The sequence below is a fragment of the Mesoplodon densirostris genome, chromosome 1 (genome assembly GCF_025265405.1).
Source record: "Mesoplodon densirostris isolate mMesDen1 chromosome 1, mMesDen1 primary haplotype, whole genome shotgun sequence".
In the NCBI taxonomy this organism is placed as follows: domain Eukaryota; kingdom Metazoa; phylum Chordata; class Mammalia; order Artiodactyla; family Ziphiidae; genus Mesoplodon; species Mesoplodon densirostris.
In genome coordinates this window covers 46,871,789-46,943,877 of record NC_082661.1, presented here as the reverse complement: position 1 = coordinate 46,943,877, position 72,089 = coordinate 46,871,789, and positions in this window count along the sequence as shown.

Here is a 72,089-nt window from a genome sequence, read left to right as displayed (position 1 = left end):
TTCCTTCCGGCTACTTCAGCTCTATGAGTGTGTGTTTCTGTTGTAGACTTGGCGTTTGTGGCTCTTACGACCATACTTTTGTCCCGGTATTCCAACTCAGCCATTCATATTTCCATTGAGTTACTTACACAGGATTGGAGCTCAACTCAGGGATACTTAGGCCCTAGAATCCTGAGCTCCCTACTCTCAGCCCAGTCTCCTAATGGAAAGACACAAAAATGTGTTTCAATCAGAGTCTTGAGGATGAAGTGAAGGCACTAAATGCCATTTGAGATTAAACTTTTACCTATATTCCTGAGCATCATCAGAGAGACCTAACTGAAAAAGAACACTCTTCTCCAAAAACCACCACACTGCTTAGGTAGAGGCATGTGATAATCTACACAACACAGGGGCCATGGCATTAGCTGAGAGGGGCTTTGGCACATCCCAGTGGGTACTGCTTCATGGAAGGAGAGAAGTTTAGACCAGGGTTTGCATACACAAGTTCTGGAGCCAGCCCGCCCAAGTTTGAATCCTACCTCTGCCACTTACTAGCTCTGTGGCCATACCAGCAAGTTACTTGCCCTTGTGTTCCTTAGTCCCCTCGTCTAGCAGATGGTGATAATAACAACTCATACTATTGTTGTAAGAGTTACAAAGGCCATATGTTAACATACATAGCACCCTCAGATTAGTGTCTGGCACAAAGTAAGTGCTACATATGCCTTTGCAATTATAATTGCTTGTTTTCTATATTCCCACCTGTCTATGCTTCAGTAACAAGTGCGTGCTGGGTTCTGTGAATCTTTGCTGCTCTGTCAGAGCTCATCTACTGTTTTCTCAGATGTGATTGTAATTGTATCCACTGCAAGATTTGGGCAACTAGGTCTTTTGGAGAGAAGCTTTGCCCTGCCTTTGCTGCTCACTGTGCTGCCCCTTCTGAATGCTCAGTGAAAACTGGGTTCTACCCTCTTGCACTGTTAGTGTAAATCGATACAGCCACTTGGAGAACAGTATGGAGGTTCCTTAAAAAACTAAAAATAGAACTACCATACGACCCAGCAATCCCACTACTGGGCATATACCCTGAGAAAACCATAATTCAAAAAGAGTCATGTACCACAGTGTTCACTGCAGCACTATTTACAATAACCAGGACATGGAAGCAACCTAGGTGTCCATCAACAGATGAATGGATAAAGAAGATTTGGCACATATATACAATGGAATATTACTCAGCCATAAAAGGAAACAAAATTGAGATATCTGTAGTGAGGTGGATGGACCTAGAGTCTGTCATACAGAGTGATGTAAGTCAGAAAGAGAAAGACAAATACCATATGCTAACACATATATATGGAATCTAAAAAGAAAAAAACAGGTTCAGAAGAACCTAGGGGCAGGACAGGAATAAAGACGCAGATGTAGAGAATGGACTTGTGGACACGGGGAGGGGGAAGGGTAAGTTGGGACGAAGTGAGAGAGTGGCATGGACATATATACACTACCAAATGTAAAATAGATAACTAGTGGGAAGCAGCCACATAGCACAGGGAGATCAGCTTGGTGCTTTGTGACCACCTAGAGGGGTGGGATAGGGAGGGTGGGAGGGAGACGCAAGAGGGAGGAGATATGGGGATATATGTATATGTATAGCTGATTCACTTTGTTATAAAGCAGAAACTAACACACCATTGTAAAGCAATTATACTCCAATAAAGATGTTAAAATAACAAAACAAAACAAAACAAACAAACAAACAAAAAACTGGGTTCTATCCAGTCATCTAATAGCTTCTCCACTGGGCTGTCTGTGGGAGTAGCAAATGTTGGGTTCTCCCAGAGTGATGCCTGAGGTGCTTCAGAACACGCCCAACACTGACTTTGGATCAGACGTTGGAGAAATCAGATTCCAAATGTGATCTGTGATTTCACATTTGGAATCTGATACCAACCAGACCTCCCTGCTACTATCACTACATATTTCAGATAATCAGAAAACAGTCAACAATTTCAAGCATCCCTAAAGGTCTGATAAGCCTCAGCAATAGGCTAAGGAGAAATAAGACTGAGATCCATCCAGAGACAACTGGCTTAAACTCAAATAGCTCAGAGTGTTTTTTAAAACATCTTGTTCTTGACAAAGACCAGGATTTTGACAACACATTCTTACATTTTAAAACCCCTAGGTCCACTCTATATGGTTCTGGTTCCTTTTTTCTGGGCTCCATCAGAGGTTATCTAAGGACCATGGGATTATTTTATGTCCATGAAACTTTGACTCCATCTTGCCCTCATGCCATCACGATTCTCCCAAGTGGGTTACACAGTATGGCCCAGCCCCTCTCACCCACCCCATATGGATGTGCTCAAGGTCAGTCAAACTCCTAACCAGTGTGGTTTCACAATCCATGGTGTCATGACCTTCCATGAGTACCCCGCCCCATGCTCTCTCCCTAAGAGTCTCCTGATACACTCTGGGTGCTTGGCAAATACAAAACCGCAAACAGAACTGATGTTCATGGACACAGCCAGCTCAAAGGGGATTTCCTCAATGTGCATTCTTTTCTGAGAACCTCATTGATTGTTCTCCTGAGGCCAATTGTGGAAAAAAAAAAAAAAACCCTCTGAACTCATCCCATTTGGGTAGACCAAAGACCTCAGTAAGGGGAAATTAGCAATAATAAAGCTGAGATGAGGCAGGTCGGATGTCCTGCAATTGAAAGTCTTCTGGGATGGCTCTGAAGTTGCTAGGAAAGAACATATTTTAGAGAGAAAAATAGCCGAGTCACCTGGCTTCCAGAGGTAGAGTCCACAGGGAGATACAACTGGGAGCTTTGTGCTGGGTGACTGAGACCTGCAGCCAGGGTGCTTATGTTTAATTACAATTATAATTAAAGTAATGCATATACATGATCAAGAATCAAATCCCCCCCACAAATGGTTTAAAATGAAAATGTATATATATTTCTTGCCCCTGTCCCACTCTCCCAGGACAAATTTGGGCTTATATAAAATGAGTGTGGAAGTGTTCCCCTCTCTTCTATTTTCTGGATGAGATTTTGTAGAATTGGTGTTATTTCTTCTTTAAATATATTCCAGAATTTGCCAGTGAACTCATCTGGACCTGGACATTTCGTTTTCAGAAGGGTTTGAACTACAGGTCAGTTTGTTTTATAAAGGTTATCTATTCAATTTTGAGTGAGTTTTGGGAATTTTTGGTTTTCAAGGAACTGGTCCATTTTGAAATTATTTTCTATTGAGGTATAGATGATTCATAATATTATATAAGTTTCAGGTGTACCACATAGTGATTCACAATTTTTAAAGGTTATACTCCATTTAAGTTATAAAATATTGGCTATATTCCCTGTGCTATACAATATATCCTTGTAGTTAATTCTTTTTTACCTTTAAAAAAAATTTTTTTTTGCTTTATAACAAATTTAATCAGTTATACATATACATATGTTCCCTTATCCCCTCCCTTTTGCGTCTCCCTCCCACCCTCCCTATCCCACCCCTCCAGGCGGTCACAAAGCACCGAGCTGATCTCCCTGTGCTATGCGGCTGCTTCCCACTAGCTATCTACCTTACGTTTGGTAGTGTATATATGTCCATGCCACTCTTTCACTTTGTCACAGCTTACCCTTCCCCCTCCCCATATCCTCAAGTCCATCCTCTAGTAGGTCTGTGTCTTTATTCCTGTCTTACCCCTATGTTCTTCATGACATTTTTTTCCCTTAAATTCCATATATATGTGTCAGCATACAGTATTTGTCTTTCTCTTTCTGACATACTTCACTCTGTATGACAGGCTCTAGGTACATCCACCTCATTACAAATAGCTCAATTTCATTTCTTTTTATGGCTGAGTAATATTCCATTGTAGATACGTGACACATCTTCTTTACCCATTCATCCGATGATGGACACTTAGGTTGTTTCCATCTCTGGGCTATTGTAAATAGGGCTGCTATGAACATTTTGGTACATGTCTCTTTTTGAATTATGGTTTTCTCAGGGTATATGCCCAGTAGTGGGATTGCTGGGTCATATGGTAGTTCTATTTGTAGTTTTTTAAGGAACCTCCATATCGTTCTCCATAGTGGCTGTACCAATTCACATTCCTACCAGCAGTGCAAGAGTGTTCCCTTTTATCCACACCCTATACAGCATTTATTGTTTCTAGATTTTTTGATGATGGCCATTCTGACTGGTGTGAGATGATATCTCATTGTAGTTTTGATTTGCATTTCTCTAATGAGTAAAGATGTTGAGCATCCTTTCATGTGTTTGTTGGCAGTCTGTATATCTTCTGTGGAGAAATGTCTATTTAGGTCTTCTGCCCAATTTTGGATTGGGTTGTTTGTTTTTTTGTTATTGAGCTGCATGAGCTGCTTATAAATTTGGAGATTAATCCTTTGTCAGTTGCCTCATTTGCAAATATTTTCTCCCATTCTGAGGGTTGTCTTTTGGTCTTGTTTATGGTTTCCTTTGCTGTGCAAAAGCTTTTAAGTTTCATTAGGTCCCATGTGTTTATTTTTGTCTTTATTTCCATTTCTCTAGGAGGTGGGTCAAAAAGGATCTTGCTGTGATTTATGTCATAGAGTGTTCTTCCTGTGTTTTCCTCTAAGAGTTTGATAGTGTCTGGCCTTACATTTAGGTCTTTAATCCATTTTGAGCTTATTTTTGTGTATGGTGTTAGAGAGTGATCTAGTCTCATACTTTTACATGTCCCTATCCAGTTTTCCCAGCACCACTTATTGAAGAGACTGTCCTTACTCCACTGTACATTCCTGCCTCCTTTATCAAAGATAAGGTGACCATATGTGCGTGGGTTTATCTCTGGGCTTTCTATCCTGTTCCATTGATCTATCTTTCTGTTTTTGTGCCAGTACCATACTGTCTTGATTACTGTAGCTTTGTAGTATAGTCTGAAGTCAGGGAGCCTGATTCCTCCAGCTCCATTTTTCGTTCTCAAGATTGCTTTGGCTATTCGGGGTCTTTTGTGTTTCCATACAAATTGTGAAATTTTTTGTTCTAGTTCTGTGAAAAATGCCAGTGGTAGTTTGATAGGGATTTCATTAAATCTGTAGATTGCTTTGGGTAGTAGAGTCATTTTCACAATGTTGATTCTTCCAATCCAAGAACATGGTACATCACTCCATCTATTTGTATCATCTTTAATTTCTTTCATCAGTGTCTTATAATTTTCTGCATACAGGTCTTTTGTCTCCTTAGGTAGGTTTATTCCTAGATATTTTATTCTTTTTGTTGCAATGGTAAATGGGAGTGTTTCCTTAATTTCTCTTTCAGATTCTTCATCATTAGTGTATAGGAATGCCAGAGATTTCTGTGCATTAATTTTGTACCTTGCTACTTTACCAAATTCATTGATTAGCTCCAGTAGTTTTCTGGTAGCATCTTTAGGATTCTCTATGTATAGTATCATGTCATCTGCAAACAGTGACAGCTTTACTTCTTCTTTTCCAATTTGGATTCCTTTTATTTCCTTTTCTTCTCTGATTGCTGTGGCTAAAACTTCCAAAACTATGTTGAATAAGAGTGGTGAGAGTGGGCAACCTTGTCTTGTTCCTGATCTTAGTGGAAATGGTTTCAGTTTTTCACCATTGAGGACGATGCTGGCTGTGGGTTTGTCATATATGGCCTTTATTATGTTGAGGAAAGTTCCCTCTATGTCTACTTTCTGCAGGGTTTTTATCATAAATGGGTGTTGAATTTTCTCAAAAGCTTTCTCTGCATCTATTGAGATGATCATATGGGTTTTCTCCTTCAATTTGTTAATATGGTGTATCTCGTTGATTGATTTGCGTATATTGAAGAATCCTTGCATTCCTGGAATAAACCCCACTTGATCATGGTGTATGATCCTTTTAATGTGCTGTTGCATTCTGTGTGCTAGTATTTTGTTGAGGATTTTTGCATCTATGTTCATCAGTGATATTGGCCTGTAGTTTTCTTTCTTTGTGACATCCTTGTCTGGTTTTGGTATCAAGGTGATGGTGGCCTCGTAGAATGAGTTTGGGAGTGTTCCTCCCTCTGCTATATTTTGGAAGAGTTTGAGAAGGCTGGGTGTTAGCTCTTCTCTAAATGTTTGATAGAATTCGCCTGTGAAGCCATCTGGTCCTGGGCTTTTGTTTGTTGGAAGGTTTTTTATCACAGTTTCAATTTCAGTGCTTGTGATTGGTCTGTTCATATTTTCTATTTCTTCCTGATTCAGTCTTGGCAGGTTGTGCATTTCTAAGAATTTGTCCATTTCTTCCAGGTTGTCCATTTTATTGGCATAGAGTTACTTGTAGTAATCTCTCATAATCTTTTGTACTTCTGCAGTGTCAGTTGTTACTTCTCCTTTTTCCTTTCTAATTCTATTGATTTGAGTCTTCTCCCTTTTTTTCTTGATGAGTCTGGCTAATGGTTTATCAATTTTGTTTATCTTCTTAAAGAACCACCTTTTAGTTTTATTGATCTTTGCTATCGTTTCCTTCATTTCTTTTTCATTTATTTCTGATCTGATTTTTATGATTTCTTTCCTTCTGCTAACTTAGGGATGTTTTTGTTCTTCTTTCTCTAATTGCTTTAGGTGCAAGGTTAGGTTGTTTATTCGAGATGTTTCCTGTTTCTTAAGGTGGGATTGTATTGCTATAAACTTCCCTCTTAGAACTGATTTTGCTGCATCCCATAGGTTTTGGGTCGTCATGTCTCCATTGTCATTTGTTTCTAGGTATTTTTTAATTTCCTCTTTGATTTCTTCAGTGATCACTTCGTTGTTAAGTAGTGTATTGTTTAGCCTCCATGTGTTTGTATTTTTTACAGCTCTTTTCCTGTAATTGATATCTAGTCTCATAGCATTGTGGTCGGAAAAGATACTTGATACAATTTCAATTTTCTTAAATTTACCAAGACTTGATTTCTGACCCAAGATATGATCTATCCTGGAGAATGTTCCATGAGCACTTGATAAAAACGTGTATTCTGTTGTTTTTGGATGGAATGTCCTATAAATATCAATTAAGTCCATCTTGTTTAATGTATCATTTAAAGCTTGTGTTTCCTTATTTCTTTTCATTTTGGATGATCTGTCCATTGGTGAAAGTGGGGTGTTAAAGTCCCCTACTATGAGTGTGTTACTGTCGATTTCTCCTTTTATGGCTGTTAGTATTTGCCTTATGTATTGAGGTGCTCCTATGTTGGGTGCATAAATATTTACAATTGTTATATCTTCTTCTTGGATCGATCCCTTGATTGTTATGTAGTGTCCTTCTTTGTCTCTTCTAGTAGTCTTTATTTTAAAGTCTATTTTGTCTGATATGAGAATTGCTACTCCAGCTTTCTTTTGGTTTCCATTTGCATGGAATATCTTTTTCCATCCCCTTACTTTCAGTCTGTATGTATCTCTAGGTCTGAAGTGGGTCTCTTGTAGACAGCATATATATGGGTCTTGTTTTTGTATCCATTCAGCCAATCTGTATCTTTTGGTGGGAGCATTTAGTCCATTTACATTTAAGGTAATTATCAATATGTATGTTCCTATTCCCATTTTCTTAATTGTTTTGGGTTCGTTATTGTAGGTCTTTTCCTTCTCTTGTGTTTCTTGCCTAGAGAAGTTCCTTTAGCATTTGTTGTAAAGCTGGTTTGGTGGTGCTGAACTCTCTCAGCTTTTGCTTGTCTGTAAACGTTTTAATTTCTCCATCAAATCTGAATGAGATCCTTGCTGGGTAGAGTAATCTTGGTTGCAGGTTTTTCTCCTTCATCACTTGAATTATGTCCTGCCACTCCCTTCTGGCTTGTAGAGTTTCTGCTGAGAGATCAGCTGTTATCCTGATGGGGATTCCCTTGTGTGTTATTTGTTGTTTTTGCCTTGCTGCTTTTTTTTTTTTTTTTTTTTTTTTTTTCTTTTTGCGGTATGTGGGCCTCTCACTGTTGTGGCCTCTCCCGTTGCGGAGCACAGGCTCCGGATGCGCAGGCCCAGCGGCCATGGCTCACAGGCCCAGCCGCTCCGCGGCATATGGGATCCTCCCAGACCGGGGCACGAACCCGTATCCCCTGCATCGGCAGGCGGACTCTTAACCACTGCGCCACCAGGGAGGCCCCCCTTGCTGCTTTTAATATGATTTCTTTGTGTTTAATTTTTGACAGTTTGATTAATATGTGTCTTGGCGTATTTCTCCTTGGATTTATTCTGTATGGGACTCTCTGTGCGTCCTGGACTTGATTAACTATTTCCTTTCCCATATTAGGGAAGTTTTCAACTATAATCTCTTCAAATATTTTCTCAGTCCCTTTCTTTTTCTCTTCTTCTTCTGGAACCCGTATAATTCGAGTTTATTCATTTTTATACACAGTACTTTGTATCTCTTAATCCCTACCCCTATTCTCTCCCTTCTCTCTTCCCTCTCCCTGCTGTTAACAGTCCATTTCTTTTACATTGTCAAAATTATGAGCCAAAGTTTTCATAATAGTCTCTTATTAATTTTTAATGTCTGCAGGATCTATATTGAGACCTCCTTCTTTTATTCCTGATTTCAATAACTTGTGTCTTCTCTCATCTTTATCAGTCTTTCTAGAAGTTTATTTTTTAAAGAACCACCTTTTGGTTTTATTGATTTTTCTCCATTGTTTTTCCATTTTAAAGTTCATTGATTTCTGGTCTTTTTATTATTTTCTTCCTTATGCCTGTTTTGAAATGATTTTGCTCTTTTTTTTTTCCTAGAGCATTAGGATAGAAATTTAGATTATTTATTTGAAACTTTCTTCTTTTCCAACATAAACATTTAATTCTATAAATTTCACTCCTACCACTCCTTTACATGCCACAAATTTTATGTTATGTTTTTATTTTTGCTCAGTTCAAAATATTTTCTACTTTCCTCTGAAGTGTGTATTTTGCTGCTTGCATGGACAAGTCAATAAATATCAACTGAATCCATTTAGCTGATGGTGTTGTCCATTCTTCTGTATTGTTGCTGACTTTATTTCTGTTAGGTCTATCAATTACTGACAGAGTGTTGAAGTCTCCAGCTAAGATTGTGGGTTTGTTTATTAATCCTTTCAGATCTGCCAGCTTTTTCTTTATGTATTTTGAAGCTTTTATTTTAGGTTCTACACATTTATGATTGTTATATCTTTGGGGGGGGAACTGTCTCTTTTATCATTACATAATGTTCCTCCTTGTCCCTTGTACTTTTCCTTGCTCTGAACTTTATTTTGAGATTAATACAACCATTCCAGTATTAGTTTAGTGTTTGCATGGTATGTATTCTTCCATCATTTACTTTTTAACCTACCTGTATCATTACCATTATAGATAGCATATAGTTAGGTTATATGTTTGTTTATCCATTCTAACAATCTCTGTCTTTTAACTGGTGTGTTTAGACAATTTAGGTTTAATGTAATTACTGATATGTTTACATTTAGTTTAACAATTTATATTCAATTTCTGTTTATTACCACTATTTTCCATTTTGTTGTTTCCTCTTTCCTGCTTCCTTTTGGTATATTTGAACATTTTTTTTAGTATTCTATTTTTATTTATTTCTTGTGCTTTGAATATATCTCTCTGTATATTTTTGTTTTGTCTGTTTGTCTTAGTGATTGCTCTGGGGATTATAATAAACATATTAAACTTTAAAAATCTAGAGTCAGTGCTTTACAGCTTCAAGAGGAATGTACAGACCTCACCAATATACAGGTCCCTTTCACTTCCCCCTTTTATGTGGTAGTTATGTGAAGTATTACATCTATGCACATTGAAACCTCATTGATAACATTATCATATTTGCTTTCAATCATCCAATGTTTTAAAGAACTGAAAGGGAGAAAAGTAGTCCATTATATTTATCCAGATACGTACTATTTCTGTTGCTCTTCCTTCATCCCTGATGTTCCAAGTTTCCCTCTGATATAATTTCACGTCTATCAAAAGAACTTACTGTAGCAATTCTTTTAGAGCAGTTCTGCTGGCAAAAATTCTCTTAATTTTCCTTCATCTGTGAACATCTTTATTTTACCTTTATTCCTCAAAGATGTTTTTGCTGAACATAGAATTCTGGATTGACAGTTTTTTGCTTTCAGCCCTTCAAAAATGTTGCACCACTTCTTTATGGTTTCCATGATTTATGATTAGAAATCTACCCGCATTCAAATATTATTTCCTATGTTTTTTGTATTGCTGCTCTCAAGATTTTTTTAAAATTTATTATTTTTTTATACAGCAGGTTCTTATTAGTTACCTATTTTATACATATTAGTGTATATATGTCAATCCCAATCTCCCAATTCATCCCACCACCACCACCCCACGCCCACCCTGCTTTCCAGCTCTCAAGATTTTTTTGTCTTTAGTGTTCAGTAATTTTATTATGTTGTGTTTATCATGGATTTCTTTGGGTTTACCCAGATTGTGGTTCACTGAGCTTTTATGGGTTTATACCTTTTGTTAAGTTTGAGAAATATTCAGCATTTATTTCTAAAAATTTTCCCCCTATTCTTTCACATTTCAGACCACAGCAGCTCAAAGGCATCTAAAAATACCATGGTCATGAAACTTTTCAGTTGGAGAAGTTGTGATCACAAAACACCCATGTTGCTTTTTTTTTCCCTTCCTCTGTTGTCCTGCAACTTGACCCTGGATAGGGGAGCAGTTGAAAGAATTATGCATCAGATCAGGGTAAATAAAGCCCTGTTTTCTGACTACAAGACTGATTAGGAGAGTCCTAGGAAGTTAGAAGTACCAGAAGGATTGTCATCATATCTTATTTTTTTTTAATTTAAAAAATTTTTTAAATTTTTTAAATTAAATTTTTATATTTTTATATTTTCTACTAACTCTGTTTCATGTTAGGAAACTGTGCCTTGGCACTCCTCAGGCTCATTGAAGTGAGGACTTCCCCTGCAGCAAATTTCTTTCTTTCCACTTCCTTCTCAAAATTGAGCAATATTATTCCTTCTTTGTGACAGTCCACACCCACAATCTTCCTTAACTCTGTCCCAACCTCACTTGTGTTCAAGGTTCTGGTCTTACTTGACCTTGTATCTTATGTGTAAATTATCATATATAAAGGTATAGACAAAACTCATTATTTTAAAATACTGTTATAAAACTATTTTAAAATCATGCTTTGTTGATATATTAAAAAGAATTAGCAGCAGGTATAATAACTCCTGTGATTTCAAAGTAGATGGGTATTTTGATATTTTTGGAAATTTTAATGTATTTGAAAATGTATAAAAATTCTATTAGTGAGAAGAAATAGATAATTCTGCAGTAATGTAATACATGATAAAGTATAATAATATTCTATACACTTTAATGCCCAACTTTCAATAATATATGAAACAACTAAGCAGAATATTAACAAGAAAATAGAAAAGTTGAACTACATTACAAACTAACTAGACTTAGATACATTCCACCCAAGAACAGAAGAATACAGATTCTTCTCAAGGGCACATGGAACATTCTCCAGAATAGATCATGTGATAAGACATAAAACAAACCTCAATTAATTTAAAAGGATTGAAATCATACAAACTCTGATATCTGACCACTGTGGAAAAAACTTAGAAATTTACAACAGAAAAATATTTGGGGAATTCACAAATATGTTGAAATTAAACAACAAACTCCTAAATAACCAATGGGTTGAAGAAGAAATTACAAGGGAAATTAGAAAATATTTTGTGATGAATAAAAATGAAAGCATCAAATGCTAAAACTTATGAAATACAATTAAAGTAGTGCTCAGTGGGAAATACATAGCTGTAAACACCTACATTATAAAATAAGATCTTAAATCAATAACATAACTTTCTACTTTAAGACAGTAGAAAAGAACAAATTAAACTTGAAACAAGCAGAAGGAAAGAAATAATAATGATTAGAGTGGAAATTAGTAAAGTAGAGAATTTAAAAAAAATAGAGAAAATGAACAAAACCAAAATTTGGTACTTATAAAAGACAAATAAAATCGAAAAAATTTAGCTGAACTGTCAAAGAAAAAAAGGAGTGAAGACACAAATAATCAGAAACACAAATGATAGAGGGGACATTATTACCAAACTTACAGAAATAAAAAGACTATAAAATACTCTGAACAACTGTATAATAATAAATTAGATAAATTAGATGAAATGGACAAATTTCTACAAAGACTCAAAATATTAAAACTGACTCAAGAAGCAATGGAAGTCTGAATAGTCTTGTAACAAATAAAGAGACTGAATTTGCAAACAAAAAACTTCCTACAAAGAAAGCCCAGTTCCAAATGGCTTTACTGGTAAATTCTGCTAAACAGTTAAAGAATAATTAATAACAATTCTTCACAAAGTCATCCAAATTTTAGAAGAGTAAGGAACACTTCACAATTCATTGTATGAGGCCGATGTAATATCAGCCTTGATACCAAAAATAGACAAAGATACCAAAAGTAAAGAAACCTCAGACCAATATCTCTTATGAATATAAAAGCAAAACCCATCAACAAAATACTATAAAATTAAATCCAGCATCATATAAAAAGGATTACAAACCATTACTGAGATCTACCCCAAGAATGTAAGGTTGGTTTAACATTATAAAATCAATCAATGAATACACCATATCTATAGAACAAAAGATGAAAATCACATGATCATCTCAATAGGCACAGCAGAAACATCTAATAAAATCCAATGCCCTTTATTAATGAAAATAGTCAACAAAGTAAAATAAAAGAGAAATTGTCCCACCTGATAAATGATATCTATGAAACCCCACAGTTAATATATACACAAATAACAATGAAAGACTGGATGCTTTCCCACTAAGATCAGAAGTGTGCTACCCTGCTTCTATTTAACATTGTACTGGAGATTCTAGCCAGGGCAATTAGGCAAGTAAAAGAAATAAATGGTATCCATATTGGCATGGAAAAAACTATCTTTCAAAAATAATATATGTAATAATAAGAGATAGTAAAACTATCTCTATTTGCAGATGACACAATCTTGTATACAAAAAGTCCTAAGGAATCCACCAAAAAACAACTAGAACTAATAAACCATTGCAGCAAGTTTGCAGTAAACAGTATCAACATACAGAAGTCAATTGTATACTATACACTTGCAACAAACAATCAGAAAGTTAAATTAAAATTTTTTAATTATTTACATTATTGTATTTTATTATATTGTTATGTTATTATATTATTGTTGTGAATAAAAAGAATAAAATACCTAAGAATAAATTTTTTAAAGGTTCAAACTTACACTCTGAAAACTTCAAACATTACTGAAACAAATTAAAGAAGACCTAAATGAATGGGAAGGCATCCTAAGTTCATGGATTGCAAGATTTAATATTGTTAGGATGGTAATACTACCAAAAATGATCTGTAGATTCAATGCAACCCTTATCAAGATTCCAGCTGCCCACTTTGCAGAAATTGACAAACTTTTTCTAAAATATCAAAATGCAAGGGATCCAGAATAGCCAAAACAATCTTGAAAAAAGAGAACAGAGTTGAAGGACTCACACTTCCCAATTTTAAAACTTACTACAAAGTTACAGTAATCAAGACAGTATGGTACTAGCATAAAGGCAGACATAGAGGTCAAAGGGACAGAACTGAGAGCCAAGAAATAAACTTTCACTTTGATGGTCAATTGGTTTTCAGTGAGGGTGCTAATACAACTCAATGGAGAAAGAGTAGTATTTTCAAGAAATGGTGCTTGACAACAGGATACCCACATGCAAAATAACCCTACCTCACACCATATGCAAAAATTAACTTATAATGGAATGAAGACCTAAATGTAAGACACAATCCTATAAAATCTTAGAAAAGAATATTGTCATAAATATTTGTGACCTTTTATCAGGCAATGGTTCATTAGATAAAATAACCAAAAGCACACGTAAGAAAAGAAAAATAGGTAAATTAGACTCTAACAAAACTGAAACGCTTTTGTTTCAGAGTATCATTAAAAAGTGAAAATGCAATCCACAGAATGGAAAAAAAAATTTTCAAATCATATATCTGATAGGTGACTTTTATCTAGAATATATAAAGAACTCTTACAAATCAATAAGACAACCCAATTTTAAAATGGGGAAAGGATCTAAATAAACATTTCTCCAAGGGAGATATAGAAATGGCCAAAAAGCTTATGAAAGGATGTGCAACATCATTAACCATCAGGGAAATGTAAATCAAAACCACAGTGAGCACCACTTTACATTCATTAGGACAGCTTTGTCAAAAAGTCAGAAATAACTAAAGTCAGTCAAGGATGTGAAGAATTTGGAACCTTCATACATTGCTAGTGGGAATGAATGAAAAATGATGCAGCCACTTTGCAGAATACTCAGGCAGTTCCTCAAATGGTTAAACATAGTTACTATATGACCCAGCAATTTCATTCTTAGGAGTATACCCAAGAGAAATGAAAACATATGTCCACACAAAAATTGTACATGAATGTTCACAGTAGCATTACTCAAAACAGCCGAAAGTAGAATTAACCCAAATGTCCATCAATTGATAAATGGATACACAAAATGTGTTATATCCATAAAATGGAACATTACTTGACAATGAAAAGTAATGAAGTACTGATATATGCTGCAATATGGATGATTCTTAAACACATTACATAAGTGGGCAAGCCAGTCACAAAATACCACATTTTCTTATTGTGGGAAAAATAAAAGTTCTAAACCTGATATGGTGCTGAGTGCATAATTCTGTGAATATACTAAAAACTACTGAACACTTTAAGTGGGTGAATTTTCTGATGTGCAAATTATATCTGAATAGAGCTGATATCGATTAGTTACTATTGATGAAAAAACAGGTGCTCTTAATACTACTGTGCTTTTGGGACTATATTCACAATTGAAGGAAATGCTAACTCTCACTTAAATGTTAGTGAAAATAATGGCACATATTATGTTAGTGAAAATATTTAACATTCATCTGCTATGGAAAGCTCTTCAAAGGAGACAATTCCATTCTGAAATATTGTCTTTGTTTGGCTTTCATGTCTCAAGCCCCCCCAACCCCCCAACTTTTTTTTTCTGTGAGCTTATTTTATTTAGAGGATCCTGAATATAGGCCGGCAGGATGGACAAATTAGCCAGTCAGCCTTTCCATGAAGTCAGAGAAAATTAACAACCTCCTCTAGACATTAAGAAGTATACTGGTATGATGAAGTTTCCACACTTTAGTTCACAGTTAAATGTGAACTTTCATATTCAGCCAAGACTTAAAGGATTTTTAGGCTCCACTCATCCTGCCTTGATCAAGAGAAATACACACACACACACACACACACACACACACACACAACTTGTCATTCCTAGTGACTTCAGCTAAAGAGCTTCTCTCATCAATCACACAGGTGCAGCCTGCTGTCTGGATCTCCCTCTTCTCTTCATAATCCCCCACCCCAATTCATGCATCCTAAAGCAGGAGCAATCCATAGAGGAGATGGCAGAGAGGGTTTGCATCATCCAACCCCAAAATAATAAAACAAAACAAAACAAACACAACCAGACATTTCCCTTTGCCCTTTTTGCATCTGCTCTTAACTCCAGAGCCCAAAACCATCTCCCCCCATGAGAGTCAATATTTCTTCCTTTGTCTTGCTCCTTCACCTTCCCTACTGGATTTGTCTCTGTAGGAACACCAAATTCCTCTCTCTCCCATTTATTAGGCAGAGTTTTTTTCTTCCTCGTGGAAACTAGGCACCAGCCCAAAACCCAGGTCCTGGAAGCTTGTTTTTATTCCCTCAGTAGGCTTATAGAACAAATTTCCAAAAAAAGCCAAGTCCCTTCTGAGTGAAGAATTCTTGTAATAAGCTCTAAGAAGAGAAAACATTTCTTCACTTTATGACATGCGAGTTTCAGAAGAGATATTTGTTTTCAGGTTCTAGGGACATTTACTCTAGCCCTCAATGTTTTGTCAGAAGTGAAAGCCCAGTAGAGCAAATTCCACCGCGAGTGTGGAGTTTGTTACAAGCATTGTTTCCTCTAATAGATGTGTGAGGTTCTCTGTGGTCAGTCTTCCCTCTACTCACCAACAAGAACACACTGCACTATGTGGACTGTGCAGGGTCCCAGGCCAGCTTCTCCTTTCCCAGCTTCTCCAGTAGAACACCCTAGGGGGCAGCCAGTCCTACCCCTTTAACTGAAATGAACAACTGCAGGCTTACACAACTTCAGCCAACTCCCACACTCAACAGTTTGAAGGGTTACACCCTAAGTCACTCAATGCCAATCGGTTGAGGGTAGCAAAGCACCCATATCTCAGGTGAATTCAGCAAGTAGCCCCAGGAAAACCACGGTGGACACAGGAAGGAACTACAGCAGTGGAAATTCCCTGTGGCTTGTTGCCCTGCTCACAAGCCTTGACCCTAGAGTACTCCATTCTGTTTAAATGGCTTCCCTACTGTATTCTCAAGAGTGAATCTGACCTCCTACTCCCACCCCCAATCCCTGTGGCCCCAGCTGTCTTCAGTTTTTTCTGATTTCTTCTTCTGTTATCTTCCTGGTTCCCCAGACCATGTGAGGACTAATGTCCTGTTCCACTTTTACTGGATTAAATGGCTGAGGTGAAGTATCGACTGGGAGATTTGCCTACCCCCAGATGTTATCAAATGGTGTAAGGATTACAGTGGAGACGGGTCTCTGTGGAGGACAGGGGTGTTCAAGGCCAAGTTCATGGCAGTCTTGATTCTTGACACTACCACTGTCATTCACTTATGTCACCTATTTGTATGCTACAGTTAGCAAATAATTATTACTCTTACTACTTTACACAATTGTATTTTAGATAAATTAAAAATAAGAAAAATCAAAGACTCTATTTTACCTTTATTTATTCCTTCTCCAACACTCTTCTTTTTCTTAGTGTAGATCAGTTTCTTACCTGTATCATATTTCCTTTTACCTGAAGAATGTTTAAAACATTTCTTTCAGGACAGGCCTGCCAGTGATGAATTTCCTCAGTTTTTGTTTTTCTGAGAAAGTTTGTATTTCTCCTTTCCTTTTGGAGCATTATTTTGCAGGGTACAGATGGTAGGAGGCAGGTTTTTCACCACTGGAGTGGCAGTTAACAGATAATCTAGGGAAAGAGGTCAAACTGTTCCATGCTGTAATGGATTAGAGTTGGGGAAATAGTAGTTCATGTTTAGATTAATATAGATACAGATTGTTATGTGTGTGTGTGTATATATATATGAAGTATATACATACATATGCGTATATACATACATAATGCCTATATACATGCATACATACATATGGGTCAGTATATACACTTATATTTCCTTCCTCTGTCCCCTAAGAGGACCTAGAAGCAAGGACACTTGAAATATGTCTTTTAGGTCATTCTATGGAGTATAAATAAATGTTTCATTATTTCTAATAACTGTATAATGTATATAACACATATTTGCCTAAAGTTTACTTTGTTTCTGCTATTTTCAATTAAATATTGTTTGAAACACTTTTCTTGATTTGACATAGTTTTATAATTTTAGAGGTACACAAAATTTTATTGCACTGAAGTACCATAATTTATTAAACTCTAATGTTGGGTATTTAGGTTATTTCCAATTTCCCTTGGATTTAAGTGCAAATTTATGAAACACTGGGTTTGTGGATTAGATTAGGGCATTGAGCACCATCTAAAATTGGCAACAAAATAAAGTTCAAAATTTCAGATTCTAAACAAAAGGACATACTAACATCACCCAATGGTAAAGTTTCCATATACGGCTCTTTGTTAGACCCAAAACCTCAAGCCTCATGGGCAAAGAGCTGGTGTGTAATGATTTTTTTCATTTACTTCTTTATCATCTATTTATTCAATTTATCTAAATTTTTATTCCAAGTTTACTGTGTTCTATGCACTCTGCTGAGCTCCAATGATATGGGTAGAATACCTCCCCTGACCTTGTGGGACTTATAATATAGTAAGGAATACAGACAGTACAGAAGTAAAACAAACATACTTGAGAGAGAACACATATAGAGGGAGACTCTAGCTATATTTAAGTCACTTCGTATGTATCTACCCTGGGAAAGTTATTTAACCTCTCTGTACTTCAATTTCCTCATCTGTAAAATAGAGAAAATAATAGTTAACATGTGTAAAATGCTTAGAAGCATCCTTGGTACATATTAAGCACTCAACACATTTTAGCTATTATTGTTGTTTGTAGTAATTATTCATTGCTACATAACAAATTACCCCAAAGTTTAGCAGATAAAAAGCATTTATCATCTCACATAGCTTATGATGATCAGGGATCCAGAAGCAGTTTAGCTGGGTGGTTCTGATTCAGGGTCACTCACGAGCCTGCAGCCATTTGAAGGCTTGGCTGGAGGTGGAGAATATCTTCCAAGATGGCTCCTGCACATGGCTGTTGGCAGGAGGCCTCGGTTCCTCATCCTGTGGATTTCTCTATAGGGCTGCTTAAGAGTTCTTACAGTGGGACATTCAGCTTTCCCTTGAGCAAGTGATTCCAGAGAGAGGAAAAGGATGCAATGCTTTTTATGACCTAGTCTTAGAAGTCCTACACACCACCACCTCTACCCAAATCTATTTGTTAAAGGTGAGTCACCAAGTGCTGCTTTCACTTAAGGAGAATAGAAATAGAGTCCACTTTTTGAACAGGATCAAAGAGTGTGCAGACATATTCTAAAACACCACTCAGATGCAGAGGGACCACTTGGTGCCTGACCGGCAGAAGGGGTCCTTCCTCTCCACCCTTCTGTGACTCTCTCAGTACAGTGGTGTACTCAACTCAGCCAGTCCCTAATGTTCACTTACTTAGATGTGTTTTGTAAACCTTTTACTATTTCTACAAATCCAGATCATCTTCATCACCATTTACACATCATAACTCTTTTGGTTCTGATTTTATGTTAAATCAAAGCAAGTCATAGATCAGTGGCTCTTTGAAACCCAAGCAAGCTTCAATTCCTTTCAATACATCTCTCTCAAATTTATTTATTTTGGTCAGGAAGCATCTGTAATGTCCTGAGAGATAGAGAGCCAGTAAAAATCTACAGCAGCACAGGAGAGGCAACTTCCAAATATACTGGGCCAGATCAGGCTACACTCAGAAAACTTCCTCTTAGTTCTCTCTATAGCTGCCTGGCAGGTTTCCCCCAGCCTTTGGTCTTCTAATAGACCTATTCTTTTCAATCATATTAGTCTTCCCTTGAAAGGATTTTGACCAGTCTTCCCAGATTTTTAAAAATTCATATATTTATAAGGTACCAAATCCTTAATATAAATTATCTTCAATCTTTACTTAAACTTTGAAAAACAAATATTATTAGTCCTCATTGTAAATGAGAAGCCTAAGTCTCAGAAAATCAAGGTACTTGCACAAGATCACACAATGATGGCATTAAAGTTCAAAGCTAAACTGGCTGGACCTCATATCCAGTTCTTCCTATGGATGCCGCCATTCCTTGGGGTTTTATTTCAGAGCCACAAGAATACAAAACCCTGTGGTCATTGATGTTAACCCCAGATATACCAGTCCACTGGACATTTTCCAGAAGCTTTTTCCACCCCCATCTATGACAATAAGACGTCACCCACACATCAGGTTGCCAGATAAAATATAGAATGTCCAGTTTAAATGGTATTTTAGAGAAACGGTAAATAATTTTTTAGTATAAATCCATCTCATGGAATATTTCTATATCCTGGGACATACTTAAGCTGAAAAGAAATTTGCTGTTTCTCTGAAAGGCAAATTTAACTGGGCAGGCAGTGACAACAGACTAAAATGCTTACAATTCTCTATCTTGCCATGCCAGATCTGTAGGTGGGAAGGGATTCTAAGGTTTCTGATTTCTCCACAAAATCAGAGTGGAATTGGAGCCTAGGTTACAGAAGCTTTCAGTTCTTCCGCAGTGAAGAACGGAGCAGAATCCTGGGGAAGCTGGAGCTTCTGATAACACCAAGATGAAATGCCCTTGAATGCTCCGCCTCAAATAAATGCAAGACAATTAGATGTTTCCCCTCCGTTCAGTTAGATGTGAGTTTGAGTGTGGAGACCAGATTCTGTGAGGGTTACTTGTAACAAAGTTGTCATCACAAATTCATGTTCTTTCATCACCCATGTGCCCTTAATGGGCCTCATGCCATTTAGTTAAATAGCGACCTTGGGTGCGAGCCACAGCTGGGAAGACTCTCCAGCAACCCCAAATAAGGCAGGCTCTATGGAATTAAAATACATTCTCAAACAAAGTTGGCCAGAACAGTTGGACACCACTATCGTCCTACCCTGTGCTTGCCCAAATCCTGGCTGACCTCTCCATCATCCTTGCATGCTGGAGAAGAGAATGTGCTGCCTCTCAGATGGTTCTGCACTCCCATATGCATGTTTTTAAGAGCAAAGTCCACCAAAAATCCCTTAGGATAATGTGCCAAAATCCTGGAGTGTGCCCCAGGCCCTGCGTGACTCTCCCTGCCCATGGTTTCCTCATTATCCCCTGCTTCCATTCACATGGGTCTATCAGATCCCCAAATGATTTCCTTTCCTGGAGTGTTCTTTTCCTTCCTTCTTCTGGAGAGTACCTAATGACAATTTAGGTAGCAGCTGAAACAGGATTTCTTAAGGGAGTCTTTGTCTCAGCCCTACCCATCTCCACAGATGATGTTTGCCAGTCAGGTTAGCCAGTCATATGCTTTCACAGCCACCAATACTATTGGGCTTAATTAATTCTCAGTATGATAATATACTCATCTCCTGTCTTCCCTGGTAGTTTTTTTAGTTAATTAAAGACAGGTGTTACATCTCTTGTTCACCCATGTATCACCAACATGAAGAACTATATAAATGTTAACATGCTCAATAAGTATTAATGGAATTAAATGAATGTAAACTTCTGATACAGCAGCCTGGCCACTCAGAAGACCTTCCCAGTCCTCCCTGTCTTCCTTTCACCCTCTCAAGCCCCCATGTCTGTGGTTCTGGACACTGATGACTGTATCTCTTCTCTGTCTTTGTCTTATCCGATTGGAGAACAGCCTAGGGCCACCTATTTCCTGGTTAACTTTCAATACTTGGAATGCTGGCACTTCCTACTGCTCCCTATCCCTGGCCACCTTAATCGTTAGGAAAGGACATTGGACATGAGGAAAGGAGAGGGTGTCTCACTTCAAAATATCCAGCTATTCTTTTTTCTATTAGCAGTACCAAGCTCTCTTTTGTCCCCTGAATTTTCTCATGATATCTATACTCTGCACTATCTCTTCCAAACCCACCGACGCACTACATGTTATTCACTCTCCTCTAGCACTTAAAAGCTCCAGCTAAAGCCAGTTGATCCTGGAGTGAAGCAGCTTCTAGTATTAACAACATGATTATTAACAACATGATATACCAATAACACTTGATTTGCCAATATGTCTGAGTTTTGTTTTGAGGGGTTTTGTTTGTTTGCTTATTTGTCCATGAATGAGATTAGGGAGTTATGTATCAATAAATACACACTGAATATGTTTTAAAATTTCCTCTTCTTTTTTAAAATAAGGTCCAAATTATTTTAATATTCAGAAAGTATTTTAGACCTGCCTGTTCAGTATGATGGACACAAGCTACACATGGCTATTTGAATTTAAATGCAAAGTAATTAAAGTGAAATACAATTAACAATTCAATCTTCCTTACTCTCTTTAGCCACATTTCACATGCTCAGTAGCTACATGTAGCTACTGGCTACTGTATTAGTGCAGATATAGGACATTTCCATCAGCACAGAAGAATCTTTTTCTTTAAAAAATGATGGTAAATGAGGGCGTGCTTTGCTTTTACTTTCCAGTGCCCTGTAGGGTTGTCTCTGGTGGGGCTCTCTATTCACATGCTGTGAGTCCATCTTGAAGCTGTGTGCCCTGGACTTCCACCTCATTTCCCCATCCTCTAGAATGTAGGTCTGATGCTTTCATTCATTGCTCTATAGATAGCCCGGGTACTGCCCTTGCGGATCCCATCTGTTCTCTTATTATAATTTCCACCAGGCAGGCCAAGCTCTTGTTTTCAATGAGTTTACTCTTTCAAATTCAAAGTATGGTAAGAGAAACAGATCCAGACAAAGATGCCTCATCAACAGTTTCCTGAAATCAAAGTTTACTTATCCCCAGATAATAACCTCCTTCTAGAAAACAAAAAAGCCAGAAGCTGAACACAGTGATATCCATTCTTCTTACTGAATGTGCAGTGAGGCCAAAACAGAACTTCCTGAAGCTATGGGCACCTCCCATTCCCACTGTGCCTCTCACCTGGCCAAGCAGACAGAGGATTTCCTCTTGGAAGGTACCTCCTAGAGAGACTTTTCTTCCACTGTCCTCTGCTCTTTCCATAAATCAACTTCTGTTTTTCTCAAAAAGAAAATTGAAAAGCTATTTATTCTATTTATGAGGAGATAACTGCTCTGAAATCAACACATAAATTAATGAACAAATGAAATGGGCAAATCTCCAGATTCCCTTCCTTGGCAGAAATCTGCCTGCAGAGTCAAGGTCCTCTCTTCCTTTAGCATATCTCAGGACAGAGGGAGTGAGAAAGCAGCAAATGTCCTGCCAATCTCCCAACCTATGAAGACAATACAAGATGAGGTGTTGTTCGGATTGCATGCATCTCTGGTCATGGATTTCTGGGGCTCAGGCTCCTACTTTGACTTTAAGACCATATGTGAAACACATCTTCCATTTTCTCTATTCCCTAATATCGTCCAAAAGAATTTGGTTAGAAGGGAGCAGGCTTGGGAACAAGTCTCAGAGCTCCGTATCTGTAGCAAGTGGACCGTCTCCACTTGTTGTGCAGCCACTTGAGCTGGCTTTAGCCCTTGCAACTTGCCATCCCTACTGGCCTTGCTTAGTCTACAACTGGAGAGCAACAGGGCCTCAGAGCAGCTCCTGACCCCATGAAAATTGCACAGGTTTGGATGTGGGCAAAGGGACACTAATAAGAGATTGGGCAGAAGCTATTATTCCCATGTAAGTCATGATTTTAAAGAATAAGGAGACGAGAGGGGATGTTATCATAGGATGGGAAGGGTGGTTACCATGGTTTCAAGGGCAGCAACCATGGGTTCATTGGAAGAAGAGGGAAACCTTCCAATACAGCTGGAGGGAAGAAAGAAAAGACAAGCCAGACAGTTTTTGAGTGTTTGCCAGAGATTGAAAGGCATAAATAAGTGAGTAGGGGCACCAGTGTCTGTAGATGGGTGCTCAGAAGCCTGTGTGCAGATGTTGAGAGGAAAAGATTTGTTAGATGGGTTGAGATGTAGCAGGCTCACACATTTTAACTCACACTGCAACTCCTTGTTTTTATCTATGGCTTAACTGGCCTCCTTCATGAGCCCCAACTGCTGGTGATTGAGGAAAGCAATCGTCTATGTGTTCAAACTAATTTATTCTGATCTTTTACTTCAAACAGTCTTTATGGGATGGAGGGAAAGGCTGAGTCTCTTAGATATCCTTCCACCTCTTCATTCCCTGAAATGATATCTGGGGTAGGAGGTGTAGTGTATGCAGAGAGGATCCTTAATGAAGATGGCTTTGATCCAGGTGGCCAACACCCATATTCTCATATTTCAGGTTTCTTTGCATTTTGTTCAAAAGAACTCTCATGATTTGGTTTTTAGTTTGTTGGCTAGTGGGTAAATACTAGACAGCTTTTCATTCTGTGATAGAAGGTAGAGGAGGAATTAAAACTGTGTGTGCTGGAGAGAGGGGGCAACTAACTGCCATGGGTCCCTATAGGCAGTCAGGGTGCTGAGAGCTTAGGGGTCTCTGGGGACTTGTGAGGACGAGGGGTTTCCACCTTGGCTGCAGCCCCTTCTGTGACCATATTCTGGTTTTTGGTTTCCTCTTTTTTTCATATGCTTAGATTCTCCCATTTCCTTCCCATTGTTTCACATTTCTCTGAAATCCCACATCAGCTAACCCAACCTAACCAAACCCATTCCATCCTCTTCACTTTAAAGGATTTGTTGTTCTCTTTTGGGTTTCATTAATTATGTGGAGAGGAAAACACAAAAAATGTGCCCTGCCTTTCATTTTGTATTATGATTTACTAAAAGCTTTGAAAGTTGTGAAATATCCCTGGCAGTGATGTGCTGGCTCCAGCCCACAGATCTAGCTGTGTAATGCTTTAATTGTTGATCCTTCTTCAATTTCAATTTTGATTTTTGCTTTAAACCAAGAATTTGATATGAAGTTGTTTTAGTTTCTAAATGGTAAGGATCACTTTGGTTTTTATTAGTTTTTCCTGGGGATTTTTTGGAGATAAGGGGGGAGATAGGAGTGGGTATTTTTAATTTTTTTCTAAAGATACATAATTGTATTGAAGTCAATGGATATGGATCATTGTCTTCTGCTTTGACGATTTGTCACCCCTACCTGTCAACTGATGGAGGTACCCTCAGTGTCCTAATCATAGTTTGTTTTGTGACTGTTCCTGGGGTATCTGGAAAAATATGTGTGCTGATCTGTATATTTTATGTGTAAAATCTTTCAAAGCTCTCCCTCTGAAGGTTCTGCTTTTGGGGTCATGTTTAGAAATTCTACCTCCTAGTCAAGATTATATAAAGACTCATCTGTATTGTTTGGGGACATAATGTTTTCAGGTTTTATATTTAAAATTGTAGTCAACTTGAATTAAATCTGGCAGGAGATAGGGGTCTACTATTTCTGAACAGAAATACTACCTATTTCTGTTCTTTACAAGAGGTTATCCAGTCAATCTTGGTTTCTAAATAACCAACCCATCCTTTTTTTTTTTTTTTTTTTTTTTTTTGCGGTACGTGGGCCTCTCACTGTTGTGGCCTCTACCGCTGCGGAGCACAGGCTCCGGATGCGCAGGCTCAACGGCCATGGCTCACGGGCCCAGCCACTCCGCAGCATGTGGGATCTTCCCAGACCAGGGCACGAACCCGTGTCCCCTGCATCGGCAGGTGGACTCTCAACCACTGCGCCACCAGGGAAGCCCCCAACCCATCTTTTACCTCTCACTCAACATCATACTAAACTCCATCGATATGCTTGTGTTGATCTCTGAACCATATAATGCTTTCACATCTGTTAGTAAAATTCTCCCCCATGACTCTTCTTATATAACAATTTATCTAGTAGAATTCATGTTTTTCTTTCTTCGCTAGCTTTTTAAAAAGTAGTCATGTGGTGTATTCGATTGGGACTGTTCTAAATGTATGAAAAAATTAGGGAAAATCAACATCCTTTAATAAGGTCTTTCCATTGAGGCATTTAATATCAAATCCTTAATCATTAATGATTACACATAAAACTGCCCTTCAATATCTCTGAAACAAATGTGTTCTATAAGAATATTATCAAATGAGGTAATATTGGATGATATGGTAAAAGAGGAATGTGTTCTGTATTGCCTTCTCTTTAAAATTTACCTCAGCCCTTTTTAGATAAACTGTAACTATTCTTTCAGAAGTTATCATAAATTTAAAGACCCACATCAGTCCACTAAACCTTGTATCTAATTTCAGTCCAAAAGAGTGAATTAAGATCTGTTTCTCTAACCTCCAAATCAACCACCTGCCAACATTTAATTGAATCATATCTGACACTTGTGCTCTGTGGGTCAACTCTGTAGTTACCTGAATGTATACTTTTGCAACTAATTTATCTTGGAAGTTTCATTAGAAATGGCACTGCTTGAAATTAATCATTTTCTGGGTAAATTATTGGAAAGTTTTATGGTCATGGCGGGTGATTGTAAACACTTAGACCATTTTCAGAATCACTGTGGCTGCCTTTTATGGCTCAGAACTTGGAGGCCTTGGTCCTGTTTGTCCTGTGTTTCAAGCATATCAGGACTGCTTTCTTAGTGTTGTGCAAATGTGTTTCTGCTCTACCTCTGTGTGAAGACTGAATAGCCTTCTTTTCAGAAACAAGTCTTTTCAGACATTATAATTTTTCTCAAGATAAGTCAGACCCCCATTTGTGTTTTTGAACATTTGGATCTGATCTTCTTTGGGACACACATTAATTTTGCTCTATATCTTTTCTTACTATAACCTCCACCTGTTCCTCAACATTTGTCCAAAACACTGTTGTTAGACATGTTCCCTGAGCCTCAGCTATCTTCTATGACACCTTTGTGCAAATTAGACAAAGAAGACTCTCCGGATGGACATAGCACCACAGAGATATGGCTTGGAGAGAAAACTGTACATTTTTTAAAAATTGTAGTAAAATGCATAGCATAACATTTGTTATCGTAAACCTTTTTTTAAAAGATTTATTTACTATTTATTTATTTTTGACTGTGTTGAGTCTTAGTTGCAGCACGTGGGATCTTTTGTTGTGGAGCACGGGCTTCTCTCTAGCTGTGGTGTGCTGGTTTTATCTTCTCTAGTTGTGGTGTGCAGGCTCTAGGGCGTGTGGGCTCTGTAGTTCTGGGCTCTGTGTTTTGCAGCACGTGGGCTCTAGTTGAGGTGTGCGAGCTCAGTAGTTGTGTCACACTGACTTAGTTGTCCCACGGCATGTTGGATCTTAGTTCCCTGACCAGGGATCAAACCTGCATCCCCTGCATTGCAAGGCGGATTCTTTACCACTGGACCACCAGGGAAGTCCCATCTTAAACCGTTTTTAAGTGTACAGTTCACTGATGTTAAGTATGTTTACACTGTTGTGTAACCAATTTCCAAAATTTTCTTTCTGGCAAAACTAAAACTCTGTACTACTAAACAAGTCCCCACTTCTCCATCCCCCAGCCCCTGGCAACCACCATTCTACTTTCTGTTTCTATAATTTTGATTGCTCTGGACATCTCATATAAGTGGAATTATGCAGTATTTGTCTTTCTGTGACTGGCTTATTTCACTAAGCATAATATTCTTAAGTTTCAGTCATGTTGTAGCATGTGTCAGAATTTCCTTCCTTTTTAGGAGTAAATAATAGTCCATCATATGTATATATTGCATTATGTTTTTCCACTCAATTGTAGTAAAATGCATAGCGTAAAGTTTGATCAATTCTTCCCTTTTAAGAAGCCAGATTGGCAGAGCTGTTGACTGTCACTCAGCGATTAGATACTGAAATGTACAGAGTTGCTTTGACATTGTACAGATGGGCTTACATTTCCCTTTGCTTTTCTGCAATGCCCAGTTTATGGTGAGGGGTACTATAAAGAGCCACAAACAGCATTTGTTAATTGCTCTTGTTCTCGGGGATTGATGAGGATGTGATCTCCTCACCAAGACCCATAGGAGAAACAAATATTATCCCAAGCACAGTTTATATTACATGAACACTGCAACTGGTCTTCTTTGGCTGTTTCAAGTAACACTCTTTTTCTGTTTTGATTGGCTGCTGGGAGACTTCAAAGTAAACGTACAGCCCAGCTTTAACAGCTGTGCGAGACTTTCTGGCATATATTTTTGAGTACCAACTTTAGCTCACCCTATTATATTTCTAAATGGCATTATATGCTTTGGAATGAGAAGGAGTTTATACATATACTTCGTTTCATGAAATATCTCTATCTGTTTGACCTGAGAGAACATATATATTATTAAAGCCCATGTAGTTGCATTTAACAGAAAACTGACTCAAACCACTTAAAGCAAAAAATGGAGTTTTATTGGCTTATAAAACTGGGAGGAATGGCTGGATCTTGGGCCTCAGAAGATGTTATCAGGACAGTCTCTCTCATTTCCTGTCTCTGATTCTAGCTTTTGTTTCCTCTGTGCTGGCTGCATTCTTAGTAGGTTCTTCTATCAGGTGGAAACTTGGTCCCAGAAGGTCTAACCTACAGACCACTTTCTTAGGAATCCCACTGGGCCATGAGCATCTCCTCCCCAGTGGCTTCAGCTTAAACCCCTGGAGGTTTCTCATTGGCCTTTCTTGGCCCATGTGCCCACCTATGAGCCAATCACTGTAGCAGGAGGAGGCAGTGTTCTGGATGGCCAGGTCTGAGTCACATGGCTCCCCCACTGCTAGGGATTGAGGCATGACAGTAAATTTCATAGACTTGAAATAAGAGTTAGAAATTGAGATGCTATTGCCAAAAAGAGTAGAAAGGGATTCTACACAGGCAAAAATGACTGATTTTCTCTACAACATACCTAAAAGGATTCCTCAAGAATAGTCACCTCATTCCCCTTCATACAGGAATCTCTTCTGTAATGTTCTTCCCAGGTATTTCACCTGGTTTCCCTTTGAACACATCCCAGAATGGAGAACTCACCACTTCCTGTTGTCTTCCATTCCAATTCCAGACAAATCTAGTTGTAAGAAAAATATTCTTTATTTTAGCCACTCTGAGTCTTCCTGTAATTTCTAAGGGATTGTCTTAGAATTGTCTTGCTACCCATTAGAACTCTGTAATTTAAAATTTTAATCTCTTCTTTCTGAAAGAGTGCTTTAAATGTTTGAGTCAAATTTCAATACTTTTTAAATATTTCATGTTCTACTTTCCCAGTACCTTTTGAAGATTCTTGATATAATCTCCATTCCAGATCAAGAATATTCTTTACAGATCCAACAGACTCCAATGATCTTTTGAACTTTACCAGCTACTAGAGGCTCCCTCCTTGTATATCTTATACCATCAAATAATTTAATGGTTCAAACGTTGGAAATAGTTTCCAAGTACTGATTAAAATCTGCTTCTAACTCTGAGAGTAAGCCCCAAATGGGATATTTTTTTCCAGTCATCACAATTTTGGTTCATATTAAGCTTAATATCAGTAGCTACCATTTACTGAGTGCCAGATTTCCTACATCATTTATAATCCTTATAATAATTCTCAGAAGTAATTTACTATGATTACTATCCCATTTTACAGATGAGGAAGCTGAAACTTGGTTTAAGTAGCTTCAAAAAATCTCAAAGTTGCTGAATGGTTGATTAGTATTTGAGCTCAGATATCTTTGACTCCAAAACCAAGTTTTTTTTCATCACATTCCAAGCTCATCACTTGAGGTCAACTGAGATCATCAGATCTGTTTCTTTTGTCAATCACTTCTTCCACACTTGTACATATGGACAAAGAATTTGGTGCTCATCTTAATGCAGGGCTATGCATTAAAACAGTTAACATAACAAGTCTGAGACTGCTATCTTTAACCCTGCTTTCAGGGTTAGCCCTTGACCAGCACCTGGAGTCTTGGATTTTGGGAGAGTTCCTGCCATTCCCTGATAAGAATGGCTCACTATGCCTAAACTGTTTGTGCAGACAATATAGTTTATACTGAATACATGCTTTCCTTCTGGGAGCATGGATTTTGGTACGTGTTAGACAGAGGGTGCCTACATGGCTAATTCACAATAAAAACCCTGGGCACTGATTCTCTAATGAGTTTCCCTGGTAGATGTTTAACACATGTTGTCACAGCTCATTGCTGGGAGAATTAAGCACATCCTGTGTGACTCCACTGAGAGAAGACTCTTGGAATCTTGCACCTGGTTTCCTCTGGACTTTGCTCCATGTGCCTTTTCTCTTTGCTGATTTTGTTTTGTATCCTTTCACTGTAATAAATCATAGACATGAGTACGGCAATATGCTGAGTGCTCTGAGCTTCCCTAGCAAATCACCAAACCTGAGGGTGGTCTTAGGGACCCCTGGCATAGGGTCTTTATATTTGTTCCCGTTAAATGTAATCCTGATAAGGTAATTTTGAATCCTGATCCTCTCATTCTTTTTTGTTGTTGTTAATGTTTAACTCCATATACATTCCTTCTAGGTTTTCATTCCAGTCCTTGATAAAAATTTTAAATGAGAGGGTCAAAACACAGTATTGTGATTGTTTCCTGAACCCTTCCTCTGTGTTAAGATTAAGCTATTAATCAAAATGTTAGGGCAGAGCTAAGGCAATGGAAACAAAAGCAAAAATAAACAACTAGGACCTAATTAAACTTAAAAGCTTTTGCACAGCAAAGGAAATCATCAACTAAACAGAAAGACAGCCTACTGAATGAGAAAAAATATTTGCAAATGATATGGCTGATAAGGGGTTAATATCCAAAATATATAAACAGCCCCTACTGCTCAATATCAAAAAAACAAACAACCAGTTAGAAAATGGGCAGAAGACCTGAATAGACATTTTTCCAAAGAAGACATAAAGATGGCCAACAGGCACATGAAATACGCTCAAAAATCACTAATCATCAGAGAAATGCAAATCAAAACCACAATGAGATATCACCTCACACCTGTCAGAATGGTTATCATCAAGAAGACCACGAACAGCAAATGTTGGTGAGGAAATGGAGTGAAGGGAACCCTTGCACACCATTGGTGGGAATGTAAATTGGTGCAGCCACTGTGGAAAATAGTATGGATGTTCCTCAAAAAATTAAAAATAGAACTATTATATGATCCAGCAATTCCACTCCTGGGCATTTATCAGAAGAAAATGAAAATGCTAATTTGAAAAGATACATGAATCCCAATGTTCACAGCAGCATTATTTACAATTGCCAAGATATAGAAGCAACTTAAGCGTCCATCAACAGATGAATGGCAATACTCAGCCATAAAAAGGAATGAAAGTTTCCCATTTGCAACAACATGGATGGACCTGGAGGGTATTATGTCGACACAGAGAAAAGCAAACATTGTAGGTTATCACTTACCTGTGGAATCTAAAAAATAAATGAATGAATAAAACAAAACAGAAACAGACTCACAGATATAGAAAACAAACTAGTGGCTACCAGTGGCGAGTGGGAAGAAGGGAGGGGCATGGTTGGATAGGGGATTAAGAGATACAAACTACTATGTATAAAATAGATAAGCTACAAGGATATATTGTACAGCACAGGGAATATAGCCAATATTTTATAATAACTTTAAATGGAGTTTAATCTATAAAAATTTTGAATCACTATGTTGTACACCTGAAACTAATATAATACTGTAAATCAACTATACCTCAGTAAAAGAAAATGTTAGGGCAGAGTTGCTAAACCAGTTATACATTTTTTACAAGTGGTATTGAAAAGAACATACTTCATTATATTATTCTGTAAAATTTCCTAGGAGATTTTGTCATTTTCAAAATTAAGACATATAGTCCAAGGTGTTCTCATTCTTTTCTTACGTAGTTACAGTGTATTTAAAAAATAACTGGAGCTATTCTGACATTATTCACTCTTCCTGAACCTATATTCCTCCCTTATAATTATCACATTCTTATTACAGTTGATAAATAACAATTTGTTTAATTGTATCCTGAGGATTTTTAGATTTTATCAATGACAATATTTGCATCTTATAGTTTTTAGAGTGTATTGATTTTTCCTGTTTAAATATCAGACCATTTCCCTATTTCTTGTCTTCTGCATTCTTTTATGGAATTGATCCATTTCATCTAAGCTATCAAATTTGTGGACATATAGTTGTTCATAATATTCCCTTTTTATTCCCTTTTTATCCTTTTTATGTCCCTGGGGTTAGTAGTGATTGCTCATCTTTCATTTCTCATCCTAGGATTCTGTGTCTCTCACTTTTCCTTGGTTAGCCTGGCTAGAAGTTTATCAATTTTACTGATTTTTTTCGAAGAATTAGATTTTGTTGATTTTATCAATTGTTTCTGTTACCAATTTCGTTGATTTCCGCTCTAATTTTTATTTCTTTTCTGCTTGCTTTAGGTTTATATTGCTCTTCTTTTTCTAGTTTCCTATGGTAGAAGCTTAGATTATTGATTTTAGATCTTTCTTTTCTAGTATACACATTCAATACTATAAATTTCCCTCTAAGCACTCCTTTTGCTGCATCCCACATATTTTAAGTTATGTTTTTATTTTCATTTAAACAAAATATTTTAAATGTCTCTTGAGATTTCTTCTTTGACTCACATGTTATTTTAAAGTATTTTGTCAAATCTCCAAATATTTTGGGATTTTCCAGCTATCTTTCTGTTATTGTTTTCTAGTTAATTTTATTGTCGTCTGAGAGCATACTTTGTATGATTTCTATTCCTTTAAATTTGTTCAATGTGCTTTATAGCCCAGAATGCGGCCTATCTTGGTGAATGTTTCTAATGAGCTTGAGAGGAATGTGTGTTTTGCTGTTGTTAGATGAAGTAATCCATAGATGTCAATTAGATCCAGATGGTGTGGTCTAATTAAACTATGTTCTTACTGATTTTCTGCCTACTGGATCTGTCAATACTGATAAAGAGGTGTTGAATTCTCCACTATACTAGTGGATTCATCTATTTTTCCTTGCAGTTATACCACCTTTTGTCTCATATATTTTGACATTCTGTTGTACGGTGCACATATTAAGTATTGTGTCTTCTTGGAGAATTGGCCCTTTGTTGTTATGTTAATGTCCCTCCTCATCCCTGATGATTTTCCTTACTTTGAAGTCACGTTTGCCTGAAATGAATACAGCTGCTCCAATTTTCTTTTGGTTTTTGTTAGCAAAGTATATCTTTATCTATCCCTTTACTTTTAATCTATCTGTGTCTGTTTTTAAAGTGGGTTTCTTATAGACAACATAGAGCTTGGTCTTTTTAAAAAATCCATTCTGTCAGTTGCTGCCTTCTAAGTGGTATATTTAGATCACTGATGTTTAAAATGATATAGCTGGGGGGACTTCCCTGGCGGTCCAGCGGTTAAGACTCCATGCTTCCAATGCAGGGGGGGCAGGTTTGATCGCTGGTAAGGGAACTAAGATCTCACATGCCATGTGGCATGGCCAAAATACATAAATAAAATAAAATAATAAAATAAAATGATATAGTTGGATTACTATCTACCCTATTTGTTTCTGTTCTCTATTCATTATATTTTATAAGCTATAATCACCCAATGCATTGCTGTTATGAATATTTTGTGCAATTATTTATTAGAACTAAAAATTTAAAAAATAAAAGTTTTTATTTTAACTTCACTTATTCCTTCTCCAATGATCTTCCTTTCTTTATGTAGATCTGAGTTTCTATATCATTGTCCTCCTCTCTGAAAAACTTCTTTTAGCATTAATGCAAGGCAAGTCTACTAGGGACAAATTCCTTCAATTTTTGTTTGTCTGAAAAAGTCTTTACTTCACTATTGAATGATAATTTTGCTGGTTACAGAATTCTAGGCAGAATTTCTTAACACTTAAATATTTCATTCTGAATAAAAACAAGAATAATTTCTGAAAAGAAGTCTAATGTAATTCTTATCTTTGCTCCCCTATAGGTAATGTATTTTTTCTTCTGGCTTTTTTCAAGATTTTCTCTTTGTCTTTGGTTTTCTGCAGTTTGAATACAGTATGCCTAGCTGTAAAATTTTTGGTAATTATCCTGCTTGATGTTTTCTAATTTCCTGGACCTGTGGTTTGGAGTCTGTCATTAATTTTGGAAAATTCTCAGCCATTATTACTTCAAATATTTCCTTCACTTTCTTCTCTGGTACTCCCATTATGCATATGCTGCACCTGTTGTAGTTGTCTCCCAGTTCTTGGATGTTCTTTTCCTCTTTAATTATTTTTCTTTTTTCCCTTTGCATTTCAGGTTGGGAAATTTCTGTTGACATATCTCTAGCTCACTGATTCTCTCCTCAACCATGTCCAGTCTACTGGTGAGCCTATCAAAGGAATTCTTCTTTCTGCTAGAGTATATTTGACTTCTAGAATTTCCTATGAATTCTTTCTTAGAGTTTCTATCCCTCTGATTACATTACCCTCTTGTTCTTGCATGTTGTCCAGTTCTTCCATGAAAGCCATTAGCATATTAATCATTGTTATTTTAAGTTCCTGCTCTGATAATTCCAAAATCTGTGTCATACTTGAGTCTGGTTCTGTTGCTTCTTCTGTTGATTCTTCATACTGTGTTCTTTCCTTCCTTCAGCATGCCTTGTAATTTTTATTGAAAGCCAGGCAATATACATTGGATAATAGAAATTGAGGTCAATAGGTCTTTAATGTGAGGGTTTATTTTCATCTGATTAGAATTGTGCTGTGTTTGTCCTTTGCTATAACTGTAGATGTCTAAGGCTTCAATTTCTTCCATTGTGCTTGTTTTTGTCCCCCCTGTTATCTTTGGTTTTCCCTAGAAACTCCTTCTTAAATTATTTTAGCTGTAATCCTCCTGTTATTATACAGGATCCCTGTTCCTGACTCTGGCAGCTTCTACTTCAAGTTATTCTCTGTATTCCACTCTTTCTCCAATTTTGGAGGCATCATTTTGCCCTGTGTCCTCAATTTTCTGAAAGGTCTAAGAAAAGATGTTGTTTTTGTTTCTTCTGCTTTTTACTTGTTATGAGGATGGTATTGATGAGGTTTTTACATGTCAGAGCAGAAACTGGAAACTGTCCCATTCTTTATGATTCCTCAGTGATAATAGACAAGACTTTGCTCTAAGATCATGCCTGTGGTTTTTTCTACACTTTCAAGATATAAAAACCTGGACCTGAATATATAAATTCATGCAAATAGCTATATATTCTCTTTCTAAGTTCTTGCCATAGGCTGACGTGTTCTATCATTTCCAACGTGGCAGAGAGCCCACAGGTGGAAACTTGGGGAACAAATGATAGAAAAACAAGTCATAGGATAAGTAATGTGGTGATAGTGATAGATTCTAGTGGGATCATTTACTTAGTGCCTGTCACCCCTAGTGACCTACAGAGTTACCTATAAAACCCAAGCCCACCCACTTCTACCCCACTCCAAACTTTAATAGCTATGCCTTAAACAATGTTTTTAAAACGGGAAACCCACTAATTCCGCCAAGTTCGTCCATGTTGTTGCAAATGCCCAAATTTCATTCTTTTTTATGGCTGAGTAGTATTCCATTAAGTGAAATAAGTCAGACAGAAAAAGACAAGTATGTATGATATTTCTTTTATGTGGAATCTAAAAAATACAACAAACTAGTGAATATAAGAAGAAGAAGCAAACTCACAGATATAGAGAACAAATTATTGGTTACCAGTGGGGAGAGAGAAGGGGGATGGGAAATATAGGGGTAGGGGAGTAAGAGGTATGAACTATTAGGTATAAAATAAGCTACAAGGATATATTGTACAATACAGGGAATATAGCTAATATTTTATAATAACTATAAATGGAGTATAACCTTAAAAAATAAAATAAAACTGGAAACCCATATAGGGAGTCCCTTGATAATTTTGGATGAGTTTTGGTATCTAAGACTGTGCTATTGGCAATAATTCCTATTCATTAGTTAGAATACTTTTCTAATAAAGATGTTTAGATTTCCCTGATGTCCAACAAGAGCCTGGAGAAAATTCCTGGACATAATGCCAGCTGAAGGGCTTGGGCCAACATGATGGGAAGTCCAGCACTGCCTGGGCATGTTTTATTCTTCCTGACTCCTTTCCCAGACTGTGGGAGCGCCAAGTGTTGGATGTGAGCTTCAGCAGGGATGGAAGCTGAGCCTGTACTCAACTTAAGGACAGAAGTTGATGTCATGGCTAATCAGATCATAAAGCAATCAATTAGCACATCTGGCTATTAGTTGAAAGGATGGACTCCATCCAAGGGTGAGAATTTAGCTTTTCCTCCTCTGACATTTGCATTGGCTTTCCTCGCCTCTGTCCCTTGGCCTCTGCTGTTCTCTCCACTTGGAACAATTAGTTCTTATTCCCTCCCTCAGGTTATCTCCTCCTTATTCTCCAAGACTCTGCCCAGCATTTGTTTACCTGTGTGAAGCCCTTCCTGGTCACTCAAGCCTGATGCTGATCTTCCTGAGGAGAAAAGAGGTGAGCATCTGGTCCAATATCATTTCTCCTGTGTCTAAAATGGTGCTCACCTTTCATAGTTGTGTGGATGAACTAATGAAATACATATTTCCAAGTTTATGTTCCTGACAAGAACTAGTCTGCATTTGCCCATCTGCCCCATTAGATCACAAGCTCTTTGAAAACAAGAACTGAGTCTCTTATCTTGGTTCTCACAGCCTAGTCTAGAATCTGGCATGTAGTGAAGGCTCAATAAATATTTGTGAAATAAATACAAAGTGAATGAATGAGATAGTGCCTGGCTACTTTGAGGTACCTCATATCATAGACGGTTCAGTGCTTCCCTGCCCTTCCTACCTCTTCAATGGGACTAGGTAGCAGCTTTCCTCGGCTGCTATCCTGGGGTTCTAAGAGATATTATTTGCAGTGAAGGGCTAGTAGCCAAGATTAGTTTCCCATTAACCTGAGGTGAACATGAAGTCATTGCTATTGGTTTGGCCTCCTTAACTAGGCCTCCTCACTAAGACAGGGAGTATCTCTATTTCAGCTAAGCAGGGAGGAAGAGAGACCAAGCCCAGAGCAGCCTATAAACCATACACAGCCTCTTCTCTGTCAGACACCACCTCGCCACACCTGGGCAGCTCACACCTGCTGACGCACAGTGATACTCTGTGGGAGCACTATCTTTTGAACTTCCCCATGAGAACTTGCATGTAAGTGTCCAGACCAGAGTTGTGCATTCCAGGGCCCTGAGCAGACATGCATGCAGGGCCAAAACCTGCTAATGCTTCTTTTTCCCTGAGCAATTATTAATAGTACCCACTTAACCTTCAAGTGTTCTAGCTTTTATGATAAATGATATGTCCACCCTATATGCCTCCCACACATTTTGTTTACTACCTCCGTTACATACTGGAATATTCTCAAGCAAATCCAAGATATCATATTTTATCAAAAACTACTTCTGTTTTTAACCTCTAACAGGTAAGGACACAATAAATAATTGCAGTGTCTTTATCTTACTTAACAAAATTATCCATAATTCCTTCATATCATCAAATGTTTAAATTTCTTGGATTGTCTCCAAAAAGTGTCTTTTGACAGTTGACTTATTGAGTTAGAATCCAAAGAATATCACACACTGCATTGCTCAATGTATCCTTTAAGTCTCACTTCCTTCCCCCCTCCTTATATTTTACTTCACCTCTTTTTTTCTTACTGTTTATTTATTAAAGAAAGCAGGTCAATTGTCCTGTAAGTTTTCCCACATTCCAGATTTGATATTCTAGTGGTGCCATTCAACACATTATTCTATCCTCTGACTTCCTACAAATGGTAGCTAGATCAAAGACTTAATCATGTACCAGTTCAAGTTGTTTGGAAAGGAAATTTCATGTGTACCTCTTATTATATCATATCAGGAGACATTAAACATCTGACTGCCTTTCTTTTTGGATGTTACAATTGATCAGTAGGTCAGATGTTGTCACCCTTATCCCTCTATTATAACATTCCTCATCAAAATCTCACTTAAAGGTTTTGGCAGCCATGGATAATCACTGTCCAAATCTATCGTCCATTAGGGGTTACAAAGTCATAATTTTCTGTTTCTATCATTTCTTCTATTTACATTAACCAGAATCATCTATAAAGAAGCAATTATTTGTTATAATTTATATAGGAAGGGGAGGGTAAATGTTTTATTCTTTTCCTTTAATTATAAATTTTAAGAATGATGAATTAGTAATCTAGCAATATTGAAACTTTACCAATGAGCATTTTGCTCTTTTAAAAATATGTATTAGAACTCATAAACATTTTAAACATAAATATTGGATTTCAATCCATTTCAGCATTATTACATTTGTGCTCAAATCATCCCATCTCACACCAGTAGGAGTCTTTCAACTTGAAAGCACATAAACGTTCATCTTTTACATTTCCCGTTCCAAACTTGGAACCAGCAATTTCTGCAAGAAGCCGTGAATTGCTTTAGTGGAAAATTGTGTTTAAGGCCCACAAGCTGGATCCTATGGGTACTAATTGTGATAGGGTTGTCATTGTTTTTAGATGTCTTCAGTGGACAGAGCTAGAAAATGTCTCTTCTTTTAAGAGAAAAAAAAATATGTCATATGTTCTTATTGGTATTTCTTACAAATTTAAAATCACAGGGTTTTTATTTAACTTTGGTTTTCAAATACATTTCAAAAGTAAAAATGGATAAACCATAAAATGGATTCTATCATAAGATTCTAATATACATATTACCTGTTAACACTTAGAAAAGTGAATGAACCTGGACAATAAGCTAGAATGAACTAATTTCCTTTACTTTAAACCTGATTATTGGATTTTGGTTCAGATAATGTAAAACATTATCGTATAATATTTTATTAAGTTTCAGTTATATCCTGGTGAAAAGATGAAAGCTGTATGGAGTGAAAGAACTTGTAGATGATTAACACCAAGTTGTACAATAAGCAGTGTAAAGTCTGATATCTATTGTTAAAAAATAACTATACAAACAGGGTGGGCAAAGTTTAGCTTAACAGTTGTTTATGTCCAAAAAACTTGGGATTATTTTTAGTCTCTGCTAACATCAGTGAAAGTAGGAAGATGAGGGACTCAATCAGAGGCAAATCTACATGAATGAGGTAGACACTTGGTGCAATGGAAGCTGAGACCATCCCTTACAAGAAATGAGAGGGAATCATTTAAAATATATACACAGCCAATGCCCACTTATGATAAAATATCTCCACAAACTAGGAATTAAAAGGAAGTCTTTCAATCAAATAAAAAGCATGGATGAAAAACCTCCACCTACCATCACACTTTTGATGAAATATTGAATACTGTCTCTCCAGGATAAGAAAGAAGATGAGAATTTCCACTCTTAACTCCTATCCAACATTATTACACTGGAAGTCCTAGCAAGAGCAAGAAAAGGAAATGAGAGACACAAAGATTAGAAAGGAAGATGTAAACTGTCATTATTTACAGATGACAATTGTGTAAATAGAAAGCCTTATGGAATCTACCCAAAAAAAGGAAACTTCTGGAATCTGTAAGTAAATTCCATGAAGTCACAAGATTCAGGGTCAATACACAAAAATATCTATATTTCTATATACCATCAGCAAACAATTTTTAAAATGAAATACAAATATTATTTTAAACTGATGAGGATGATTATAATTTTTGTGACTTTCCGTTTGAATAAAAAAATAATCCCACAAGGACTCAGAGGCAAAAAATATACAAATCAATTTTCACTGCAAAGTAAAGGAGCTGTTACAGTGGAGGATTACTGGACTGAATGTCAATATTATGACATAGTATGAGTGTGTTTTGTGTTTGGTAATTGCAGTCATTGTTGCTTTTGTTGTGGTCAACCATTTACAATGCTTGGTGTCAGTTTATTTATCTCTTGTAAAAATAAAATACAGTTTGTGTGTGTGTGTGTGTGTGTGTGTGAAAATAAATAAATTAATTAATTAATTTAAAAAAACATCAAATAGGTATTAATAAATCTAATATGTGTAAGATCTCTACAGTGAAAACTAAAAATTATTGTTTAGGGAAATAAAAGAAGACCTAAGAGAATGGAGAAACACATCATGCTCATGCTCATGAATTGAAAGACAATATGGGGTGTGTGTGTGTGTGCATATATATTCACAAATATGCACAAACTACTGATACAGGCAGCAGCAACATGGGTGGATAACTGACACATGATGCTGAGTAAGTCAAACTACAAAATAGTACATATTGCATAATTCCACGTATTAGAAACCATATAATGGGTAAAACAAATCTATGGAGCTTGAAATCAGAAAGTGGCTGCCTATAAATAAATTGGAAAGGGGCATGAGAGAAACTTAGGGCAATAGAGATGTTCTCTATCATATTTTAAGTGGTGGTTATGTGGATATACAAATAACTGTTGAACTTCATTGCACTGAAAACTTTAGATATATCCATTTTGATCGTAAATTGTACATCAATAACCACCACTACAACAAAATAAGAGGTCAAAAAAGGGCCATCCATGGGATATATACTGCTGTTTTGTAATATCATGACGCATGGATATGACAAGGGACTTGAAATTTTGCTTTCAGAAATAAACTGTAATGAATAATAGTAAAATTATTTGAGAAATAAGTTATGAAAATTATTTAATGGCTAGAAATTCTTAGTCATTGATAGACAAATGTAATATTGATGTAACTTACTCACATGAATTCCCTGTTAAGTATATTACATAAATTAAAAGGATGTTATTTCAAATTCCCTAAAACACCTGTCCACAATAACAAATTTTTGAGGCACCTTTGTCTGGTTTTGGTTTCAGGGTGATGGTGGCCTCATAGAATGAATGTGGGAGTGTTCCTTCCTCTGCAATTTTTTGGAATAGTTTCAGAAGGATAAGTGTTAACTCTTTTCTAAATGTTTGATAGAATTTGCCTGTGAAGCCATCTGATTCTGGACTTTTGTTTGTTGGGAGTTATTTCATCACAGATTCAATTTCAGTACCTGTGCTTGGTCTATTTATATTTTCTATTTCTTCTGGTTCAGCCTTGGGAGATTGTACCTTTCTAAGAATTTGTCCATTTCTTCTAGGTTGTCCATTTTATTGGTATATAGTTGCTTGTAGTAGTCTCTTAGGATGCTTTGTATTTCTGTGGTGCCATTTGTTAACTTCTCCTTTTTCATTTCTAATTTTACTGATTTGAGCCCTCTCCCTTTTTTTCTTGATGGGTCTGGCTAGAGGTTTATCAGTTTTGTTTATCTTTTCAAAGAACCAGCTTTTAGTTTCATTGATCTTTTCTATTGTTTTCTTCATCTCTATTTCATTTATTTCTGCTCTGATACATGCACCCCAATGTTCATTGCAGCACTATTTACAATAGACAAGACATGGAAGCAACCTAAATGTCCACGGACAGATGAATGGATAAAGAAGATGTGGTACATATATACAATGGAATATTACTCAGCCATGAAAAAAGAATGAAATAATGCATTTGCAGCAACATGGATGGACCTAGAGATTATCATACTAAGTGAAGTAAGTCAGACAGAGAAAGACAAATATCATATGATATCACTTATATGTGGAATCTAAAAAAATGATACAAATGAACTTATTTACAAAACAGAAACAAACTCAGACTTAGGAAACAAACTTATGGTTACCAAAGAGGAAGGGTGGGGGGGTAGGGATAAATTAGGAGTTTGGGATTAATGTAATCACACTCCTATATATAAAATAGATAATCAACAAGGACCTACTGTATAACACAGGGAACTATACTCAATATTCTGTAATAACCTAAATGAGAAAAGAATCTGAAAAAGATTAGATATGTATATGTATAACTGAATCACTTTGCTGTACAACTAAAACTAAGACAACATTGTAAATCAACTATACTCTAATAGAAAATAAAAATTTAAAAATATATGTATTTAAAAAATAACAAATTTAACCTCTAATGCAATTAATAATTTAACTTCTGATATCAGTACTCCAAAGCTGTGTGAGTGTGTGTGTGTGTGTGTGTGTGTGTGTGTGTGTGTGAATGAGAGAGGAAGACGGAGGAAGGAAGGGAGGGAAGAGGGGAGGAAGGAGGCAGAGAAGGAGGCGGACACAGAGAAATGAAGAGACACAAAGAGAAACACAGTATTCTGGCAAATTCAAAGAATTTTAAAGGTTGGTTTCTCTCCTACATCACCATCCACACAAAACCACACATACGTCTTGATTTTGTGTTCTCAAAACCATGTATGTGTACAAATACATGTGTAAATCCTCCTTTTTCCCTTTCTGTTTTTACATCGTTTCATTCAATTTTATAGATGCAAAGCCTTGAAATATTGCCCAGAATCAAATACAGACTTGGTATCAGAGCTCAAGTTCACACCAGGTCTTCACACCCTTAGCCTTTAGCCTATAAGCCCTCTGATCCATGTTGGGGGCAGAGGGGTGGGGGGAATGGACTTGACTCAGGTTACAAGGAAGCCAGAGGCTTGGTGCTTGCTGTTTCTAGCAATGCGAGATTATGAGGCACAGATATTAGCTAAAATCCTCACGTGTTGATAAGGCAGAAACACAGGGACTACTGATTAAACATACGACTTGTATTGTTTGTGAACAAGATATAGTTCCTGTTTATAGAAACCTAAGAAAATAGGGAGAAACATCTAATTTCAAAAACTAAAATGCCAAAGCAATTTCTCAAAGCCTTCACTGAAGACAGAGAGAAAATACTTATAAAATTCTGATAGGTGAAAATTGCAGATCTAAACTCCAGAAGGTATCTCTCCTCTACATTTGCAATCAGTTAAATTAGTAAACATACCAAAAGGCATTTGCACTTTGCAGCATATTCTGCCAGTGACAGCAGAAAAGGTGAAGAACACCAAGGGATTAATCAGAGACAGATGGAATTAAAACCAGAAGGGCTAAAATGGCCCATGGGTCAAAGGGAATTAAAATCTGGGCAAAATTTCCACATAAATGAAAATAATGCAATATATTCTATTGGGACATTTAACTGAAAATCTATTGCAGTTACCAAGCAGGTTTCAGCTAACCTCTTCAGTCTGCAAACCTTGGAGAAGTTTGTAAGTGAACTTGACAGCACACAGTGTGCTTCAGACGGCCCAGTGTGCAAAAGTCTTCATTGAGACTGGAAGTCTTTTCTTGGTTCATAAAAATAAACTTCCTAGGAAAAGGACATGCACGTCTGTATTTATTTCTGTATTTGTTCTACATAGCACTTTATAAACTTGACTCAATGCTTTGTGGTCATTTCAATTCAGTATCCCTTGCCACATTCCGAGGAGATAAGCAGTGACTGTGCCCACTTTGCAAATGATAAGGATGAGATTACACACGTCATTTTTCTGGATTGCTCAGCATGAGAACAGTGGCCTGGGAACGCTGTGTGTGCCTCCCTGCCACACTGCCCATCTCCTCGCTTTGGAGATGCTCTCTGAGAACCCTGCTTTTCTCTCCACCCAGGTTCCTAAACCTCGTGTCCTATGGCTGGTCACCCTCTGCATGTATGAGAACACTTTCTGACAGCCAATAAAATATCTGCTTTCTACCTCTTCTCCCAGGTCCCCATGTCACAGCCCATGATGGGCAGGTCTGCCGAGTAGAAAGAGCCCAGCTCAGGACCTGGGACAGACCCCTGGGTCCAACAGTTCACCAGCCCATCCTTTAACTGCTCTGACCTTCAGTCTTCTCCATCATGGTATTGGGGTAATTCTTCCTCTTCTGATTGTTCTGAGGATCATGGAAAAGACAAATGCCAAGTGGGAGGGGACTGTCATTGCCAGGGATTAGTTTCCTCCTGCACCCATTATACGCACACACCCTAAACACACACACACACACACACACACACACACACACAGCTGCCATAGGTTCCTGGGAGTGCAGGGTGCTCTACATTTCTAAGCCAGTTTTCACTTTTTAAAACATTTCACATAGTTGACTACAGTGGTCTGGAAGACAGGCAGCTACCTCTAGCTCTCCACCCCTCACATCTGCCTGCATCCTCCTAGAATCTACAGCTGGTATATTGCCAGGCACCTGGCCATTCTGGAGGAAGAGCCCATTCAGAACGCAGTTCCACCAGTCCAGGTCCTGCTGCATAACTGGAGTGTGATGTCCAAGGGAGACCCTCCCAGGGGAGGTGCGCAAGTGAGGAGAAGTAAAGCAAAACCTGAGGACCCCTCTTCCCCCTGTCCTTGAAAGAGCATTGATCCTGCCCCACCAATTGGGAGTATTTTCCTGGATACCTGTACTGACTTGCTGCTCACTTGGGCCTTTCTCAGAGGAGGGAGGGCAGTAGAATGGTCGAAGGGAGGCACTGGTGGGCCGGCTTGCCAGGCCAGCAGCCCAGGGGAAGCTGCATCTGCATTAGCTCAGCTTGAGCCTAAGGGCTAGTCAAGCCCACTGACCAGGCATCAGGGCTTCCACACTAAGCTGGACCGTCGCTCAGACAGCACATGCTCTGGCTCCCGCCGTCCCCCCGCTGGAGGCTGGGAGGTTTGAGGCCTTGTCAAAAGTCCTTCACTGAGTGAGTGCTAGACACGGGGCCAGCAAGGGCAGTGGGCATAAATCTCATCTGAGCCACAATATGCGAAATCTTAACTACACGAAAACCCAGCTCATGTATTCTGGAAGACCTCACCTGGGTCTGATGCAGCTGGCAGGAAAGCTAATTCTATTAATGCCACTACATATGCTATGGTCCTGGAGGCCTTGGCAACAAAACTCATAGTGTGTTGCCTGTTTTTTCCATGTGGGGTGTTCTGTTCCCACATTTAGCATCTCAATATACACTCAATCTTTTTAACATGAAGTTTCATTTCTCACAACATGAAAATTCCCAAACAGAATTGGATGAAGTGGTTCTCAAACAAAATTCTCTTATTTGAACTTGGGAAAGACAGCAAGGGGGTGAACAAGTGTGTATAAAAATAGACAAAGAGGAGGTTCCTCTGAGCACGTAAGCAATCCCTGAGAGGTTTTTAAAGTGCCCTGCATCATCTTTGATCAGCGTTGGTGGAATGCGGTACTGTGGCGCTGGGAGCTGCACGGGTACCAGCCAGGCCGCCCAACCACACAAACCTGCCAGCAGAGGGTGGACAGGGGCTTGGGCAAAGGAAACGCTAGAGGGTACAAAGGGATGCATACAAGACAAAGGTTCTGTTCCTAGGAGAAGCGGATCCCTGAGCAAAGCCCTGTGGGGCTGCCTCCACGGTAACAGGGAGTTTAAGGACCCCACATCCACCAAGGAAGGCTCCAGCATCGTATGAAATGAGACTCTCCAAAAGGCCCAGTCCTTCAAATGCCCCCATGTGAAGCCATATTCCATCTGTAGTCACTCCACGCATCAGGATCATGGCTCCAAAGGCCACCAACCATGATTCTCAAGCTAATACCCCCAGCCTGGATCTGTCTTCCAAACCCCATTCACATGTATCAACAGTTGGTTGCATGTCTCCCTGAGGAATTTAAGTGGCATCATGACTTGGCATGTGCCAGCCCCAGCTGCTCATGTGGCTGTCCGTCAGGCAGCCTTTGATGTTACCCCACATCCAGTGTCAGCAAATCCCATTGGCTCCATCTCAAAAATGTATCCAGAATTTGACCACTTATGATTGTTCCCACTGTCCCCGGCAGGGCCAAGCACCCTCTCTAGTATGTGTTATACCCTCTCTAGTATGTGTTAGTGAATAAGCCTTCACTTTGCTCTGCTCTCTCCTGCCCCTGTCTCTCTCCAGTCTGTTCATAATGCAGTAGCAGACTAACCATTTAAAAATGTTCTGGACACCCACCCCTGCTCTCAGTCAGCGGAGGCTTTCTGGTTTGCTCAGGGCATGATCATGCTGCACCCCACCCCTCTGGTCTCCTACTGGCCGCCCTGTATTTCTTTGACCCCACCAAGGACACTCCCACTTCAGGCCTTTGCACCTGCTTTTCCTTTGTTCTGAAATGCTGGTTCCCTCACTTCCTTCTGTCCTTTATTCAAAAGTCCTCCTCTGAATGAGGCCTTCCCTGGCCACTCTGCTAGAAACCCCCTTCCCCTCAATACGTTATAGCCTCTTCCCCTGATTTATTTCTTGGTGTTAGCATTTATTAATGGCTCTAGCCATCTCTACTCTGTGGTTTTAAAAATGCACGCTGGAAATTATCTTAGCCTTGATAAGGAAAACAACTGTGTCTTAGTTTTTTTAGGTACCCCTACATACCTATTAGAACAGTTAAAGTGAAAAATCGTGACAATACGAAATGCAGGCAAGGATGTGGATAAACTGGGTCACTCATCCACTGCTGATGGGAATACAAAATCTCACAGTCACTCTGAAAAACAGTTTGGTGGTTTCTTTAAAGATTAAACATTGACTTGTTAAATGACACATGACTGCACTCCTGATCATTTGTCCCAGAGAATGAAAACATGCAAAAACCTGTACACAACATTCATAGCAGCTCTGTTTGTAATAGCTAAAACCTAGCCTCCCAAACTGTGGTATCATAGAACATTATTCAGCAATAAAAAGGAATTATTGGGGCTTCCCTGGTGGCGCAGTGGTTGAGAGTCCGCCTGCCGATGCAGGGGACACGGGTTCGTGCCCCAGTCCGGGAAGATCCCATGTGCCGCGGAGCGGCTGGGCCTGTGAGCCATGGCCGCTGAGCCTGCGCGTCTGGAGCCTGTGCTCCGCAACGGGAGAGGCCACAACAGTGAGAGGTCCGCGTACCGAAAAAAAAAAAAAAAAAAGGAATTATTGATACATGCAACTTGGATGGATCTTAAGGGCTTTATGAGTGAAAAAAAAACATCTCAAAAGATCACATACTCTATGATCCCACATAGAGAATGTCTTTAAACTGACAAAATTATAGGATTGGAGATCAGGTTAGTGGTTGCCAGGGGGTAGGGATGGTGGGTGAGGAGTGGATATGACCACAGAGAGATTTTTGTGGTTATGGAACAGTTCTCTGTCTTGATTGCTGTGATGGTAATATGACCTACACGTGATAAAATGACACACTCTGGACAAATGTCAAATGCCTGGTTTTGATGTTATACTGTATCATGTAAGATGTCACCACTGGGAGAAACCAGGTGAAGGCTACACAGAACCTCTCTGTACCATCTTTGCAACCTCCTGTAACCTATATTTATTATCCTGTTTAATGTTGGTGGAAAAGCTTTGGTTTTTGTCTGAGAGATGTTATGTGGAATAGTCAAAGGATCAGGGTATTTAATTATGAGCTCTAGCTATGCCCTATTTGAAGAAAGTTTGAACATACCAAAAAGTAGAAATAAAACTAAATAGGAGCTAGTTGTGCAGAAGAAAAAAGACACTTTTCGCCTCCCTGAGTGTTTCAAAGAGCCAGATGCTCAAGGATAGCCCCAACTGCACATAGCATAGCCAGCGCCAGGTCCAGGGTCACAGCTGTGAACTGCAAATGGAGCCCCTATCCTGGAAGTTAGGGGACCTGCGGTGGGGTCCCCTCTGACCAAACCCCCTGTGCCTGTGCAAACATCTTAGGACTGCCGGCCTCAGCTCTCATCTCTGTACATGGAGGTGATGGAGCACCAAGGCCCCGCCTTGCCTTCACCCGTGTCTGCCTTCCAGGTCTCACCAAACAGCACGGGGAGGGCCCTGCACATGCCGACTGTGCCAAGGAGGGGATGCCCAACCTGCTGCAGAAAATAAATGTGGTCATCAACAATGGCTGGGCTGGAAGGCAGGGTGTGTGGCATCACAGAATTTGTCTTGTTAAATGCAAGGCCTCTGCCTGGCAGCCCCACGCCACACAGGAGTAAGAGAAATCCCCAGGCCTGCCAGCGAGGGCCTTCAAAGTCATCTCAGAGGTACGAGCCAGCCGCCTCTCCCGTGGGCAGAGTCCACGTGTCCACGGAGGATTCTCCAGAGGCAGCAAACGGAGCTTTATCAGCACAGGTGGCTGACAATGAAGGTTAAGGCCAGCTGGCAGGGGCTGCCGATGAGAGGGGAGAAGGTGAGCCAGGCAAGAGGGTGGCGGCGGAAATGCCTTTCACAAGCAAACAGAATGGTGCTCCTTGGAGTGAACACCCAGGACATCTTTTCAAATTGCGGTAAAATATACATAACATAAAATTTACCATCTTAACCATTTTTAAGTGCACACTTCAGTGGCATTAAGTACGTTCGCATTGTTGTGTGGCCATCACCACCATCCACCTCCAGAAATTGTTCACCTTCCCAGACTGAAACTGTCCCCATTAAACACTAACTCCTCGTTCCCCTCTCCCCTCAGCAACCACGATTCTACTTTCTGTCTCTATGCGTTTGACTATTCTAGGCACCTCATATAGGTAGAATCATGCAATATTTGTCCTTTTCTGTTTAGCTTATTTCACTCAGCATGTTTTCAAGGTTCATACATATTATAGCATGTGTCAGAATTTCATTTCTTTCTTTCTTTTTTTTTTGGTACGTGGGCCTCTCACTGCTGTGGCCTCTCCCGTTGCGGAGCACAGGCTCCGGATGCGCAGGCTCAGCGGCCATGGCTCACAGGCCCAGCCACCCCACAGCATGTGGGATCTTCCCGGACTGGGGCACGAACCCGTGTCCCCTGCATCGGCAGGCGGACTCTCAACCACTGCACCACCAGGGAAGCCCCCATTCCTTTTTTAAGGCTGAATAATATTTCATTGTGTGGATATATCACATTTTGTTTATCTGCTGATCCCTTAATGAACATTTGAGTTGCTTCCAACTTTTTGGCTCTTGTGAATAGTGCTGCTATGAACACGGGTGTACAGATATCTGTTCGAGTTCCTGCTTTCAGTGTCCAGGACACTATTAACAGTGCTTATGCTCTGGCTACATCTGGTTTCCCAGCCCAAGGTTACTTCCAAAGAGGCTATGGGAACTTGCTTCCTTAATCTGTCTGAGCCTCATGATCTAACCTCTAAAGTGGAAATCATGCCATAGCAGATGTACATAGTAGAGACAGGAGTAAGGCTGAGTTTTGGTTTGCTGAGAACTCTCATTTTTCAAACCAATGGAGGCTCATTCAATTCACCCCTGTATCCCCAACAGAAAGGAGTGAGTTTCCAAGAGGCAGCCAATGTGTGTGTGTAGGTACCAAATGGGTCTGTGCAGGAGGAGTGGTGAGGACATACTGAATCACCTAAAGTGAAATCCAGAAGATTGTAGGAGGCCACATAAGGCAAAAACCCAAAAGCAAAGCCCTGGGAATATTTCCCCAGATCGTGGCCTAAGCTACAAAGAAGGGGGGAAGGAAAAGATCATATTCCACTTTTACCCCTCTGGAAATTGCTTGATTGATCAAAAGCCTGCCCACCATGTTGTTATACAGTGTCGAGCTGCAATATCCCTAGAAAAAGTCACATTCTAGGATGTTCGAAGTAACCCTCAGCTTTCTATAGCTCCACTTGAGGCCGCTGACTTTTTCTTTTCTTTCTTATCATAAAGGAAGCCCAGAGTAACCATTAAAATCTATAATAATAGCTTGATACTTCCATGCAGCTTACCATGTGACAGGGCATATTCTAAGTACTCCGTGGGTGTCAATTTCTTAAAGCCTCACAAGGTCCCTATGATGCAGATACTATTATTACCCCACTTCACAGATGAAGCTACTGAGGCACACCCAGGTGAGTCACAGTCCTGCCCAAATGGAGGTCTCTATGGGCCTTCGGAATTCCTTGGTGGGATCCAAGGGTCAGATAATTAATTGTTAGAGATTCCAGGTCAAGACAGCAGCATGGGCTTCTGGGAGAGGAAAGAAGGTGCTCAGGGTTCAAGCAGAACTTGAGGGCCCACCATGGTGGCGAGCAGGGTCTGACATGAACAATCCAGAGCCCAGGTTTCAGAGTACCTGAAGTATGAAGTCAACTGTATGTCCCCATTTGCCCAAAGCAATTCCAGTATAGGCTTGCTGTTATGGCTTAATCACTTTCAAAAGTGCCCCATTCTTGGTTTGAAAGATAAATTATATGGTCACTCTAGGTATTAGGGAGGTTACCAATGCAGGGGTCCACACAGGTAATTAGGTCAAAGGTACACAGCAAGGTCTATGTCACCAGGAAGGCAGGAAAAATGCCCTGGCTGAGATGGAAGGAGGGCCCTCCTGGAATGAGCACACTTGACCCTCTCAACAGTGGTTGTGGTGGGTTGAATGGGGTGGGAGCAAGTGTTGACAGCTGAGGGGATTGCTTTCCTACAAAGTGTTTCATCTCTGTTCAATGAAAATTGTTGAAAATTTTTATCTTGCTACTAAAAGGGTAGGAAAGTTGACGCCTTTGGTTTTTCTTTGAATCTTGATTGGCAGCCACCATGGAATGCAGTCCCAGTGCACTGTGGTTGACACCTTCCCTTGAGAACCACACAAAGCCTTGGACATTTTTGTTTGTTTGTTTTTGCAAGACTGGAATGGCCCAGATGAGAACACCCAGACTTGTCCCCTCGTTCTGTGTTTTCACTCACGGTGTAGCCCAGCCCTGCTGGCACAGTGGCACAGCGGGATTCCTCATCCCCAGGATGAGGCCCAGACAGCCAGGGTTCGCCCACAACTCAGTTGAAGGTCCCCATTCTGAGTTCTCCTTTTCTTCTTTCATCATTGCAAAAATCCTTCAAGTATTAGGAAAGAGAATTCAGCAATATATAAAAGAACATACGCCATGACCAAGTGGGGCTTATTCCAAAAATGCAAGTGTAGTTTAATATTGAGAAATTTATCCATGTAATCCAACATATTAATGAATGAAAAGAAAAAATCACATGGTAATATCAATGGATGCAGAAAAACCATTTGACAGAGCTCAACTCCCATTTATTATAAAAATTTTCAGAAAACTAGGAGTAGATGGGAACTTCTCCAACTTGATAAAGAGTATCAGCAAAAAACCTTCTGGTAGCATGATACTTAATGGTGAAAGACTGAATGCTGTCCTCCTAACACTGGGAATGAAGCAAGGATGTCCCCTCTCACCACTACTACTCAACATCATCCTGGAGGTTCCAGCCGGTACAACAAGGCAAGAAAAAGAAATAAGAGGCATACATTCTTCCACCTCGGGAACTGGCCCCAGTATACTTTCCTAGTACCAGTGCTGCGTGGGCCCAGCACCCAGGGACTTGTTGAAGCCCTTATCTGGGAACCACCCAAACAAGGAGGCAAGAGAGCAAAGTTGATTATGAAGGTGGAGGCTGGAGCCGGGTTGAGCTCTGCCATGTGGCACCTGCGTGACTGTGCAAGTCACTCACCTGGGTGTGCCTCAGTAGTTTCATCTGTGAAGTGGGGTAATAATAATATCTGCATCATAGGGACCTTGTGAGGCTTTAAGAAATTGACACCCACAGAGCACTTAGAATATGCCCTGTCACATGGTAAGCTGCATGGAAATATCAAGCTATTATTATAGATTTTAATGGTTACTCTGGGCTTCCTTTATGATAAGGAAGAAAAGAAAAAGTCAGCGGCCTCAAGTGGAGCTATAGAAAGCCGAGGGTTACTTCGAACATCCTAGAATGTGACTTTTTCTAGGGATATTGCAGCTCGACACTGTATAACAACATGGTGGGCAGGCTTTTGATCAATCAAGCAATTTCCAGAGGGGTAAAAGTGGAATATGATCTTTTCCTTCCCCCCTTCTTTGTAGCTTAGGCCACGATCTGGGGAAATATTCCCAGTCCTCATCCCTACTTTCTTGTTCTCCGCCAAACAGATTTTTCCTTCTGGTCTGAAATGCCTTTATTTCCCCCCTCCATTCATTCCTCTCTCTCAGGTCTCTCCTAGCCTCTCTTCCCACATGCCTATCATCCTGACTTTACACACTAAAACCTCCTTGTAACTGACATAGACCCCTGTGAAACTTCCAGGCAATTAATCTAATTCAGCAGAGCTTTGGAGACCTCAGTTTAAAAAAAAAAAAAAAAAAAGGCCACAAGCTCATGTTTCTCTCACATACCATTTAAGTGGAACCTACAGAGATCCATGTTGGACCAAGAAGTGAATAAAGCCACCTTTTATTTTTTTATTTAAGGAAGAAATTAAAAATTCAGCTCACACAGTTTGGAAACAAACACTTTCTATCCTTAAACCTTTCACCATGTTTACTGCCCACTATAAATTGGGGAGGGGCGGAAAGCAACCAATGCAGTAAAATCACCACAACAAAGCTGGAACAAAAATGCAAGCCTCGGCAGAGGCCAGATTTACGGTCAGAAATATGGAGTGCGTCTCAGCAGGGGCAGGTCATGAAATAGTATGAGCTAATTTCAGGGGTGTGAAAACAGGCATTGTTGTTTAGTTAACTAAAGTCATACAATTAAGCGATTCTCAAAAATCAATTAGCCATATGTTATAACCAAGATGACATGTTTTTATAACTTCTCTCCCAATGTTTTATTGCCAGAGGATGCTCATGTGGGCACTAGAACAAAAAAATAAAACACCAACCCAAGAGTAAAAGTGCAGAAATCCAGTCAAGGTTAATTAAAAGAGTCCAACCTGGAAATGACAGAGTCACTGAGCAGGCCACATGGCTTTGGAAAGATTCCTTCCCAGGGCCTCCATTCCGTTGCAAAAAGTCATGGGTCATTTTTTTCTTTCTCTTTGTTTTTCTGTCCTTTTTAATTTAGCACAGATACAGCTGTGAAAACTGAATATTCCATTTGAACTCCCATATTTATGCTTATAACTGATGGTCCCAAGGAAACATTACTTTAAAAGCTTTCCATGGAAAATGAAAAACGTACTCCTCAGGGGGAAACCCTGGTGGCATGCTGTTGTTAATGGCAGATTTTGTTTTACTGACTTCCACAAAGGGAACAAAAAGTGAGGGCAGAGCTGTACCCCTTCCTCTTTGTTACTTGGGAGCTAGGTATGAAATAGACCTAAAGAGGATTTACAGAGACTATAATATAGAACACACAGTAGGGTCCATTTTTAAGTAGCCAAAGTTTCCTCCCCTTCCTGTATCCACCATCCAGGAGTGGGATGTATTTTTCCACCCCTTGGATCTTGGCTGGTCTAATGCTTCAGTCAGGAGAACATGGCACAGGTGATGTGTGTCGGTTCCTCACCAGCCCAAGCACATGGTGCAAGGTTCCACTCTTCCTTCTGGAACCTGCAGCAGCTGTGTGAACAAGCCCAATTACCTGCTGAATTATGAGACACCCATGGCCCACTCTCCCCTCTTCCTCAACCAACAGGAAGACAACCACCAGACAAGCAGCTGAGGCCACCCAAACCGGCAGGCCCCACCCAACCTGTCAGCTGATCACAGCAATGAGCCAGCCCTGCTCCATCAGCTGAGCTTGCTCTGAGCAGCAGAGCTGCCCCGACTGACCTATAGACTGGTGAGCACTAATAAATAGTTGGTTAAGTCACTGAACTGTGGGGCAGTTCCTTACAAGGCAAAAGCTGATGGATGCAGTCAAGATACCCAGAGGGCAGTGTTAGCTGTGACAATTCCAAGCACACGGTCCGGCAGTATTATCCCCCTTCACACACACTACTGCACAGCACCAGTCCTGCAGCTCTGCAGTTCCCTCAATTTATGTACAGACAGTCCCCAACTTCAAATGGTTCGACTTAATGATTTTTCTGTATTATGAAGGTGCAAAAGCAATTGCATTCAGTAGAAAAGGCAGTACTTTTTTGAATTTTGATCTTTTCCTGGGCAAGTGATATGCAGTTCAATACTCTGGTGATGCTGAGCGGTGGCAGCTGCAGCTCCCAGTCAACATGCGATCATGAGGGTAAAGAACTGCTACACTGACAACCACTCTGTACCCAGACAATCATTCTGTTTTTCACTTTCAATACAATATTCATTAAATTACATGAGATATTCAACACTCTACTAAAAACAGGCTTTGTGTTAGATGATTTAGCCCAACTGTAGGCTAATGTAAGTGTGCCAGCATATTTAAGGTAGGCTAAGCTAAGCTACGATGTTTGGTAGGTTAGGTGTATTAAATGCATTTCCAAAAAGAGCTCCACTCCTGGGTGTATCTCCAACAGAAAGGAGTGCTTGTGTCCACCAAAGACATGTCAAACATGTTCCTGGCAACTTTATTTGTAATAGTCAAAAACTGGGGAGAACCAGAAGTCCAAATTCAAATTTTCTTCCCAAAGTGGTTGTACCAGTTCACCCTCCCACTAGGAGCAGACAAGAAGTCATCACCCTGCATCCTCCCCAGCACTTAAGTTTATCACTCCTTTTTTTAACTCAGTGTAATACTATCTCCATGTGTGTTTTTAATTTGAATTTCCCTAATGAGTTACAAACAACTGGTTTTTGAAATCAGGTCTATTTAATTGCAAACCCAACCCTTTCCACTGCTCCGCTAGGTAAGATTACAGCTTGATATAACCTCGTCCTTTGCATAGCTCCTATGGCCATCCTCAATGGAGGGTCACTTCCTTCAGAGAAGTGATGTTCTGCCCAGTGCTGGGGGCTGGTCAACACCCCCGCATCTGGGTACTGGGCATTGTGGGAGAGGGCAGGCTATCAATCCTGGCACCCATAGCATAGAGCCCATGCTGAGAAGAACCCCTCTGTGATTCGGAGTTTGTCTATAACTAGTTCAAGGTTAATTGCTAATTGTGGTCAATAAAACCTAAAGGAGCTCCAGACAAGTGAGACACATGTGGCTGCATCATGAGAACAGGCTTCTCAGAGGTGAAGTTGGAGCCAAGGCTCTGAGGATGGGTGAGACCTAACAGAGGAAAACCTGGGAATAAGAATGAGTATCACATCCAAGGAAGCCAGGGAGGCAGAGAGAGGTGTGACCGAAAGAGTTTGTGCTGGCTTTGGTGAAACCAAATCCATGCTTCTGAAACGCTTTCACCGTCTCGGTCATTGACGTTCCAGATTCCTACAGGGCAGAGACTTTGCTTTCTTCTTGCTAAAAGGGAAACAGTGAGGTTTGCCCTTAGGTCTCTATAAAAGTGAACTTAGAGACATTTTAATCCAGGTGACACAGGTGAGCAGGAAGCCAGGCTGTGGCCTGGGCGTTGGGAGACATATTTCAGAGGTGGGGAGAGCTTGCGTCTGTGACTGCACTAATGGGGGCGCCGGCGCCCCAGCTATCCTACTGAGAGAGACCTCAGGCAGGGTCAGTACAGGATCAAACCTCCTTTTAGGAACGTCCCGCGTGTAAATGTCCCAGACAGAGTCAAGGCCAGATGGACTTTTTTAAAAATATTTTGAAGAATGTGAGTTACGTGGAGAACTTCACTGTTTTGTTGTTTGTCCAGTTGCTACATGCTTTTTAAAAAAATACCATCAGAGAGTGGGTCCAGTAAAGGTGGGACAAGTTTGAAGTGAGATTTGTAGAAGAAAACTGCACCTGGAACACCTATGAGGAGCATATTAAGAAAGGATTTCTAAAAGAAAAAAAGAGAGGATGAATTAAGAATGAAAGGATGCATGACAAACTCGGGATCTAACCTGAGCTTAGTGGCTTTTAGGATGGAGAGGCACTGCCACCCCTCAGCCACGTAACTTTGGTTCTATCCAACTCTACATGGCCTTGGATCTCAAATCTTTACAGTGATGTGTGTAGCTATAAAACTAAATGTAAAATAGATAGCTAGTGGGAAGCAGCCGCATAGCACAGGGAGATCAGCTCGGTGCTTTGTGACCACCTAGAGGGGTGGGATAGGGAGGGTGGGAGGGAGGGAGACGCAAGAGGGAAGAGATACGGGAACATATGTATATGTATAACTGATTCACTTTGTTATAAAGCAGAAACTAACACACCATTGTAAAGCAATTATACTCCAATAAAGATGTTAAAAAAAAACAGAAAAAAAACATCAATTCCATTTCAATTTCCCTGCTTCAGAGCATCCTACTGCTCCCTACCGCCTGCAATAGCAAATCCTGTCTTCATTGGGGTGGATAAAACTCCATGTTCTGGGCCCATCCTACAGTCCCATCCCTGCCCCACTGCTCCCTACCCTCCAGGCACTGAGATGTTGCACATCTTGTTGGTTCTGCTGGAAACACGCTCCCTCCTTCCCAGCCTGAGGAACTTCTACAAAGTCACCACTCTCTCTCTCTCTGCATCCAAGAGAGCTCCCTGCTCTGGCTGTTACCACCTTAAGGTGTAACTGTGTGTCTATATGTCTCTCCCACTAAACTGTGAACTTCCCAGGAGTAGCAATGAAACATTACTCTTTTATATAGCCTTTCCTCCTTCTGCCATTTAGTACCTGGCACATAGTAAGTGCTTAATAAATAGTGGTTGAAGATTTTAAGTATTTTCTTTTTGAAATAATGAGCAGAATTCTAAGTCCCACTGCCCCACCACTTCCCCTTTGCTTTCTGAGCCAGCAAGGGGGCATTGAGCCAGTACAGCTGAAGACATAACCTTAAGCACATTCCACAAATTGCTATATTCATCCCTATTTGCATTTGGGTGGGTTTGGCAAGTCTTTAATTGCATGCATGCACTTTCTGGGTAGAGAATAAGGTCCTGGGATTTCCCTCTCTGCAGTGGTCTGCTGCCGTGATCCCTGCTCCCCTCACTCTGAGGACACAGAGACCTCCATCTGTACAGAGGCACATGGGATCATTAATCGCTTTCACTACCTGATTCAAGCAATTCTCCACAGCGGGGGATGGGGTGTGTGTGCAGAACTATGCTATAAAAAGACTTTGAATTATATAGAGTCCCTCTGCACCAATATTTCCAAAGAGTCCCTCTGCACCAGTATTTCTAAATCAGTCAATTTGCTGCAAACAACCAAAATCTCATTCTCAGGCCATTAACTAAAATAGGAAAATATCATCTTAAATTCTAAGAATTACAAGGGACACATTGTAATAGGTTTCCAGTTCTGGACAAGTGGATGGGTGCTTAGCATGATGGAAACCTCAAGAACTGGGAACATGACTTTTTCTTTCCCAAACCCTCTGACTTGGCGGCTGCACTCTCAAGTAGGCCTCCAGCGCTCTTGACCATGACTTCCGTCCCTCATCTTTCAGATTTCATAGCTACAATGCCGCCCAGTAATCAGGGTCAGGAGCCAAGCCAGGAAACAAAATCCTTTTTTATTTAAATTAAATAAATAAATGGACTTGGTATTTATAAGGGGTCTGCTGAAGGCTCCTTCTTGTGTGTTGTTGTTGTCTAGTCTGTTTTGTTTTTGTGGGAAACTGAAGAGAGTCATACATGAGCAGGAGAGACTGGATCCTGTTGAACCATAAGAAACGGTCCTGCCCTCACTCCTGAAACTCTCTCCTCGAGACCCACTGATGGGTCTTTAGTGCCAAAGCCAGAGGCCCTCTCTGCCTTCAGTCTGGGCCTGGCTTGGCCTTGACCTGTTAGCTAGAAGGCAGCAGGGACATCTGGGTCTGGGTATCTGTTCCAGGAGTCACCAGATCAGGAGAGCAGGGTGTGACCTGGACTTGAATGAATGGGAACCGACACCTTGCAGCCCTGACACTGGATACATCTGAGGTGGAAGGCTTAGGGAGGTGGGGTGTCCCACCATCCTCAGGTACGGGGCCTCCCTGGGGGTCTGAGGGCCCGGCCCCACCCACCATGAACTCCCTGGGGGCCTGTACCTGCCACCATTGTGAAAATCCCTAGCAAGCCCTCTGACTGTTGTGTATCCACAGCCGACCACAGTTCTGCCTCCCTTCTCTCCTCTTCCCTCTGGGGTTCCCCACGGACACGGTCTGTTCTCTGGGGACCTGAAGCCCTCTCCTCTCAGAAGTGACCTCTGACTTCCTTCATCTATGAACCCTACCAAGGCCCTTCAGCTCAGTGGGTGGTAGAGCTAAAAGCTTAGGGAGCAATTGATCAAATGAGTCTGAGGAATAAGTGGGTGATGGGCTCTCTGGGACAGGTCCTTCTTCACAGACATGGCTGGAGTGGCGGGGAAAGTTTGCTATTTGGAGGAGACAGGGGGCTCCGGGGTCTTCTCCCTGAGGCCCACGGGGAAAGCCTTCTCTGGAGAGGGAATAATTGAAGGCAAAAGTTATATTATGATCCTCCTCTCACCAGGCCCCTGAAGGAGTGAGTCCTGTTCCCTCCCTTCAGCCTCTGGCTTCTACTACATCACAAGCTTTGTGAGTGCAGGGCTGGCCTGACCTGTCAGTTCACCATGGTCAGTAAATCTCACAGTTTCATTGATTCAGCGCTGAGGCTGGGCTGCTGGCTCCCATCCACTCTCCTTCCTGAAGAGGAGAGTGGGGTGTGGGGAAGGGCAGGGAGAAAGCCTGGGCTGAGGCCCACCTCTTTGGCAGCCTGAGCCCTGGAGTCCCCTGTCAAATTCGTTCCCTCCAGAGTTCTTTCTGAGTGCAAGCTCAGTCACATCATCCTCGCTTAAAGGCTTTGTCTTAATGACAACTCATTATTTTCAGGATAGAACCCAAATGCATTATCTTTCCAAGGTTCTGGTGATTTCACTGCCGGGGCCTCTCTAATATCACCTCCCAGCAACCCTTGCCACTGCGTTGCGCTCTAGCACAGCAAACACCAATAGCTCTCATTCACCCATGCCTCTCTGTCCTCCCAAGTTCTCTTCGGGAAGCCTCCTGGCACTCTAGCAGCCAGGCTAACTCATCCCTGCTCCAGGACCACTTGTCCCAGCCCTGCTGAAGCTCTGCATGGGCTCGGCGGCTGCCATGGGCCCGTGGCAATGCCTTCCCGGGCTAGTGTCCAGCATCCATTTCATCTTATCAAGTTTCCCTGTGACACCAAGGCATAGACCCTGCTCAGTGCCCATGACTGTGTCACCTGGTGGTACAGGGGAGTCAATATCCGGTGGAGAAACACTTTAACCAATGGGAGAGCAGAGATTGAGAATATATTGTCCCCCTTTATCCTTTGCCTCTCAATGGACCATGACTCTATGTGTGAAGCTTCTCCGAGAATGGTACCCACTCAACTGAGCAATCCGTTGCACTTAGCTGTGGCCATATTGATAAAGCACCCATCCTCTCACATGTTCTCTCTCCTTCTAATCCCCACTCACTCCTGCTTCCTGTGATGCATTTCTGTATTAGTTTGCTAAGCTTGCCATGGCAAAAGTACCACACATCAGGGGGCTTAAACAACAGAAATTTATTTTCTTACAATTCTAGAGGCCAGAAGTCCAAGATCAAGGTGTCAACAGGGTTGGTTTCCTCTGAGGCCTCTCTCCTTGCCTTGTAGGTGGGCACCTTCTCTCTATGTATTCACAGGGTCTTCCCTGTGTGCGTGTGTCCTAATTTCTTCTTATAAGGACATCAGTCATATTAGACTAGGGCCTTCCCTAAAGACTTCATTTTACCTTAATTATCTCTATAAATACCCTATCCCCAAATATAGTCATATTCTGAGGTACTAGGACTTCAACATATGAATTTGGGGGGGCACACAATTCAGCCCATGACAATTCCCTAATTCAATAATAGCCCACAAATCCTCTGCTTTCTAGGAAACTAAGGCTAATACCTTGTCAGTTTGCTCCGCAAAACTAAAAAACATTGGAGAACAGGAATCATGCCCCCCTTCATATTGGAATCCTTAATGCATTAGTAGGGCATGAAGTAGGCACTAAATAAAAACATCCAGAGGAATGAGTGATGTTACATGATGTAATTCATGAACACCCAGAGTTTCCCCATTCAGATATGTCTTCTTTGGGGATGGATTGTTTTCAGTGTGTGTAAAATGTTCGCCCCCAACAAACTCCAATATAGAATAGTGTTTATTACTTTCTAAAAAGATGTCATACGCATTATTTTATTTAGTCTATTGCAATCACACCCTAAGAAACAGGTGGCTGAGATAGGAAGCTGAGTATAGAGGGGACCGGCCCAAAGTACACCCAACAGAAGTGGCTGACAGTGCCTGCTTGGGTCTGGCATCAACCAGGCCCCTTTCCCAGCTGAGACCTGGGTTTGCTGAGTGCCTTTGGATCAGGCCTGAATGTCAAACCTTCTGCCATGCATTCCAGTCCACAGGGCCACTGATAAGGCACCACAGAAAAATCCAGAACAGGGAGAAAAGCCTTTGGGGCTCAGGACCCTCCAAGGTGCTACCTTGGCAAGATTCCTGCAGCCAACAGTGCTGTAGTTTACTGTAACTCATGGAGGCATTGCAGAGTATCTGACACAGATGCTCCAAATAGACCACAGATGGGCACCCAAACAAATGTTCATATGGCATCTTGAAAACCTAGTCACCGGCATCATCACATCATCATCATCACCATCATCTTCATCATCATGTCCCAGCCCCGCCACACATGCATGCACATGCACATACATACACACACATCTCTGAGATCCTCCCAGACCATTTTGAACCTACAGCCATCACCCATCTCTTTCAGCCTGACCCACACTGGGCTCCTATGACTATCTTCAGGCCTCCCCTTTTGGATACTTATTCAAGCCAGTCTGAGCACTTTCTTTTGGGAATGATGTTGATAATCACTTTTTGGCCCCAAACACTGCAGTGCAGGGGCCAGACAACAAAAACAAAGCAAGTGCACTTGCTTCTCAGATAAATGGTTTTATTGCTAATACTTTCCAAATGAAATAGCAAACATGAGCAAGGGTTGAACATTAATTTGGAACTTCTGACAGAAAAGACAATGATAAATGAACAAGAGGATTTGCTAAACTTTGTGGTCCTCATAATGAAGTAGAAGATGGTTAGATCTTAGAGGGCTGTTTCAATCATCCCAGCAATCTTTTCAACCAACGGATTATGGATTGATTGAACTATCTGTTTGTCTGTCTGTCTGTCCGTCTGTCCAGGGGGACTGCTTGAGTCATAATAACCTGCCAGCTTCACTCTAAAGCAGAAACTAAAGAAGCCACGTGTTCTGGGACTTTTAATAGGAAATGTTTTCTCTTCCTTATTTTCTGCTTTTAAGAGAAGATGCCCAAGACAAGGCAGTGAGGGACCAAATCAGTAACAGCCAAGGCAAAGGGGCTTTGGTCTAAGTGCAACCAAGAGCGGTAGCAAACATAGAAAGAAGAGCTGCTGAAACTTATTTGGGTTTTATGACCCTGAGCACACCTGGTCGCACTGTTTCCCTTCCCATTAAACTCCCCCTTTCTGAGCTCACAGACATGGTCTTTGGTGGTCCTGGGATAATGGGCGTGATTTGGACTAGGCAGGCCCCTCTTTCCCACGCCATGGGGGAGGGCTCCCGGAGCTGGCTTAGAATGCTGAAGGCCTCTGAGCAGCCTGCTCTGTGGCCCCTTCCTCAGGAGGGGTCATGCAGGCAGGCTGGGCTTTGAAAATGCAGGGGACTGTCTGCCCCTAGAAGGTGGGTTTAGCCACCAGGGAGACAAGCCAACTGAAAGGATTTCCCCAAACTCACACCAGTGCATTTTCTCCCGGGTCCTCTTAAAACTCAGACTGCAAAAAGATGGTGGTGGTCTGACTCCTGCTGCACATTCAGGACAAACATTTATCACACTGAAGGGCCAGCGAGGCCATTGTTTTGATCTCTTGTTTACATAGTCCTGGTCTCTGCAGCATTCCAAGGAATCTGTGTCCCCTGCAGCCTCAGGGCCCTCCTGGGGCCGGCATCACCTCCTTGTGCCTGTTTCCCGCCACATGTGTTTTTGCAGCTTTCACTGCCTCCGCTCACGTGACTTGGTGGCCCTGGCTGGCCCTCACTGGGTAGCAAGTGCACTTGCCCAGGGAGTGGGCCCCTCCACATCTGTGCCCAGCAGGGAGCCGGGGCTGCTCATCTGAGTTTGACTTCCACTATTCTAAACAGCGCTCTGGGGTGGTGTTTTTTCTCTTTCTTTCTTTCAAATTTCAAAGCATTTAGTGTCATGTTATCTCCCCAGATGGAGCAAGCCAAAGTTAAATTATAAAATAATAGCCAAACTTGATTGAGTGGTAAGTCAAAGGCACAGTCCTAAATGCTTGGCATGCAGTATCTCAATAAACCCACATTTGACAAACAAAGAACCAGTCAGCTTCCTGAGGTCACACAAGGGCCAGTGAGTGGAGTCACCAGAATTACAGTGCAGGTCTGATTCTGATTCCCAACCTTCCCCCCTAACGACAACGTTATCCCATGTTTCAAACGATCATCTCCGGCTCCTGTCGGATCCACTTTCCCCGGCTTTGCATCTCCACTTGCTCCATTTCATTGGTTCTGAGAGGCCCGAGTGGGCTACAGAGTTCTCCACGTGTGGGGCCTCAGAGACAAAGCTCCAGTGTCTTTTCTACGGCCACAGGGCTTAGCTGGTCTCCCGTTGTGGGAACAGCCAGACCTGCAGACAAGCTTAGTATTTCCTCCTTCAGATGGCGTCCTGCCCTAAGCCCAGTGCTCAGAACCCCCACAATCAAAAGCAGATGTGCTATCCTGGAATCTGAAGCTCTGGGGTTAGATATGACTTTACGATCACATCAAGTTCATCCCTGAGGGCCCTGCTCCAGGCTGTTCGGTGAAACCTCCCCCGTCTATTCACCCAGACAAGTTTTAAATATCTGGATTACAGACATTTCTACTCCAGTCCAGAAATGAGGAAATGCTCTTATTCCCTTAAGAGTCTGATCACTTACCATCTTCAACCTGATTTCTCTGTCTCTTTGAACTTTAATATTCCCTCTGCACCATAGCAGTCTATGTATTTAGGAACACCATTAAAAGCTGAATGCTGGTGAAATTTGAAAAGATTCAGTATTTCTCTGAAGCACACGAGTCCTAGTTCCTGAAAATATAACTCTTATATTACTTATCATCTTTGTTAACAGCAAACATTTATTCAGCATCTACTATATATTCATTAGAGTTAACCGTGGGTGGACAGAGTGGTACAAATATACAAATATGTGTAAAAAAATCGTATGTGACGTCAAGGAGCACATGAGATAGAGAAGGACCTGAACACTCCTAGCACTGATGTGAAGCAAAACCCGAGTGTGATGAGCTATGACACAGGCAATGATTTCCACTAGGGTGGAAATACTTCATGGAGAAAGAGGCCTTTGACATTTTGATTGAAGATAAGTGAAACTTTGATGGGTAGAAAAATTACCTATGGAGGATGCTTCCCAAACGAGGAAAGGACACAATAAACGGAGCACCAAGGAGTCAGAAACACTCTGCCATAACCAGGAATTAGAAAGTGTGACTGTGACTGGGGGAGGTCATGAGGGGAGATGATGGGGCAGCTGAGTCATGTCCAGACTGTGGAGGGGCTTATGGTTCAGGGAGCTGGATATGCATCCATTGCTTTCAGTCTCCACGTGGTGGCCTGTCCAAAATGTGAAAACCATGGGAAGAAATGGTCAGGTTGCCTTGGCAGCAATGTGGAAGTCACAGCTTTCCTGGCTACACATTCCTTGAGGTGAAGAAAGAAGTCATTCTAGGCACCATTCCATCTGATCACCTTCTGTGCCTCCACTAAGGCAAGTAAAACGTGGCCTTTCCAAATCTCCACACCTTCCCCTTCCACCAAGCCCAGTAACAAGTTTCTTTCTCTCTACTCTCACAAACACCCTGTATACGTTTCTACGAAGACATTTAATCCATCTATCAGGATGATTTATGGGCCTACCGGCCCGCTCACTGAAAAGAGAACTTGTAAGAGAGGGATGGTTTCTTACTCTTCACACCTCACAGGGTCACTCGGGACAGTGTTAGAGAAACTTGTTTGTTCAGAATCACTTAGTGAGTGCACAGGAAGCACAAAACAAATGTCTGTATGTGAGCAGGGGATGGAGGCTGGGTGGGTGAAGGGCACACCATTTTCTATTTCCAAGGGGGTGTCAAGGCCATAAACAATGTGAGAAGCTGCTGGAGTCTCAGGGAGGCAAATAACTGACAGGAAAAGGCTATTAAATGGGGTGCTGGCCCTCCTTCCATGGGGCCAGGCCCCCAAAGCACATATGACCACTGTTCCCAAACCAGAGATAAACATGGTGGAGTGAATGCCTGGAAACTCAGCTTTAGGGTGGCCTCGGTGGCTCTGGGTGGATTACAAACTTTCATTAAGTAGTTTCTAGGGACAAAACAGTCAACTGGCTGCCATGAAGGATGGGAGATGAATAGATCGAGCTCAGATGAGATAAAGTTTCAAAGTCGCTAAGAGGACAGATAGAGCCCTAGGCAGTACCAAGGAGGAAGAGCTTGCCTACAGCTTGGGAGAAAGAGTTGGGCCCTAATCTCTGGCAGAGTGTGCCCGAGTATTTCTAAACCATTCTCCTCTTATACCATGACATTATTATATTAGCTGGGAAACGTCTCTGCAAAGCATGAGAGAATTAATCTCAAGTCAAGGTCGTAGAATTAATAGCTATAAATGAAAACTGGCATTGTATACTGATTTAAACATTTACAAACTCTTAAACCAGGGTTTCTTAACCTCTGCACTATTGATATTTTGGTCTGGGTGATGCCTTGTTGCAGGGAGCCATCCTAAACATTGCAGGGTGTTTAGTAGTATCCCTGGCCTCTACTTGGGAGACGCCAGAAGCAGCCCCCACCCCAACTGTGACAACCAAGACAGACATTGCCAAATGTCCCCTGGGGATATCAAATCACCCTGGGTTGAGAACCACTGCCTTAAGCCCCAGCCAGATAGCATGCCCACCTCTCCAGATGCCTCCCATTCCTTTCAGATGCCAACTGCACATCCTCACCTGCTATCCACCCTGGCTCAGATGATACCCAATCACAGCAGATGCTGTCCCCATTCACTCTGCAGGCACCATAACCTCTCAGATGTCTCCCCACTCAGTCATGACAAACAGCGTGGCCCTTTGCTCACTCAGCCCTCAGTTCCCATCCCGTGGACAACATCCGTGCGCGTCCCGACATCACCACTCCACTCAGAGGTCACTCACTTTCATCACTTGCCCTGCCCCCCGCCATGCTCATTCCTGTGCCACAATGCCCATTTAGAGGTGGCCTCCTGGACTGATTCTGCTTTATCTTAGAAAGAAATGTATTCCATAAATCAACTATACTCCAGTATAAAATTAAAAATTAAAATAAATGCATTCCAGGTCTCAAGTTCTCTCATCTATAAAAGAACAATAAGAAAGATCTTATTAAACTCCCAAAGTGTTTCCTGGCTCTAAAGGTTGCAAGGGAGGAAAGAAGGCAAGTGTGCTGTCTCCAGACCAGATGGTTCCCTGCAGTGGCAGCTCTGAACAATTGAGCTCCCTGGGAAGAGGAGTTCTGGGTGGCCCTTCACACAGAGAGGAGTCCTTAAACTCAGTCTGCTATTTCAGGGCACCCGAAGATTCCACACAACTGTTAGATGCTTAGATTTGAAAATCACACCAGTTTTCATGCTAATATATTACATATTAACATATGTAATATTATTGTGTATATTGTGTATATATAATATTATATGATTCCCGGTGAAGCCTCCAGCTGGTGTGCATACATCATGCATTTGCTCTATCAAGCCTCCCAAACAAGAGAAGCCATGCCTTCCTGTCATACTTTGACATTTCAATGGGGCATGGAGATTGAAAAGCCCTCAATGCATTTGCCAAGGGCAGAGATTTATTTCACAGATCTTAAGGGGCCATGAAGAGAACACTCAATAACTCTTAAAAGTTCCACACAGTGTGAGATTAAGTCTACGGTGCTCTTAGAATTGAGTCACTGGTGCTTACTCAGCTGAAATGAGTTCAGCACCATGACTGCCAATAATAACAAAGAATGTGTCATCTTCTAAAAAATCCCCACTCTCTCCCATCCCTCCAGGTAGACAGCTACCAGGAGTCACACACCCTAATCTCCAAAGCTGAGGCGGCCTCTCTTTCTGGAGCCCCGATGTTTCCAAATGTGGCCACCATCAAGGTAGAGGTACACCCCAGGACAAGAAGAAGCAATGGCCCAGGCCACATTCAGTGTCAGGTAGTCCTCGTTCAGTCCTGGGTGTTGGGAGTGATGAGAGCAATAGTCAAAGGCATCATTTCTAAGCAAATGATGCCACGTGGGTCTCAAGTACCTCGTTCAAAGCCCTTGTTGCAAAAGTAACTCTTCAAACCTCGGATTCATCATCTGGGAAGTGGGGTTATGCTGCTGGTAATAATAACTCCTGCATTACAGAGCTGTGCAATGATTAAATGGGACATTGCATGTGTGATGTGTTTAAAACTCCAGAAGTATCAGTGCTTGTGTATTTAGTACATGCATAAATTTTTTTATTGAAGTATAGTTGATTTACGTTATGTTAGTTTCAGGTGTATAGCCAATTGATTCAGTTATGTGTGTGTGTGTGTGTGTATACTTGCATATATATGTGTATATATACATATACTTGTGTGTGTGTATATATATATATATATATATATATGTATATATATATGTGTATATATATATATATATATATATATATATATATATATTCTTTTTCAGATTCTTTTCCATTATAGGTTATTACAAAATACTGAATATAGTTCCCTGTGCTACACAGGAGGTCCTTGTTGTTTATCTGTCTTATATATAGTAGTTTCTATCTGTTAACCCCAAAAGTACATGCATAATGTTTTCAGGTGAATGATAGCCTTAAACCTTCTGATATCATTCATGCTCTAGTTTGGGACTGAGTCGAAGAATTCTCCAAGCAGAAAGAGCAGCTCCTCAAATCTGTGGGGCACATGCACTCCTGGGCCTGCGGGCTCAGCCTAGTGGGCTCCTCTCACCAGAGCAAACTCTCCAGATGCTTCCACCACAGTACAGAAACCCTTTCTCCTCTCCTTTTGCTTTTGCTTTAGGTCATCACTAAATGAAAACAAAATAGAAACTATCACTGTTTATTGTTGCAAGTTGGGAGTTGTAATGACCCAGTTCAAGACTGGAAATTGAATCCGATTCCACTTCCCAGAGGAAAGACCCAGATACTATTAGAGTTTTGTTTTTCCCTCACCCTGACTTGAGAAAATTGCCTGAACACTTTGTGCCTGTGTGCCTTTATCTACAGAATGGAATTTAAAGTCTTGGCCATTTTCATTAGAAAACTGGGGAATTTGTTTTTAGGGGAGTACCCCAAGTTCTGGACTAAAATGTTATGTGCCTTTTATGGGTAATTTCATTACAATATTGAGGCAAAACTCCCCAAAATAAAGTCCTCTCTCTTTCTCTCTCTCTGGAACAGCTGCTGGAACTGCCCTTTCTTCACAGAACTTTACTGACCTACACTGAATAAACAATTGGGGAAGCATTCAGAGAACCACAGAGATGACAAAAGGATTAGAGATACTGATAGAGTGAGAAATCATGAAACGCAACCATGACAGTTTGCCTGAGAAGAAACACATTCCCAGTGTGGATATTAGCATCAAGAAGGAAGATGGTGTTTCAGGATGACCCATGCAGGTGCAAGTAGAAAGGAGGAAATTAAAAGGAAAGCTAAGCAGTCAGGCGCTGGATAACCAAGAGGACAAGGGGCCAACCTCGTCCTCTGCATTGGCTGGTCACAAGTAATGCCGAGGGGTGACAATGGATTTGATGACCGAGAACCTGACTGCCAGGCTTGGAGCTCTGCTGGGTGGGATGAGGGAGGGAAGAAGTCCAAAAAAAGGCAGTCAGTTTCATTGGTTAGAGGCTAAAATCCAAAGATGAGTTGTTAGAATGACCGAGCTACACTGGGACGTGTACAGGAGTACCTTTTGAGTAGACCGTGAGGATAGAGCTACTGCAGTGTTGGTGCCAGTGGGCCCGGCTGAAGGAGGTATTGGAGGTGCTGGGTGCCCAGCAAGGGCATGAACACTCATTCGGAGTTAGTGGATTCGTTTATTCCACATGGCAATCCCCACTCACATCCCTGACCAGAAGGATATCCACAAGGCTGCTCTTTCTCTCTCTCCATCACTGACATCTCTCATGCTGAGGTATGCAAACAGCCCCTGCTTGCCTCTCCTTGGAGCCCATGGAGACACCTGGGATCTAGGACTTCAGGAGAGTTGAAGTTATTTTATACCTTGGAGGGACAGATGCTGGGCATAACCCCAGATTTCCAGCTAGACCTGCCTTGAGCTAAAACATCAGAACAGAGAGGTTCCTACAAGTGTCCTTGTTCTCAAAACATGTTTTATTTGAAATAATAATAAAAACAAGGTCTTTGGAGAATATTACAAGGATGTGGTTCAACAACAAAAGAGTTGAATCCCATAGAACTTCAAAAATCAAGAGGCACTGGATAGAAACATTAATGTTCTCATGTAGTTTGTCTATCTTCCTTTTTAATAATAATTCTCCAAACTGAACATTAAAATGTAGGAGGGATAAAAATACGGTTTAAAAAGTCAGTTGCCGGGCTTCCCTGGTGGCTCAGTGGTTGAGAGTCCGCCCGCCGGTGCAGGGGACGTGTGTTCGTGCCCCGGTCTGGGAAGATCCCACATGCCGCGGAGCGGCTGGGCCCATGAGCCGTGGCCGCTGAGCCTGCACGTCCGGAGCCTGTGCTCCACAGCGGGAGAGGCCACAACAGTGAGAGGCCCACGTACCGCAAAAAAAAAAAAAAAAAAAAAAAAACATCAGTTGCCAAAGAGCACATTGTGTTGGATACGGCATAAGGTCAGCAGCAGTCCAGGGACTTATAAGCGACTGGACCTTAGGAAATGTGCTATGTTCGCTCTAGGAACGTTGTTGAGAGTTCTGTCATGTAGTGGCTTCTGTCAGGACTATGGGAAATATTTACCTTAGGTCCCAGTACCAGGAATAGCTATAACTGTCCCGAGCCACTGACTAATGTTTCCTTTATGTGCTTCAACACATAAATGATTATGCTACCATCTTTCCCCTTGTTGCTAGGAAACTCAGAGCCAAATGTATAGCCTGCTTCTAGCAGGGTTACAGGATCTCCAGGAATGCAGTTTACCTGCCATTATAACTTTTGGCTTTCTCTATTTTTGCCATTTATACTATCCCTTTGCTAGTTTCTTCAATTAATATTTTTACATATGGCTGTATTATATTTTGAAAAGTCATTTTAAATCTTTTTAGGAACAAGAAAGCCAAGAAATCAATAGTTGAATAAATAAATATAAATAATGGTTTATGTTTACAAAACCACAAACAAAAGAGGACCTAAGAATGTGTAAGTTTGATGTGTATACACAACATGAGTCCGATGGTGCCAGAAATCTTTAATGATACTGATCAGATCTCTGTCTGGCACCTTGGGGTCCATTCCAAACACAATGTTTTAAGAGTGATGACCGACAACCTTGAACACATTGGAAGAAGAAAAGATAGACAGTATGGTACTGGCACAAAAACAGAAATATAGATCAATGGGACAGGATAGAAAGCCCAGAGATAAACCCATGCACATACGGTCACCTTATCTTTGATAAAGGAGGCAAGAATATACAGTGGAGAAAAGACAGCCTCTTCAATAAGTGGTGCTGGGAAAACTGGACAGCTACATGTAAAAGAATGAAATTAGAAAACTCCCTAACACCATACACAAAAATAAACTCAAAATGGATTAAAGACCTAAATGTAAGGCCAGACACTATCAAACTCTTAGAGGAAGACATAGGCAGAATACTCTATGACATAAATCACAGCAAGATCCTTTTTGACCCACCTCCTAGAGAAATGGAAATAAAAACAAAGATAAACAAATGGGACCTAATGAAACTTCAAAGCTTTTGCACAGCAAAGGAAACCATAAACAAGACCAAAAGACAACCCTCAGAATGGGAGAAAATATTTGCAAATAAAGCAACTGACAAAGGATTAATCTCCAAGATTTACAAGCAGCCCATGCAGCTCATGCAGCTCAATAACAAAAAAACAAACAACCCAATCCAAAAATGGGCAGAAGACCTAAATAGACATTCCTCCAAAGAAGATATACAGATTGCCAACAAACACATGAAAGAATGCTCAACATCATTAATCATTAGAGAAATGCAAATCAAAACTCCAACGAGATACCATCTCACACCAGTGAGAATGGCCATCATCAAAAAATCTAGAAACAATAAATGCTGGAGAGGGTGTGGAGAAAAGGGTACACTCTTGCACTGTTGGTGGGAATGTAAATTGATACAGCCACTATGGAGAACAGTATTCAGGTTCCTTAAAAAAATAAAAATAGAGCTACCATACGACACAGCAATCCCACTACTGGGCATATACCCTGAGAAAACCATAATTCAAAAGGAGTCATGTACCAAAATGTTCATTGCAGCTCTATTTACAATAGCCAGGACATGGAAGCAACCTAAGTGTCCATCAACGGATGAATGGATAAAGAAGATGTGGCACATATATACAATGGAACATTACTCAGCCATAAAAATAAATGAAATTGAGATATTTGTAGTGAGGTGGATGGACCTAGAGTCTGTCATACAGAGTGAAGTAAGTCAGAAAGAGAAAAACAAATACTGTATGCTAACATATATATATATATGGAATCTAAGGGAAAAAAAAGTAGGTCATGAAGAACCTAGGGGTAAGATGGGAATAAAGTCACAGACCTGCTAGAGCATGGACTTGAGGATATGGGGAGGGGGAAGGGTAAGCTGGGACAAAGTGAGAGAGTGGCATGGACAAATATACAGTACCAAATGTAAAATAGATAGCTAGTGGGAAACAGCCACATAGCACATGGAGATCAGCTCGGTGCTTTGTGACCACCTAGAGGGGTGGGAGGGAGGGAGACACAAGAGGGAAGAGATATGGGAACATATGTATATGTATAACTGATTCACTTTGTTATAAAGAAGAAACTAACACACCATTGTAAAGCAATTATACTCCAGTAAAGATGTTAAAAAAATTCATGTAAAAGACCAATACTTTAATGAAGACAGTGTTATTTTCATTAAAAAATTATCTTACAAAAAAAAGAAAAGATAGAAGTGTCTGGAAAGTTTGAAGAAATGTGGTTAACCTGGAAAAATGAAGACTTGGAGAATATTCTAAAAGCCTTCAGATTTTTGAAGAACCAACACATGGAAGAAAGAATGCACTTATTCTATTTCAATTCAGGCAACAGAATTAGAACCAGTGATTGGCAGCAAAAGATCAACTGGGGCAGATTTGAGATTTGGTTGTAAAGAGAAGTTCCAACCAGGATGTCTGTGGAACAAAGGCATCACTGCCTGCTGGGAGGATGAGGAAGCAGAGCCTGCACTGCAGAGAAGGGGCTTCCACAGTGCCTGGGTTCCCTTTCCATTGGGAAGTCCAGACTCCATCACCCTCCCAGCTCGGTGACCCTGGGCAAATCGCTTTCCTTTCTGGGTCTCATTGTCCTCACACCAAAAGGCAGGTTGGTGACTTTGAAGGCTTGACATACTAGGTGTCCCTTATTCGCAGATAACTTTCTCTTATGTGATGCACCATTTTCCAAAGCAAACATTTAGCAAGGAGTCAAGCGCTACTGTGAGAACTAGACCTTCCTCTGACAGAGTGATTGATGTGTGTTTGATAGGCCAGTTGTGCCGTCCGCTGCTCAGCCCTGTCCCCTCCACTCCACCAGGAGAAGGAAAAAAGAAAAAACACATCCCTCCGTGCCACACTGCAGACGAAGGCAAGGTTCACTTGTAATTGCAGCGGGACCGATGTGGTACAGGATGGGCTGGGGGAATTAACGAAAACAAACCAAGGAAAGACTTGGGTAGCACTCTGATGAAGAAACCAAGAGGAAATGAAGTCAGCAAGGGTTCCTGCGTGTTTATTTCAGAGTTGACAGAGCATAGACCTAACCGGACGGAGTTCCTGATTTATAAAGTATTTTTATTTTATTACCTATTTTACATTATATTGGAGGCTCTGCTCTTTGAGCCAGAAAAATAAACAGCAGTCCCACAGGAGCCTTTGGTCTAGATAGAAGAATATAAACTCTTATAACCTTCCCGCTTTGAACCAAGATTTCTGCCAAAAATTGTTCTGGGGTTTTTGAACTTCTGGAATTGGCTTGTGTATTGGGAAGGTAAAGTCCACACAGAATATAAATGTTTCTATTCTATAAGTTTTCAAAAGGTTTAAGGGCTTAAGATTTGTTTGACAAAAACCAACAAAAACACTGCTTCCTGCTGCTATAGAAAATGTGTGTTTCCTATTTTGTCTGTGTAACGGCTAAACAACTCCACTTTGGCATAGCCAATTCCACAAGTGGACAAGATTTTATCAGCCAACGTAACCCCAGGACTGTTGGCCCTTCTTTGGGAACTGCAGCCTGACAGAGGCATCAGGAAGGCAGGTCTGCCTTCCATTCCTCACGTGTGTTTTCTTTTTTCAAAGAAGCAATTCTTTGACTTGAGCAGATGCCATTTCCAACAGAAAGCTCGCCTGGGGCTTCTCTGGCTCCAGAAAGCTGAACTGAGTCATTGTTAGCAGACATTTAAGTAAGGTTTATGCTAAACATGTGTTACCAACTTGGAGCACGCCCCTCCCTTGGTGCATACCTGGAAGCATTGCTGTGTGCATGCTCTGAGTCGGCGCCACTGTGGAGAGGTGCCCAGGACCCCGCTGGCTATTCAGCCATGCTGCCCCCAGAGCAGGAGCAGGGATGCAGGTGAAGTAGCAATGATGTTCATCTGCAGGTCTCCTCCCAGCAACCTATGTGCACACATGCTTTCTACTCTTCAACCTCATCTAGTAAAGTCCTATTTATCTTCCATGAGCAGATTAAAAGCTCAAAGTCAGAATGTTTACAGCCTTTAATGGGATGAGTGCCTGTCAAGATTCAACATTCCTTACAGCCTGGGACCTAGGTATTTCCCTAACATAGTGCTGGCCCTAAACTGTTCCCAGTGAAAGCTTGTTAATGATGAAGGAAAGAATGGGCAAGTGAAAAAAACAAAAGCATTACTGATTCAACTGCTTAACGATAGGCAGCTCATACTAAAGCCAGAACAAGGAACAAT